Source organism: Pteropus medius, unplaced genomic scaffold, assembly GCF_902729225.1.
Source record: "Pteropus medius unplaced genomic scaffold, Ma_sr-lr_union100, whole genome shotgun sequence".
Lineage (NCBI taxonomy): Eukaryota > Metazoa > Chordata > Mammalia > Chiroptera > Pteropodidae > Pteropus > Pteropus medius.
In genome coordinates, this window is record NW_024349796.1 from 17935557 (window position 1) to 18001245 (window position 65689).

A 65689-nucleotide genomic window follows, 5' to 3' on the forward strand; every position below is an offset into this window, starting at 1 on the left:
TGTCTCCCCAGAAGCCATGAGAGACACAGAGGCCTGAGTTTGAGACCAACGCAGGGGTGACCCCGGGCCAGGTACCCTAACACTCTGAGCCTCAGTGTCCTCGTCTTACAATGTCCCCTGCCTCAGCTATGGGAGGCAGCTACAGGGGGGTCCCTAAAATACACGATAATGTTAACGATTTAGCACAGAACCCGGCATCGGACGAGCACGTGATAAGTGTGGAGCATCTTCACGAGGATCTGGCCTTGGGCCGCTGGGCCCTGTCACCCATGCCTCATTCTCTCCCCCATGAAACTGGGTGAGGTGGGGAGGAGATGGGACACTCCGACCCTGGACAGTCCCTTCCAGCTCTGGTCTGTGATGGTCTGTCATGGGGTACAGGTGGACGAGCAGGAGACAGAGGTACAGAACCCTAAAACTGTCCTCTGCTGGGGTCGCGGATGGGGCCCGCCCAGGAAGGCAAGCAGGGGTCTTCCGGGCTCCATCCGGGGAGGGGGACGGCCGTTCAGCCCCATCGCCCGCGGGCTCCCCAGCCTCTGCTTCCACATCTGGCAGCTGGGGCGAGTGGGCGGGGCTGCCGGGCCCACCGGGAGCTCCACCTGGAACGTGCTTAGGCCAGAGCAGCGCCCGGCGAGCTCGCCCGCAGGGCTGGCTGGCGACGGCGCAGGATCCGGAAGCAGCGGCGGAGGCCCCGGGCCAGGCCTGCAGGTGGTTCGGGGGTCTGTACCCCCACATCGCCCTCCAGCACGCAGCCCCCCACGGGCCTCCCCGCCTGGCCGCAGGACGGCGGCGCCTTACCAGGCCGACGTTGAGCGCGTTGCTGTCATCCTCTGGCATCGGCACGTACACGGCCAGGGCCACGCAGTTGGCAAAGATGGTCAGCAGGATGATCGTCTCAAAGGGTCTGCGGCCAGCGTTAAGGAGAGCCCCTGAGAGGCGTGGAGTCGGCAGGTGCGGGAAAGAGGCTGCTGGGGGTCGGCGTGCCCCGACTGCCTCGCCCGGCGGACGGCCCGCCGCCTGCGGGATGCGGAGACCCTCTCTGCAGGGGCGAGCGGCCCCCACGCAGGTGCTTTGACCCCAAAGCTCTGGTTCCAGGCTGAGGGTCCCCTTTTAAGGGCCAGGGAGCCCTAAGGCTCCATTCTGAGCACTTGTCCGTCCCCAACCTGCCCCCGCCTGTCCCCAGTCAAGGAGCCTTGACTTTCAGAGATTCTGGCAGGACAACCTGGGGGTCTGCTCGGAGAAATGGGGCTGCTGGGGGCTGGGTTAGGTGCCCACAGACCAGGGCTGTGAAAGGGACGTGGGGGCATGGGGACCTGGGGACGTGAAACCTGCCCCTCGGAGCCCGAGGACGGAGGGGAAGACCAGTGACTGACGCGGCGCTTCCAGACGCACCGTCCCCTCCACAGTCACCGTGCGGAGGCGCAGCGGACCAGAGAGGCTGATGTCAGAAAGCTGGAGGGCGGAGGCCGAGGCCTGGAGAGGAGGCCACAGGAGCAGGGAGGCGGGGGAGGGCACCCTGTCACCCCGACAGACCGCGGGAGACCGCGGGGGGCAGGTGGGGCGGGGGTGAAGCCGCCACGGGGGGCCCTGGGGCAGGGCCGACCCACCAAAGCCTCCGACCCTCTCACATTGTTCTCACTCATGCACCGTCTTGGGAACAGCTGACTGACGGGAGTCCCGGCTCCCAGACCCTTCGGAAGTTTCCAGCGTTCCCGAGCCCCTCGCTCAGAGCTCCCCCTCGCCCCCCATCTCCCTTCTCTCCATAACGACCCAGACGTGTCATCGCTCTTCCTTGCAGAGCTGACCCAGGGCGGGGGTCTCAGCCACAGGCCCCTGGGACCATCCGGCCCAGCTCCCTGCACCCTGGGGGGTCTTGCAGAGCTCACCCACTGCTTCGTCACCCCCCACCCGATATCAAAACGAGGCCGTCACTTCCGAAGTCTGAGGGAGCCCGCCATGGTGTGGCCTTGGGCACACCTGCCAGCAGCCCCTGGACACGCCCCGGCCCAGCCACAGGTGGGTTGTGGTCACCAGGACCTGGCCACACACTCAGGGCCCCCAGGGCCCCAGCTGCCCCTCCGTCCCCCTCGGCTGAGGCCTTCCCTCCCCGAGGCTCCTCGGGGCCGTCACCCTGTCTCCAAGACCCTGCCTCCCTGGCCCCCGAGCGCGTGGCCCGTGGCCACCCCTCCTCCCACTGCCAGGTCACTGTCCCCTGCCCGGGCCCGGATACTTCCATTCCACGATGCTGATGCAGGCCTTCCTCAGCGGGTTCTGCAGGGACAGGCACAGCAAGGCCCGGGGCGGCCTGGGCAGGACCTCAGGGACTGGCTTCTTGGGCTGCTTCCTCCGCAGGCCCTCGTCCTGGGGGGAGGGCGGCTCCATGTCCCCGACCCCGGCCCTCGCCTCCCTGCGTCCGCTGTGCCCTCGCCTTGGGCACTGGCCGCTGAGTCTTCGGGGCCAAGCCTACGCTGCCTGGCCGGCCGGGGCGGGGCAGGAGGATTACTGTCCCTGCTCTCAGGGAGTAAAATTAGCTGTGAAGCCAGCAGCTGTCACTCTGTCCCGGGACGTCCTGGGGGCGGGGGTGGCAATGCCGGAAGCAACAGCTCGCGGGCCTGGGCTGGGCAGTGGGAGACAGGACGGACGGTGTCAGGGCTGGGCGAGGGTGAGTCCAGGAGGGTGGCTTGAGGGGGACCTGTTGGTTCCCCTTCCCCAGCCCCACGACACTGTCCAGGAAAGGTGCCGGTGGCCCCACTCGGCACCATCCACCTCCCCCCCACCCGCCCCATGGGGCTGCAAGGCTCTCAGAAGAGGCTGGGCCGTGCCCCTCCGGCGTGGGCCCTGCCACACCGGGCGGTGTCTGCCCTCTGCCCCCTAACTGTTCCAGGGCCGAGTGCTTTCTCTCCAGGCCCCTGATCCCTCCTGCTCAGACGGCAGAGCAGGGCGCCCCACACCTCCAGCGAGTGCCCAGTTGGGCTCCAGGTAAGTGAGGGCAGAGCCGGATCCAGGAATCACACAACGCAACAAAATCTTTTATTCCAGCCCTTGGCACAGACCAGGCCAATGTTCCCACACGGTCCCACGGCTGGCAGCGGCGCCCAGGCTGAGGGGGGAAAACAGCCCTCACCCAGCCTGGAGGAGGGGCCCGAGGAAAAGGCCACCGTGGGAGCCAGGACGGCGGCGGCTCGCCCTCCACGACGCAGGCCCGAGGGCGCCCCCCAGTGGGCACCGGCACACAGCGCCTTCCACCTCCGTCCCTGTCTGTCCCTCCCACTTGGGCCAGAGCAAGCCGCAGACCCATCTCCCCCCTCCCCAACCCTGGGCTCCTGTCCCCGGGGTGGGGGCGAACAAGCTCCCAAAGAGGGTGCTGGTATTTGAGGCCATTTCACGGCGGGCCAGGCAGGGCGCATCCCGAACCAAAGGCGGCTCGCCTCCAGGGACTCGCAGACCCAGACCTGTGGCCACGGAGGACGTAGCAGGGCCCTGCGGCCGGCTGTGCCCCACCAGGGGCTGGCCTCGGCTGCCCCCGGCGCGGAGCTGAGGCCCAGACGAGCCGGACCCGGGGAACGGTGCCGGGAGGCCTTCCTCCCACCTGGAGGCTGCGGCGCGCCCGAGCTTCCCCGCGCCCCGCTGCGCCGCCCGGGCTGCTTGGTCTGCTTGGGCCCCTCGCACCCCTGCCCTGCACCTCTGCCCAGGGGCCGGCAGCGGGACGGGGAACGAAGACCCAGAGAGCCAAGCGCCTCCAAGCGTCCGGGCCTGCGCTGTCCCGCAGTGCCCCGCGCCCTTGGCGCTCTCGGCAGTGGGCGGCCCCGCGGCCCCCGATCACTGGCTGGACTCCTCCGACCCCAAGCCCGGCGGGGAGGAGCAGCGCGGGCCCTCGGGCGGGGGTGCGTCGCCGGGGCGCTCGGGCCGCGGGCCGTCGGGGGCGGCGCGCAGCAGCTCCTGGAGGTGCCGGATGTAGCGGATGGCGGCGCGCAGCGTCTCCACCTTGCTCAGCCGCCGCTCGGCCAGCGCGCCGGGCAGGTGGCCGCGGAGGCGCGCGTAGCCCTCGTTGACACAGCGCACGCGCTGCCGCTCGCGCTCGTTGCGCTTCTGGATGAAGGCAGGCTCGAAGGGGCAGTCGTAGCCCCCGAGGGCGCCGGGCCCAGGCGCGCAGGGGGACAGGCCGGCGTAGGCGGCGGCCGGGCCCGGGAACAGCAGGAAGGGCATGGCGCCGGGGGGCTCCGCTGGCAGAGGAGCCGGCCGGGGAGGGGGCGCGGCGCCCAGCTGCATGCCGCCGGCGGGCGCCGCGGGTCCCCGGTCCACCAGCGCCCGGCAAAAGTGACCGTTCATGCTGCCGCAGGGGGCTGCGCCCAGAGTCAGGCCCTCCCCGAAGCGCCCCAGCTCGGGGGCTGCGCGTTCCCACCACCGGGGCGAGTCACATCGCCAGCAGCAGCTCTGGGGGTCCAGGACTGGTTAGGGCTTCTCTCCGCTCTCAGGGGTGGCTCCCGCGACCTCCCCAACGCGCGCCATCGCTCCGGACCCCGGTGGCCCGAGCAGAGGCTCAGTGCGCACAGGCTCAAGTCCAGCCCGGTGTCGCAGGACTCCGGGCCATGGGCTGGCGACAGGCCTGGCACCGACTCGCCTGCAGCCCCGCGTGGGCGCCTCACGCGGGCGCTGCCTGTGGGGCCGCGTGCTGGGCCGGGCGCCTGGGCCTTGTTCCTCTCCGCCTTGGGGACCCCAGGCCGCCTGGGGAGTCGGGAACTACCAGCCGCTGTAGGACAGTGCCAGCTCCGCAGGAGGTCCGGGAACCGTTTCTAAAGGAGAGGAGAGTGGGTATTCTCGTTAGCGAAGGCCCGCTCTGATGGGCCACGGCCGCCCGCACCCCGGAACCGGAGACAGGCTTCCTGATGGACCGCAGTGTGCCCGCTGAGGATGAGACCCACGGGGCTGTGTTCGCCCTGAGTCGTGGTGTCAAACACCCGTCACAGAACATTAATGAGAGGTGAGAATCGAATGAGAAAAAATACACCCCAAACAGCTCTGCCCTGGCCTGAGAGACCACTGGCACCTCCCAGGCCCCCTTGGAGGGCCTCAGACTGATTGAGTGAGTGGGGCCCAGCGGCCATCAGTCACTGCAGGGCCCCCGCGGTCCGCGGAGGAGATGCAGCTTTGATTCTGAGCTGTGTTTACACATTGCCAGCCCGCAGCACATGTGGGTACCGGGTCCACTCAGGTGTCATTCCCGCTAGGAATTCCCTCTGAGCCCGCTCCCCTGTCTTGGGGGTGCCCACAGCGTCCCGTAGATGCCATCTTACACCTGTCACACTACCGTTACTGTCCTCATGGTGGAAAACCTCAGGTTCAAGGGCGGGGGGATGACAAGGGGGGTCCCCGTGGAGAAAGATGAACAGCTTGAGGCCTGGGACACTGGGCCAGGCCTTTCTATGGGACAGAAGGGGGCCAGCTTCCTCCCCGACCGCGGGATGTTGGTGACAGACTCCGCGGGATGTTGGTGACAGACTTCTCCGCCTTCTCGTCCTTGTCCCAGGCAGCTGTGCCCTCCACACAGAACAAAAGCCAGGAAAAATCCATGGTGACAACGCCCCGCTGCTGTCCAGGGAAGGTTCCAGAAAATCTCTCCCAACAGACCCTCAGCTCCGTCAGGCCCAGGCTCGTCCTGCCCCTGCTTGTCCTGACCTCACACTGACGGACCCAGGGCTCTCTCCACACCTCTGCTCCCCAAGTCCTGCCCTGGCCGGGCCCCCCAGCTTTGGCATGGGAGTCCGAGTTTGTGCACCCTGAGTCTTCAGCCCACTCGGAAGCCACCAGAAGGCAGGGGCTCAGCTTTTACTCGAAGGTGACAGCCCTCGGTCCCTTGTCCAGGGCTGGGCACATTATGGGTGCTCAAAATTGTTTGCTAGCAGTGCTTAATTTTTGTAAAAATATGGGATCCAGACTGTACTCCCTCACGTGACCCCTGTGTATTCGTATTTGACTTCTTTTAAAATTTAATTTGATAGAGGTCTGAAGCTTTTTTCTACCTAATGACAATTTTAATAATACAGCTTAATACTTAGTCGTGTGGATTCAATTTTCAACACTCGTTTCCTTTCCCCGCCTCCTATGCACATTCATTTTCCCTTAGAACTATTCGGAAAAGTGGCTCGTGAAGTCAAGGCAAGACATCGGGCATCTCGACTGCGTATTTCTCCAGCCAGTTGTCCCTTCACCTCGGGAAAGAGCTGATAACCTGGCGGAGAGCACAGCTGGGAGCACACCTGCGGCGGCTTCTGTTCTAATGCTCCTCCGCCACCGACCCCGCGACCCCACATGGGAGCTGAGGGACACAGCGTCCCGCGTCACCGCGAGCCAGGCCCCCGGCACGTAGTTCCTGAGGGCCTCTGTCTTCTGGGGACTGGTGCCCGCCCAGGGATCAAGCCGCGAGCACAGCATGGTAGAGAAAGGACAGGGATGGTTAAGTCGCCGCCCAGGGTCGGCGGTTAGTAATCCCAGCAGCTAGCAAATGCTGACCGCGGTCCATCTTCCCCCGCTGTCTGCTGTGGCTTCGCATTTCCGCCAAGGGCAGAGGGGCTGCCACTGACCTAGAGGAGGTGTCTTATTGCGTTCTGATCCCCGCAATAAGGAGGGGATGGCCCCCTGCGGGCTCAGATGGTTTGCTGCAGTCGAGGGTCTGCCCTGCTGACAGGTGCCAGCTGGCCTCGGTGGCCTCGGGAAGGTAACGCCCCCTGGCGGACGTTCTCGGGAGGGCGCGCCGGAGTTCGGGCGGGACCCGTGGCCAACAGCGCCACCGTGCGGCCGTGAGCGGCAACGGCAGCGGGGTGCCGCGACTCCAGGCGGCGATGTGTCGCGCGCGGGAAGTTTGTCAGTCATAACCCCCTGGGGACGGTGCGAGTCCCGGGTCCTTTGGCAAACTCGAGCGACGCCTGGTAGGAATGGAGTGGCTGGTGTCCGGCTCTGTCAGCGAGCCAGGGGCCACCTTGGGCGGACTTAGGGGTTCAGGTCCGCGGATGTGGACGTGGAAGGCCTCGGACAGCACGTGCCGCCACTGCCTCTGGACACAGAGCTGACGCCTGCCCCCCACACACACCCGTCCTGGTGGGGGGGCTGAGACAGAACTGCCACGCCCAAGGGCCTGGTTTTTGCTCGAGTCTCGGAAGGAGCGGGCTAACCGAACCCGCTCACCGGTCTAAACCGGCCGGCCGTGGGGTCCATCCCATGCCGTCCAGCCCCTCCCCAGGGCCTCCCAGGAGCCTGGCCATCGCTGGACTCAGAGGACAGCTCCACGCTGCCCAGTGTGGCCCAGGAGTGCAGGGCTGCGAGCCAGCAGTGCCGGCCCACGTGTCCCTGCCCGCCGGGATCCGCTCTCAGCGTGCCGGCCACCAGCTCTCGTCACAGTCCCAGCTGTCAGCGCCGCTGGTCCCCACCTTACAGGCGGGGAGACGGAGGCTCAGAGAGGTGAAGCGACCTGCCAAGGTAGCACAGCTAGAACACGGCGGAGTCGGGGTTCACGGCACCTGCAGGAGCAGGAGCAGCACCACCAGGGAGGGCAGCAGTGGGGGCCCCCGGCGTGGCGTGACAGCGTGTGCCGTGCTCCCTCTCGGCTCTGCGGCCGGCTGCCCGGAGCCGGGGCACGTGGACAGCTCCCTACTCAGAAGCCAGGGCGGCGGTCAGATGAGCGGGTTCGTAAAAGCACCTGGCACACCGTGAGGCGCCAGACACTAAGCAGGAAGGGGGTGTGACAGTTGGGGCCCGCGGCCCCCATTTCAGAGACACGGCCACCTGTCAGGTGTCATCCTCAAGCAAAAGGGTCGGGAAGACCTGTGTCCTTCCAAGCCTGCAGTGGGCCTCGGGCAAAACTCACTCCTGTATCTATCACTGGGGAGCTGAGCACCTGACCTTCAGAAACAGTCACCTGCTGGCTCAGGGGCACCGGGAGCCTGGAGTTCCAAGCTGGCCTGGACCAGAGGGTGACAGCTAACCTGTGCGTCGGGAGAGGTTCTGGACGCCATGCGTGCGTGTGCGCACGCGCACACACACACACACACACGCATACACACACCCCGTGTGCGGTCCTCACTACCGGCCGGTGCTATCCTGATTTTGCAGACAAAACAGAAGCACAAAGAGGCGAAGCAGCTTTCCCAAGGCCTCACGGCTGACAAGCGGTGAACTTGGCACTTGGGAGACTGGGCGTGCCATGGAGCTGGTTGGGCAGCAGTCGGCCTGGTCCAAGAGGCGTCTTTCTTATGAGAGAATGCATAAAGCAGAGCTGGAGGAGAGCGAGGCCACGCCGGCCGCCGCCCCCCTGGTCAGGAGAGGCCCTCCCTTGTCGGTGAGCCGTGGGACAAAGCCCTCGGGGACACAGGACAGGCGTGAAAGGTTCCAGGATCTGCAGGCGGGGAGGGATGCCCTGCCACAGGGCTTCAGGGAGATGGCACCTGCTTGGAGTGAACGAATGTTGCTTGGCTGTCACGATGCGTCACACGCTGGGCGTCCCTCTGAGGAAGGAGTCTTCAGCCCATTCCACGGGGGGAGCAGGGAGAGACCGCACGTGCAGCCAGTTGGGACACTGGCCCCGGCTTCCACACCGCCCCCTCCCGGTCCCTCTTCTGGTGGCTGAGACCCTCGAGGTCTCTGATGGACCCACTGTGTCTCATTCACGCAGTCACCCACATTTTAGAGGGGACAGGCGCTCTCTGCACTTTGTCAAACTTGACTTACGACCCCCAGCTCTGGGGCCGGCCAAAAGGGTGGGTGCCGGACTCTGGCTTCGCCACCGCCCAGTTCTGGGCCTCCGCGAGCCCTTTCCTCTCCTGTAGGGAGGGGACAGTGTCCACGCTCATGTCCTGGGGCCACCGCAGAGTGCAGGGTGGCGGTCTGTGGAAACGGCCCTGCCTGCCGCTGACCGGCGCTTGAGGACTGTCGCTGTTGCCGACGTGGAGGCCCCCGGGTCCCCGGCTCTGGTGCTGACCCCACAGATTCTCTGCGTGCGCACGGCCGGATTCCTGTCCTCAAACATCGCATTGGCCGCGTTCCCCCCGCAGACGGCGCACAGCTGCCAGAGGTCCCTTGCCTGGCATCGAAGGTCCTCAGCGGTCTGGGGTCCTCCGTCTGCCCGGCCCTCCTGCTACACCCCCACATCAGCCTGGAGCCTCCACGGGACCATCTCGTCTCTGTCCACGTCAGTCTCAGCCTCCTGCCGCTGGGCTTTGGCTGCTGCCCGCCTGGAGCCCCGGCCTCTCCACCCAAGTCCTCCCCCTGCGGGAGCAGCCTGGGTGTTCCCCGTCCACGCTCTGCCCCTGAGTCCCACGGCCTTCGCTGGCTGGTCCCTTGTTGGTCATGGTCTCTCAGGCTGTCCCCCTGCCCTGCTGTTTACACACACTGGCATCTGGCTCTCTCAAGGGGACCGGCAGGACCGTGCCTCATGCCTGTCAGCGTCTGGCAGGGCCGGCCCAGCTCCCGCCACATGGACGTCCCGAAGAAGTCGCCTAAGGGCAGAGGGGCGTGCGGTCATGCGCGAGCGTCGCCGACCAGCTCCACGGGCCGCCACGGCGAGCAGGGCGCTCTCGGCTGCGTCTGGTCCCGTCTGGGCGTGCGGGGCAGCCGCACGGAGGTCCCAGCCAGCCAGCCCCGCATCAGCGTCTGCACCAGCCGGCACCACATCTGGCCACACCCGGGGGCAGCGGGCTCTCCAGCAGGCAAGTCCACGTTAAAGTCCACAGCGGGCTGCACTGCCCGAGGCAGCCCAGCTTACTTGCCTTCCCCCAGCCGGCAGGAGGACAGTTGGGGTGATCAAGCCCCTCTAAACCTATTCTTGGCCTCACAACCCCAGCCACATCGCCTTCCCATACTTACCTCCTGGGTCTGGGGGCCCCCACGCCGCCCGCCTGCCCTGGCACCTCGCAGCCTCTGCCCGGCTTCCCGCCACGGCTCCAGGAGCCAGGTACACTTTACCTGACGGAGCTTCACAGGGGAACACACCCCGGAGGGGAGGGAGGGGGCGGAGGGCTTCTCTGATCTGCGTTCCCGGGGTGGGGGGAGAGGCCACCCCGGCCTCCTGTGATTGGCCACCCAGATCCCCGCAGCACACATGCTCTCGGCTGGAGCCTAGGGCGGTGGAGCTGCCGTCCACGCAGTGTGCTGCCCGGCTGGGGGCCTGGGCCTCAGAGTGCAGGGCGAGGCCAGGAAGACGCAGGTCTCTTTGGGGGCGCCTCACGGTTTCGAGAAGACATCTCTGAGGCAGGCCGGGCTGGCAGGCAGCCGTGGCGTGGGCCCCCAGCAGCAGAGCGAAGCCCCTCGCTCAGCACTGTTCACCCCCTCGGCCCACGGGAGCCTGAAATCTGCAGATGTCACGTCTGCAGGGGACCCGGGCAGCACCACTGTCACGGCTCCTTCCCGAACTCCGGCCACTCTGCACTTCCTGTTCTGCTCAAGGTGCTGTTTTACATGTAGTCACATCCCCCCCTTTACCTGTCCTTCACGTTAACAGCCAGGAACCCCTGAAGTTCACGTGCTCCACTGCGCTCCCCCTAACACTAGAATAATCGTGTAAGCACTGGAGTGAGGGGTGCTCCGGTGCCCGCCGAACCGCCCATAGGTGAGGAACGTGCTTTGGGACGGGAGCCCGACCTCGCGCTGCAGCAGCCAAGGCTGGGGACACTCTGGGGGAGACCTGCTGCTCCAGGTCCCACAGTGGCACGGTGGGGTGGGGGGAGGAGCCCTGCCTGCCTGTCGGCCCTGGCAGGGGGCCCGGCACCCTGGGGGTGAGCCCGCTTCTGGCTCAGCTCTAGCTGGGGCGCAGGGACACTGGGGCTGAGGGCGCCCCGCGTCGTCATCCCAGGAGGTTTCAAACGCAACTTCGACAGGGTTTCTGGCGTCCCCAGGCCCCCAGTGGCACGAAGGGCCAGGCAGCTGTTGGACCCACAGCAGGCTGACCGACCGGCGGGGCTCCCGCCGTGACGACAAAGCCAGGGCTGAGTGCTTCCTTCCGTGTTGGGCTCCTCAGCCCACGCAGCTGGAGTCCCCCATGGCGCAGTGAGGGAGGGGAGGCCCCCGAGGCTGTGGAAGGCCCTCAGCTGCCCAGCTGGTATGGCAGAGTCACCCAGGTGGCCAGCTCAGCTTCACCAAATGGAGGGCCGGGCTTGGGGAGGCTGGGTCCCAGCCTCCACCACGGGCCATCGACTGATGAGCAAGCCTCGGGCCATGGCGTTGCTAGGAGATGGGCTCCGGGCAGACAGGTCCACCCCGGCCTTCAGGTCGCACTGCCCACCTGCCCTGCGAGCTCCCTGGAGCCCAACGGAGATGCCCAAGTGCAGACAGCAGATGCACAGGTCCCAGCACCCGTCCGCCACCCCATCAGTCACTTCTCCAGGCTCCGCTCCCTCCCCAGCCCCCAGGGAGGGGAGGGGACTGTGGGGTCCGGTGAGCACAGCAGGGCCTCCTGGGCAGCCTGGGGTGGGGACAGTCCAGCTGAAAGCCAGATGGACAAGTTGGAGCTCAGAGTGGGGTCTGGGCTGGAGACATATTCTAGAAGCAGCCCCAGAAGACCACGATGGACACGCTCCAGGGAGTTGTGAGACCTTGAAGCTTAGAGCAGCGAAGGCTGAGAAGGGGAGGCTGGGAACGAGGGGGGCCCCAGGGGAAGGGGATGGGCGGGCTGCCTCCGAACAGGAGGAACATGCTGCCTCCAAGGCCACAGGGAAGGGCAAGGGCAGCAGGGAGCCTCAGCGACCCGGAAGCAGTGAGGCGGCCTGTGCAGGGCTCGGAGGTGAGCGCTCAGGCTGCCTGGTGGCCGCTCGGCCAATGCCCAAGGAGCTGGGGGCCCACGAGGGCGGGGCTGGCTGCCGTGAGCCCGCAGGGGCCCTGCCACCCCGGTCAGCTGGGCTGAGCCGCCCCGGGAGGAGAGGGGACGTCGGGCTGCCTCCACCGGCCTCTTACCTGTCAGGTGAGTGGGGCCCCACAGGGCACTGCCACCATCACCAGACTGTCCAGGCTCTGCCTCTCTGCCTGGACCTGCCGAGGACAATGTTCTGTGTCCCCTCTCGGACACAGCGCTTACCAGGTCACGAGTGAAACACTCTTAATCTCTAAATCTCTTGATATTCAGAAAGAGAGAAACGACGATTTAATGGTGGCTGCTGTGATTTACAGACAACGGAGGGGACACGCCTGGGTCCATGCGCGGGCACGAGACTCAGGGACGAGTGCCGATCCAGGCGCAGGAGCTGTGGCGCTCAGGCCACAGCTCGGCCTTGTGTCACGTGGCTCAGGAACGGAGGGGGAGGGGCCCGGGCACCACCATGCGTCCGTGCGAGGGAGCAGGAGACAAGCGGCCAGATGTGCCCTAAGACCACGGTGGGGCCAGGCCGAGCTCGGCTTGAAGGTGGCCACAAGGCGCACAGCAGAGGGGGCACATGCGGAAGGCTGGCCGGCTGTCCCCTCCCTGACGCCGAGTCCTGCCGGCCCAGCTCCACCTTCCAGAAGAGTCCTAAGATTTGGAGCTAGAAGGGCAGCAGGGGTGGAACCAGGACAGGCAGAGCCCCTGCCACTGGGACACCCCGGGCCCCACTCTCCCCGCCTGCCGGCCCCTGCCACCAGGACACCCCGGGCCCCACTCCCCCCGCCTGCCGGCCCCTGCCCTCAACCAGAGACCGGAGCAGGCAAACTAGGGACCAGGACCCGTCGCCTTCCGATTCCGCCAGCAGAGAACGCTTCTCCAGAAGAAAAACGCCACGGCCTTCACAGGGAAGACCCAGTCGGTGGTACCAGGGAGGGGAGGCGTGTCCCTCACGCTGTCCTACGCCGGAAACCGGTGGCCCTGGCGCCTGCGCCGGCATGGCCTAGCTGAGCATCTTGTGCCGGTCGAACACCGTCTTCCGCTGCTCCCGCACCTGCAGCTTCCACCGCTGCTGGGCGCCCTCCACGCGCCCCAGGACGGTGTTGGCCCGGGCAGCTCCACGGGGGGCCGTGGCAGCAGCCGCAGAGCGGGCGTCCTGCAGGTGGGGGGGGGGAGACGTGTGTGCCTCCACGTGCCCGCGTCTCGGAAACCAAGTGAACGCTCCGAGCAAGCTCGACCGGCACCCCGCCTCCCCAAGGAGGGGCTCCTGAGGGTCATGCAGGCCGTCCACGCTGGCCGTCCCCTGCAGGGCGCCTGGCCCCCGAGGCCCAGTGCTTGTGGATCTGTAGGGCAGACCCTGCCCGTCCTGGGGCCTGGGAGGGGGCAGATCCAGGAGTGGGACCCGGGCCCTAGGTAGCACATGGCCTGCACACCTCGCAAGGGGACACTGAGTGTTGGCCTCAGGACATTGAGGGGCCAGCGCAGAGGATGTGATGGGGTCTGTGGTGTGACGAGCTGCACCCACGTCCCCCTGGGCAGCAGGTTGGCCAGGCGGGAGGAGGGGCCGCACAGCTGGGGACCCAGAGGACCTCTTGGGGACGTGGCTGCACACAGGGCGTCTGGCAGGCACGGACTCTGCATCTCCACCCAGAGCCTGTTCTGGCCTCTCCACGCGACCGGACGGCCGCCCCCTCCCGCCCCCTCTGCTCCCAGCTTTCTGTCACCAAGGCGGCATCCGCCCTAATTACCACTCTCTGCCTGAGCCCTGGAGCCCCTGCATTTCCTGCAGGACCCGAAGCTGATCTGGGGGGAATTAGCGCCCAGGGCCAGGCCCCCGCCCGCGGGGATTTCCTCCCCAGCCCCCTGCCTCTCATCTCCTGCCACCCGTCTCTTAAAGGATTAGCTCGCCCCTCTGAGCCCGCAGCCGCCCAGAAATGCGACTCTGCTCCTGACGCCCTGGGCTGGCACGGCTTCTGTTGCCATGCAGCTGCCAGGCTGGGGGTGGCTAGGTGCGGGCGGGGGACGCAGAGAGAGCTGGCCATCGCAGGGAGGGGTGGCTCGGGGGTCTGTCACTGCAGAGCTGAGTCACTGGTCCTATCCAGGCCCGAGGAAGGCTGCCCTGCCAGGTGGAGCGAGGCAGGCAGGGCATGCGGGCTTGGGGTCAGGGCCCTGCTTGCGGCCCATGGCGGACACTGAGAAGGACTCTGGCCGTGCCACTCAGCAGCCGCGTGTCCCTGGACAAGTGATCTTATTTCTGACTCCCATTTAGCCGAGTCTGTTCTCTGCAGTCTGTTTTGACTGTGCTCACAGCGGGCATCACATTTACCCGGTGACCGCACACGCATGGACACACACACACGCGCGCGTGCACACACACACGCCCCTCGCCAAACACGGAGCGTGACGTGTTCTGATGTGCTCTGCTCTGTTCCGGTCCATGTTTCAGAAATGCTAAGTTGGTTCAGTGACCTTGGCCCGCGACTCGCAGCTTGCAAACCACGGTTTATGCTGGGAGACCAGCAGCAGTGGGGATGCAGCCCCGTGAGGGGGGCGCCCGGTGCCCAGTGCCCAGCGGGACGCGCACCGCTGCCTCTGATACCCGCCCGCACTCGGCCGTGGCCCAGCAGCACCGTTCCGGCCCGTTTCCCACCCACGGAGGGGACGGGAGCCGCTTCCTGACAAGGCCCGGCGTGCAGTGTTGGGCGGCACGTGGCGGGCAGCAAGCACGACTCTGGCCAGCCCTGGCATGGACCAGGCAGGGCAGGGGACGGGGTGGGCTGCCCACTGCCAGGGTGGCTGCCCTTGAAAGTTTCCGTGGCCTTGCAGACCTCTCACCCTGCTGCAGCCGATCCCACAGCCTCCGGGCCATGGGACACCCCGACATCCACGTCTGCGGATAGCCACCTGCCCACACGTCACATGACACCGTCGGTCCCCTGCTCAGAAGCCTTGCCTGGTGACCCTGCTGCTGACAGAGGCCCGCGCCTGAGCACGGCTCCCGCGCCTGAGCTGGGCCCGCCTGCCCACAGCCGATGTGGCCTTTCCCGGCCACGGCAACGGCCTCGCAGCCAGGCTACTGGGCCTGCTGTCCTCAACTGTCCCTCCCACAGTCACAAGGCCCTGCAGGTGTAAGACCCAAGTGAAACAGCCCCTTCTCACGGCTGAACAGGCGTCAGAGCTGGCCACTCACTGCCCCGTGGCGGGAAGACCGGCCACAGCGACTCCGGACGCAGAGGGCCGTGCGGGAGGGCGAGCACCATGGACAGCGACGGGCAGAGCGGTCTGGGGCTGGCTGGGGCCCGCGTGCCTAGACGTCACGCCAGGAGTGTTGGTGACCGCACGCCTCTCTGCTCTGTCCTCTGAGGGGACGAGGGGACGGTCCCTCTCAGCGTGTGTCTTCTCCAGGTCTCTGTCAGCTCCCGGGGCCGGGGGCCCCAGCACGGTGCTGCCCACCCACCCCTGGGCTGGGGGACACCGCTCTCGTGTCCCCGAGTCCTGTCCACCCCAGGTCCTTTGTGTCCCAGGTGCCATCAGCATCTCTCCTCGATTTCCACTCACCCCTCCCACAGGGCCCAGGAGCGCGCCCAGGGCCCGGTGGGGACAGACGTGAGGACACGCGGTGAGCAGCAGACACCCAGGCCTCACGGCAGCCCTGCCTCTCCCTTCTGAGGGGCCGACCCCGCACATCTGGGCTCCGTCTGCCGCTGCTGCCCCAGCAGGCGCGCGCTTCCGCCTTTCAAAGGGCGTCTGAGCCCCGGGATTAGGCTAATGCGCTGGAATCCTGCAGACAGCGCCCAGCCCTGGCCCCGGCACTTTCAAAGGGGCCTGCTGCTTTCATCTCCCTGCTGGGGGGGGGGGGTGGCCCTCCCCTTCCCGTCCCCCAGCCCCAGGGCGGGAGGGCTCCCGGCCCCAGGTGTTGGGTAGAGCCAAGGGCCCCCAACCCCGCACAGCGATCCGACCTCCAGATCTCGTCCGCTTGGCCCCACGGGGCTGGAGCCCAGAGCCCAGAAAGTACCCTTGTCACGGTCACTAAGCTGTTCAGGCCGAGAACTTTCAGAGAACCTGGGAGTTCCCATCTGGCTCCCCTCCTCCTAGGGCGAAAGCGAGGCCCCCGCGTCGCTGGGTGGGGTGCCCTCATGTCCTTAAGGAAGACCCTCCAGACCCCTAACAAACCCAGGGACACAAAGCCAGGCAGCCTGGGGACCCGCTGTCCACTCCAGTGCCGTGTGCTCTGAGTGTGCTCACCACCCAGGACAAAGTGGGTCCTGGGCTCCACACTCCCCTCTGTCCTCGGGGCCCTGCTGACCGTCCCCTGCCCGGCAGCCTGCCTTCCCAGACCAACTCGGACCTGAGCCCCAGCCCCGGTCTGGAAAGGGGCCTCTAGGGGCTGCGGACCTCCTTCCTGGCTGCCTGCCCCCTACGCCTGGTCCTGCCCGACCATTATGTCCCTGGGTCCCCGGCCGTGGCCGTCTAGGGGCAAACACGAGTCTGTGAACCCACACAGTGCCCCCGCGGGGCTCCCGAGGACAGGGAGGACCAGGGGCATGTGCTCGGGACAGCGTGGAGCCCCTGGACCCCAGTAGGGACAGCTGGGAGGCCCTGAGACGGGGCTACCTTACCGCAGCGTTAGGGGAGGGGGTGGAGAGACCATGCCCAGGCCGTCCACACCATGGGCCAGGCAGCAGAGACGGAACGCACTTTTAACACCTAGAACTTTGGGGAGGGGTGTCACCCACTCAACCCCCTTCCTAGGGCAGACTGCTTCTCCGGCACGAAGCGGGGGCTGCCAGCCTCAGCTCCACAGCTCCTGCAGCCCCTGCTCCCAGGCGTCCTGGACACTAGGGTGGCCGGCGTCTCCCTAGTGGACCATGCTCCTTACTCGGCCAAAGTCCGCCCCCATCAAGTTCCGCTCCAGGAAGCCGACTGACCACACGCAGCCCTCCTCCCCAGGCCTCCTCACAGAAGCAGCAGGGCTTAAGACTCAAAGTGGGGAGCCCCCAGGGGGAGGGGGGCCCAGGGCGGCAGGCACCCTAGCCCCGCCCGCATCCCGGTCACGCAGAGAGCCGTGCATTCCAGGGCCCTCTGCTCGGCTGTGGGCACCGTGCATCTCTCAATTACTCCGCAGGCAGGTCTGCAATTACCACATCACCCTGATCACCGAGTGTTCATTAGTGACGCCCACCCCCCCCATCAGAGCTGCTGCGACTCTGCATTAATAACCAGGTAGGTGCACAGGGCTCCCCCTGAGCAGACCACCCGCCGCCAGCACCGCCACCTCCCTGGCAAGGCACACTCTCTCTGCCCTACCTCTGGCCAAACTCATGCCAGCAGGAGGCTGGGGGCAGCAGTGGGGCCCGTGGGGGTGGCCGGGCTTCCCTCCTCCCTGGCCGCGGGTGGGCCCGGACCCACCGTAGCCTGCGGCTTCACGCAGATCAGAGCCCCAACCCTCTTCTCGGGGGGCCTGCTCTCCCCCGCCTCCTATCCTGTGCCTCTAGTGCTCTGAACTACGGCCCCCAGTGCCGGCTTAGCCCGGGGGACTTCTAGTGACCCCGAACTCACTGCCTTACAGGGGCCACCGCCCACCACTGACCGCGTCATCTGCAACACCCCTCACACCACTTAAGTCCCCCAGTTTCTTCACCTCACTGTCCTAGGATGAGGCTGAGACCTCAGACCCTCTGGGGGGCATGCTGGCTCCTCGGTGCCCCCCTCCTGGCACCCTGGCTTCCTCTGCGGGCATCTGTAACCCTCCGCGTGGGGCGGACAGGAAGGGGTGCAGCCCCCCGCCGTGTGAGTGCACAAGCGGGCCCACCCTCCTCAGCTCAGAGAGCAGAGACTCCTGAGCGTGACACTGGAGGCCTAGGGACCTGGCCGTGACCGACGAGCCAGCTCTAGTGGTCACTCCTCCACGTGACAGAGCTCCTCGTGCACCTGATGTCCTCCTGGCGCCACCTACCTGACCTCGTTGGCGCCACTGGGCCGTGCTCTGCACCGAGCAGGTGCTGAGCAGGTGCTGATCAGGTGCTGAGCAGGTGTCTGCAATCCCTACGATATACCAGCACCTCAAAGCCAACCTGACGCCACCGAGCAGCCAGGACACCACGCCACGTGTGTCCACGTGTGACTGGCCTGGCTGGCTCATGCCCCTCTGCCGCCAAGTGCAGTGTAACAGGGAGACACGGTGCCACAGCCGTCACCGAGGCTGCCCGATACCAGACATCTGCAGAATCCGTGGGGCCACCTCCTATGTCACCTGGAGGTGCACGGGGCAGTCCCTGCGGAGGAAATGCTGGAGTCTGGGTGACGTGTGGGACACTCAGCAGGAGAAGGGCAGGTGGAGCGCGGGGGAGGGGCCGGGTGGACAGGGGCTGGCAGGCCCGGCGGCGTCCATTACCTCGCTCTCCTCCTCATTGTGCAGCTGCTCCGTGTATGCGTCCGGCTTCCGAATCAGAGGGTCCACCAGCATCAGGAAGGCCATGTAGAGCAGCAGGGCCCCCACCGCCGACAGGTAGATGACAATGATGACCTGGGAAGAGACCCGGGCCCTGTGAGTGGCAGCCGGGCCAGGATGGCCCACCTGTCTTCTGCCCGTGCCACCTGTGTTCAGTGGCAGTGACCCCACGGTGTGGCATGGAGGGCGTGGGGCTGGAGACTGTGGCTGGGGAAACAGTGTGCCCAGGAGGGCAGCGTGGCCCTACACCACATATTCCCTGACTCTGCCCAAAGCCGAGGGTCCCCCGAGCACCATCTGGTCTCCAGCAGCCAGACAGACACAGATGAAGTAAGCGTGGATCAGGACGCCCTGAGATGACCCCGGGGTGGGAGTAGGGGAGGAGCCCACTGGCTGCGGGAGCATCCACAGCACAGGTGGAAGCCATCGGACGCCATGCAGAGCCCAGGTGGCTGGGCAGAGGCCAGGAGCACGGACCTGCATGGGCGCCTCTCCCCACCACAGAGAGCAGGATGGCTGGGCAGGCTTCGGTTCTGGGAACAGAGCCCTGGGTGGAGGGGACAGTCAGCCTTCAGGGAGGGGACAGCCAGGGCAGGATGGCAGCCTCGCGAGTCTCCTATGGACACGCAGAACCTCACAAGCTGCTGCTTCATGGAAGAGACAGCTTCGACGAGGTGGATTCAGCGTTTCTCAGTGTGGGCGCCCTGGCCCTTTGGGTGGGACTCCCCAGGACACGGAGCACATGGCCCTGCAATGGTGTCGGCCACACGCTCAGCTATTGGAACCACAGAAGCACTCATTCTACGTGACCCTGGAGGGCAGTAAGCACCTGTCTGGGGACCACGGAGCTAAGCCCTTCAGCCTTAGGTCCAGCGCTAGAAAATGGTACAGGTGTCACTTGTACCCCAGTTTGCAGACTCTGCCTCAAATGCTCTTTCGACCTCCACGATGCCCAGCCGGCCATCGCTGGCCTCTGATCCCACGGGCCTACGCAAACACGGGTCACGGAAGGACAAGCAGCAGCAGCCTGATGCCCTCCTGCCCTGTGCTGGCACCAGGCCCCCCAGCCCTGAGCCACAGCCCTCCGGGTGCTCAGAGGAGGCCAGTGTCACTTTGGAAGCTCAGTCAGACAGCCTTACACGTCTGCTGGCAGCATCCTCCTGCGTGGTGCCCAGAATGTAAGAGGCACCAAGAGGTGTTTATGGCATGAACGGAAGGAAAGAGAGAGAAAGTGAAAGAATCGAGAATGGCAGAGGAAAAGGAAGGGGCTTCCCCCAGAGGAAGGGGGCCCTGGACAGAAGTCAGGGGGCTGGCTCCAACAGGTGGGAAGAGGGTCCCTATGTCTGTGACAGCCCGGCCCACAAGCCAGTCCCACGGCCCCGTGGAATGTTCTGGAACACAGCCGGAGCCTGCAGGAGCTTGGCGGCCCGGGGCGGGGCGTCACCTTGATGGTGGCGGTGCTGCGCTCCTCGTACTCGCACTCGCACAGCAGGCAGTAGGCCTCCACGTCACGGCTGGGCACGGGCATGGGCTCCACCACGTGCAGGCAGGTGCTGGATGGAGCGGAGGGGCGGCCAGTGGGGGGAGGCAGAAGGGGAGCGATGAGGCGGGGCCAGAGAGGCCGCGTGGCTGAGGGGCAGGTGAGGTGGGGGCGGGGCCGAGGGGCGGTGGTGGGGCGGGGCCGAGGGGCGGGGCGCTAGGACCCGCGGTGACTGCGCTGGTAGGGCTGGTGCCCGCGGGCTGAGGGGCTGAGGCCTCCGCGTCCGGTGCGGGCGGACAGGGTCCATCAGCGCGCTCACCAGCGCTCTCTGGACTATGACCACGAGATGACCACGTGACACAGAGGGCCCCGGGGCTCCCCAGGATTTCATGTCTTAGGGCTTCATGAATCAAAATCTTCCGGGGATCTAACGCACAGCACGGTGACTGTGCCTAACGAAACGGTGCTATGAAGGCGAAGGCTGCTGAGAGCAGGTCTTTGCCGCTCTCACTGCTCACAGGTAACTGAGGCGATGGATAATCAACCTCACATATGTGTACGGAGTCATCACCGTACACCCGACTTACATGTTACCTGTCCATGACATCTCCGTGAAGCTGGGGAAATACAACAAACTGAGCGCCTGGGGGCAGGGGGGGCGGGGCGTCTGGATCTCCTCGAAGCCCACCCGGCCTGCACCCCTTCTCACGGAGCCCCCACCCGCGCTCGGCTCCCTGCTCCGAGGATGGGGCGTCCCAGCCCCCAGGAGCGGGGATTAGAAACGCTGCCTCAACTCCCACCAAACACTGCGCCTCGGTCCCAACTCCACACCCGCACCTCGCGAGCGGGACGGGCCCCAGGCAGAATGGTCGGAGCCTGCGCAGGCCTCACCAGTCCTTCTGTGGCACGTTCTGGTTGTAAATGTGTCCGCTGATGTTTCTGTAGGGCGGGCAGATGCACTTGCACCGGACGTCCTCAGAGCTCTGGAGGGAAAGCACGTATCAGGGATGCCCCGGGGTCGGGTTCCAGCCAGATGCTCAACGTGCAGCTCCCGTCCTGTGAGGGGACCCCGTGAGTGGTCCCGACCTCTCCCTACCCCCAAGTTCAGCAAGGAATAACTTCTGTAGGAAGGACACGCCGTCACAGGGTCCTCGAGACCGGCTGTCCAGGTGGCAAACGAGAGTCACAGAAAGCTGTCATCCCCTTGCAGGGTGCTGCGGGTGGGGGCACGTGGCAAGCACAGAGACAGTCCTCTACCCTGAGCCCACCCTTGGGTGTGCACCTCTGCCCAGCAGTCTTGGTGGCTGGCTTCTTCCCCCCATTCCCTCTCCAACTTCCTGGGTTAGGCTAGGGGAGGCGCGGGGTGGTGAATGAGAAACGGGGGGTTGTTTCTATGGGTTACTCAAGCACCCCTCTCAACGTTCTTCCTCTCTGGACCGGGTAAGGGACACCCACAAATACTCTCATCCCAACTAGGAATTCCCCAGATGGAGTGGACACAAACCCTCTGTCAAAGAAAAGCCCCAGGTCCCGAATGGCATCATCGCTCCTGCTAAAGCTCCATGATCCCTGGATTGATGACCCCATCTGACTGCAATGCCAGCCTCTCCCAGAAACATCATCTTCATCAACCAGTCTGGGCTTTTCTGGCAGAGCGCCAGGAAGATCACCTGTCACATGGGCCCTCTCCTTGCAACACTGAAAGAGCAACTACATAAAACCCTTCCCCTTCTCCCCCCCAAAGCCGAAACGTCCTTTCCCCCAAACAATCCCCACTTGTCTTTTGTCACTAGCTCCCTTGCCCCACCCTTCTTCCTATATAACCCTCCTGTTTTGTCCAGCCCCTGCGACTGCCTTCCTAGCTGCTAGGTGGCATGCTGCCCAGTTCACACAGCGCTTAATCAGGCCGATGAGATGGTCAAATTTACTCGGTTGGATTTTGTGTTTTAACACCTCAGACCTATTGGAAGCCTTGGAGGCCTTCGGGATCGCTTACTCCACTGGCCTGCCCAAACCTGGATCCGAACCATTTCCCGGGCATCGGGCTGGTCACCCTCCCTGCAGAAACCTCCATCTAAGTGTGGGACTCCACACTTAGAGCGCATTGCTGCTACTCATTGTCCTATGCGAGTCTCCCTGGGCAGCAGTTATTAATGTCACTGCCCCAAACGCAAAATCCCTGCTGGACCCCCACCCCTCCGCTCGCCCTACCCACAGGGAGGCCTGCGGTCTCGCCCCTGAGGGCACACCCCCAAGGGGAGGGCGCTCAGGGGAGGGGCGGGTTGGGGAGCCCCGTCCACAGGCGGGGAGGGGGGGAGGTGAGGCGCACAGGTGCTGCGGGCCCCGCCCACTCACCTTGTTGGCTTGGGCTGGTGGCGCCAGCAAACAGCTGACCACAGCCACCAAGCACAGGAGCTTCATGCTTGCCAGTCCGGCGGCCGGAAGACCGGACACCTGCAGAAGGGACACCGAGTCGGAAGTGGGTGGGGGCCGCGGCCGGACCTGGGAATGGAAGGGAGCGGAGGGCTGGGCTTCCGTACCCCGCCGCCAAGTGTTGTGATCCCTTCCCCCGGTCTCTGGGGATACCAAGGAGAAAGAGGAGGCATCCTGGGGCCCCGAATGCCCTCCTGGACCCGCCGAGCCCCGCCCTCCGCCATCTCCGCCCGCTCAGGCCACAGGAGAACTGGGGTGCAGAGTGTGGCTGCCCTGACCCCATGGCCAGGCAGCGCCCGCCACACCCAGGGCCTGGGGTCGGCCAGGACCCCCGGGACCCCTACTACACCGCACCCCTCCCCCACGTCCGACCGCTCGCCTGCGAGCGCCGCCGCCGCAGCCCGAGACCCGGCTGACCCCGCCTCTCCCGGCTTCCATTGGCTGCCGGAGCAGCCTCTCAGCCGCTCCCCTGCTGTCGCCCAGGCAACAAGGCCCGCCTCCTCCTGGGCGCCCAGGCTCCCGCGCAAGGGACCGGGAGGCATTTCTCAACCCCGAGCAGACAAGAAAAGGGAGCGTCGGCCCTCCAAACCTGAAACGGAAGGGGTCCAGCCCTCGTGCGCCTACTGAGCTGCCGCGCTCGGCCCCTCGGATTAAAAAACTCGGGTTTCAGAGAGGAGCAAACTCGCTCCGCCTGGCTGTTTTAAAGAGAAAGCACTTGGTAAACAATAAACTCGCAACTACAACAATAACAATAAAAGCAGATGAAAGGGCTTTGTCCTCACCACCTGGAAATGCTGTTTAGCGATATAAAGGATTTGGGCCAGTTTTTCCAGGGGAAGACAGACTCCGCGATTTGGGGACAGCAGCCAGTGTGGACGCGACGTTGGCCAGACAGATCTACCACTGTGACAGATTCCGCTGATCTCTGCAGGTCTCCCAGATTTCGGTGACATTTCCACAGTCTTAGGAGCAGAGAGCACTTGCTACCCAAAGATTCGTATCACCAAGAAGGGTCAGCGTGATGGAAATACCTCTAATATATCATATCTAAAGTCAAAAGACAGTTTACGGAGATGTTTGTAGACCGAGGGAGGGAGGGAGGGATGTGGGTGGGCACAGGAGTTTGGACTCACCGTTCTACACAAGTGACAGCTTCCTGTCAGAGGATCCTTCATTTGCTTCCAAATGAAATAGAATAGGAAAAGCAAACAAAGAAATCCTCTAAGGTCATCAGCCACGTTTTGAAGGAGGCGGACTTGCAAAATTTGGAAGTGGGTCAGTGTCATCGTCACAAGCAGCCCACACTGCCCTCTGGTGGCCGAGGTGACAGGGCTCAGGCGTGCTGGGGCTCAGGGCTCTGTAAGCAGCAGAAGCCTACACCAAAGGGAGGCATAGCCTGAGACTTGCCATCAGACAAAGTAAATTCTGTAATGGTCAAAGCTTTGGGGTGCACTCTCGCAGAAGCCATTGTCTCGGCGTTTCACGCTAGGAAAACAGGCTCATCCCAAGCCCGGTATTTGGGGGAGTGTTCATGGAGCTCCCGAGTCAGGCCCTGCGTCCCAGGACGGAAAATACAGGTGCAGTCACACCACTGGACCCATGGAGGTGGGGCTGGGAAGGGTTGGAATAACTGGTCTACATTCTCGCCTCCTGGGGCACACAGCTGGATGGCATTTCCCTGCTGCCAGAGGATCCCCGTGGAAGAGGACAGGAAGCGATGTGTGATGCGGGACCACTGGCTGCTACGATCCCCCCACCCATGTACACTTCTCTGTGTTCTGTCCCCTCGGGCTGGTGGAAGCAGAGGGGGCGACATCCCAGGGCTGGAGAAGGCACATGATGGAAGAACTCTAGGCTTGCGAATGGCCACCTGCAGGAAGTCCTCTCTCCAATCTGAACCGCCACCCAGCTCTGCGATGGGGGAACATATATAGTGACATGCTGTGGAAATTTGGGGGGCTATTCAGTTATTCAGCAAAACTTAATATGCCCACGAAAAGCTTAAACCACAGGATGAACTTAAGTAGTTATCAATCTGATCTACTTAAAATGACTAAGTGGAATTGGCTGTAACCACTGAGCTGGTCAGTGGGGCAGGTCCTCTCCTCTGGTGACTCAGCCACTGTGCCCTGAGCACTACCCGTGCCCGTGACGACAGGCCAGCAAGGCCCCTGCCCTCTGGAAGCTCACGGTCTGGAGCAGAAGGCAGACCAAACCACGACAAGGAGAGGAAGGGCCGTCCACAAGTAGAGACAGCAGGTGCCACGCAGAGGGCTGGAGCCGCTGGGTGACATTTGTATTCCCAGCAGCAGGAGCAGAGGGAGCCAGCCCTACGCACACGCGGTATATTTAGCCTGGCGGGCGGTGCCAATGTGCCGAAGCTTGGAGCAGAAGATGTCTGGTCAGACGGCTGGTTAAGAAAGGAGGTCGGCGGCGCCGGAGGGAGGGAGAGTGGGAGGAGTTGGGGGCGGGGCCTGGGCCTGGTGCTGGCGACGTCTCTACCGCTGGGTGGCGACACTGCCCCACACTAGGTGGCTTGACTAACGCACTTTCTGCAAAGGAGGAAGGCTCGAGAGGTTCGTGCCTTGCTCAGAATCAGGATGCGGAGCCAGCACGGACCCCGCTGTGTCCTCAAGTCTAGGACCTCGGCTGCACTGAGACTTCCCCAGGGACTAGCTGTGGCGAGGTCGCTTCCTCGACCACAGATCCCAGCAGAACTTGAACCTCTGTCACCAGGCATCCATGTTCTAGGGACGGCCCACCTGGCAAGGGACACTCGACAGTACCACATGCTCTCAGTGCTGCTCCCACTTCCCAGGGCTCTGGCCTCTGGAAACAACATAGTGACAATTTTTCCAGAAGGTGTAAGCACTGGCCACTTTCGAGAAGTCCTCTTGGGAAACACAAGGGGCCCTTGGTCGGGCCACTCCAGGCCAGGCCACCTCTGTGAGCTCTGTGGGCAGTCCCGTCCCCTCACGTGGGGGACGAGGGACGCGAAGGCGGGACCCTCTGGGCAGGAACGGGTTGCTGGGTGGTGCTGGAGGTCCTGTCACCATCACACCCCTGGCTGGCAGGGTGGAGGGGACTTCCTGAGGGCCCCGTATCTGTCCCGTCGGGAATCCAGAGCCCTCAGGCTGTCACATGTCCCCCCTCACGGAGGTCTGAGCGGACAGTGGTGTGGGTGCGTCTGGGATGGAGACGCAAGGCCCCTGAAGACCGCAAGGACAGGCTGAGGCTCTCCTCCTGGCTCTGGGCACCGTCTCTACAGAGCTCCACATGGCCACCAGACAGGCGCTGAGCGAGCGGGGCCCAGCTCCGGCCCCCTACGGACAGTAGGTGGCCCACAGCACTGAAAGAGTCCGGCCAGGGTTCGGGGTGAGTGCGGGTGCCGAGCCGACCCGACGGCCAGGCTCAGACAGGCCGGGGTGGGGGTCTGCGTTCCAGGAGCGACTCTGCTGCCCCCACCCCCGCTCCCTCCCAGAGTCCGGCCCCCCAAGGAATCTGGGTCTGCATGTCTTTCCCCGCCGCCCTCACTGCCCGGCCCCTTCCTGGGCCAGATGCAGTCACTGACCCCGTATTTTCGGGGCCGTCAGGAAAGAGGCTTTTATACCGTTTCCCTTTGTGCAGCCGGGAGTGTTCGCGGTGCTCTGCAGACCCTCCTGTCTTTAACGCCCCCCCGCAGGTGTCCGCGGTGGCCTGCCCGCCCTTGCACACCTCCCCAGGCTTGTGCATCGTCCGGATCGGAAGCGAAGCTTTTACCCACAAGGCCACGGGGCTCGCGGCGCATGTCTGTGCTCTGCCATCTGCACGTCCCCGCGGCCACCCCCCAGGACCCGCAGCGGCAGGACATAGCAGGAGGGGACCAGTTACCATGGCGATTCCACAGGACAGGCCACAGCCGGGCCGGACCGGAGCCGTCTGATGAGAGAGGCCCCGCTCCCTGGCTGAGGCGGGGGATGGGAACAGTCCTGGGGCGGGGGGCGACAGGTAACCCTAACAATCCATGGGACAGCCCTACATCCAAAACTGAGGGGACAGGGGGCACAGGGGCACAGGCCAAGTTCTTCCGGGGTCATGAAAGGGGGGACATGCACGTGGGCAGAATTTCAAGGTCCGACAGGGAGGTGGGAGGGGAGAGGTCGGAGCAGGCGCTGAGCTGAGCGGGGCGGGCGCAGGGCCGTGTGACTGTCACAGACGGCAGGCTCCGGGAGGGCGGACGCAACCGGAGGTGAAGCCCCTCGGATCCCACAGCTTTCCTTCCAACGAGTAATAAGAGGCCTACTGTGTGCCCCGTGAGGCCTGGGGCGCGGCGTAACTGGGATGGACGTGCAGGGTGCCTCCCTCAGGAGACACATGGGCTGGGGGCCGACCCCGACCGTCACAGTCTTCCGACCAGAGACGTGCGGGCAGCCGGCCCGGAAGGCTCTGGCCCGTGTGCTCAGGGCGGCTTCTCTGAGGACGGTTTGCCGAGGATGAGTGTGGTCAGCAGGGGGAGGAGGTCCAGGCCAGCGCCTGGCACCTGAGGAGCCCCCCGTAGGTGACCCAGCCATCGTTGGGGTCCGCGCGTCCGTAGGCACTGCTCCGTGCTCAAAGTCCAGAAGAGGGAGTGGGCCTCGGGACCCAACTAGTTCCCACAGCCGCCCTTCCGCCCTGAGGGTCAGCCCGAGGTCACCCCCACGCCGAAGCCACAGGAAGGCCCAACAGCGTCCTCTGCCACCTCTGGCAGAGCTCAAGAGAAAGAAAGATTTGCTACGTCATGAGGAATAATCCTCGATCCATCCTAATTTGTCCTTAAAAGGGGAAACGCACCCACCCGGACGCTGGCTCTTTCCCAGTGGCACATGTGACACTTGTCTTAACTGTGTGATGAAAATACCAACAGGATTGAGAACACGATTTTCTTGGAAGACGGACGAGTGGCCGGACCTGTGAATCAGCAAACGAGCACCAGGTGCCCGGGACGTGTCAAGCCCTGTGCTGAAGGCCGGGACAGCCAGCGCCAGGGCAAAAATGGAAAGACTAAATGCCTGCCCCAGGCACACGAAGGGCGACGGCAGTGCCCTGGCGCTGACCGCGTGGGGCGGCCGGGGGCGGCGGCCTCTGGGCCCTGGCGGGGTCCGCCCTGGCCCAGGGACTCCTCGCTCCGGCCGTCAGGCCCCGCGCGGCCCACCCTGGGAGGCTCTGTGCAGTCCGCGCCCCTCAGGGGACGTGGCGCCCCCGGCTGAGGACATTTCTGTCCCGGGCCAGCAGCGGTCACCTGAGAAGCATGGAGATTACCCCACCAGGCGACAGGCTTGTTGTACAGACACAGGCACAGCTCAGGTTTCCTCCCATGTAATTGACCCCCAAGGGAAACGTGGCCCACCTCCAGGGCACCCTCCTGCCAGCCGGCCGCCCACCCAGCCGCTGAGCCCGGAAGGGCCTGGGGCAGGGGTCTGGGGGGGGCTGTCCCTTCCCCTTCCCTTGAGATGGGGCCGTGAGGGCGTCCGCTCTGCAGGCCCAGCCCCCCTGCCTGGGCGCGGCTGGCAGCAAAGGGCTGCGGTAACTGAGCTGGCCCCAGTGGGGGTGTCCTGGCCACTGGGCTCCGGGCGCCGGCTGAGCCCTGAGGTCACCGCTGGTGTCCTTGCCAGCTGCCCTGGTCCTGCTGATCCCGGGAGACATAGCAGCACGGAGAGAGTAATCTGCAGTTTACACATACTTCACACTTACGCCTCAGAGAGCACTTGGAGCTGGCGGGGTTGGTGGCTTTAGAGGCTTTCCGCCCCGGCCTCTTGAGGGACCAGCAGTCCGAGCTGCCACTCACCCTGCAAGCCTCCCCCTGGACCTCAGTTTTCCCACCTGCTTGGCGGGGTACAGTAAACTCCACGTACCTCACTACCTTTTAAGGACAAAAGAGAGACCCCAGATGGTGTTTGGTGTGGAAACGGGGCAGAGGCTCCTGTCACGATCACACACCGGCCTCAGGTCTTTGCCCCCCCAGAAATGCGGGTTCGTTCTTTAAAAAGTCCGTCATTGATTAGAAGGAAACCAACCCAACCGCTTGGTCAGGGGGGTGAAAGGCAAGTTGGGGGGACGTGGGAGAGGGCTACCAATCGGGCGTCCTGCCAGGGAGGCGGGCTGGGGTGCGGCCGTCCAGACCGCTGTCCTCTGCTGCTGCTCAGCGTGGGAGGCCCGGCGTTCTGAGCCCAGCCCCTCACGGAACAGATGGGGAACCCAGGCCCAGACAGAGTGGGGACCTGCCCCAGGGCACACAGGTGGTGGCAAGGGGCAGCTCTGGGTTCCTCTGAGGCTCGTGGAGACGAGCTTCTCTGACTGTCCCCAAAGGTTAAGGCGTGAGTCCTCCTTCCTAGTGAAGCCGATGTCTCCTACTGTGTCTCTCAGGCTGGGAGAGGCGGGGCTCAGCCTGGGACAGGGACAGCCATCATCTTTGGGGGACAGGCAGGGCCACGGGAAGGGGGCTGCTTTCCGTTACCCCTGAGGCTTGAAAATCAGCCCCAGGAAGGAAGTGGCAGAATAAGTGTCTCTGAGGTGACGGCGGTGGCAGCCACCTCAGAGACACTTGCTCTTCCCAGCCATCCCCCAGGTGTCCCAAGGTGAGCAAGGTGAGTCACGATTCCTTGAACAAGGCCCCACCCCCAGCGTCAGGAGAGAGGGGGAGGTCTGGGGGCTCCGCTGGCCTTCGGGATTCAGCCCCCTGGCCATGGTGCTCCCTGCAGATTTTTTCAGCAAGGGTTGGTGGGGTGGGCTGCTGGCCAGGTCAGAGGCTCCAGACGTCAGCCCCCCGACCTCCTCCACGGCTACCCACAGCGCCCTGAGTCTCGGCGTCCGCAGGTCTCTCACCGGACACCCTGGGCCCTCTTGGGTCCACTCAGGGTCAAGACCAGGACTCCAGTGAACTGGCCGCCTGGGCCTCCGTCGGAGCCCTTTCCTTTGGGGCTGGCTGTCTACGGCCTCACCACAGCCCACGGGCAGCGCCGGGCCTGCGACTGGGCGGCTGGCGTCCGTCTGGAATTCAGGGGTTTGTGCCTTTGATGGGGTAACCTCTGAGGTGTTCTCGGGGAACTGCTGGAATGCGCCTGGCTGGCAGCTCGGTCGGGCCTTAGTTATAAGCAAGATGTGTTTACAGGATATTAAAAATAGATCGCGAGCAAATATGTCATTCATTTTCTCGTCCTGGCCCTTGGCCTCCGATCGCGTACCTCCCAGGGGACCTCGGCACCAGGGCGTGGTCTGGTCGAGTCCCTGTGACCCCGGGGTCTCCCCAGCTCGCACGGCAGATTCTTCTAGGCTCTTCTCACCTCGGCCCTTTGCCGTGCGCGCCCCTGGCAGGAAGGCCGACGAAGCCATGAACGGCCTGGGCGGCTCGTGAGACGCCAGAGCACAGAGGTTCCAAATGTCCCCCACACAGGCTGGGGCGCCCGCCTGCAGGTGGTTCGGTGGGGGAGACCCACCTCAAGTCTGACATTGGCCTTGGTGGGCGAGCAGCTTGACCCCGGAGCCTGCAGTCCTGAAGCAGGCGCCCTCTTCCCATCCTGCCCACCATGGAGTCACTCGTAAACGTGTGATGTCCTTGGTCCGCGCAGGTCTCTGCCCCAAGGATCCATCTCCTGGCACAGCGCCCAAGGATGCGTAATTCCTGGGCAGGTCCCAGGATGGGGCGCTGTGGGGACAACCAGAGGGAGCCCGTCCTCTCCTTGGGGCACTCGTGGGGACTGTGTCCAAATGTGTGTGGGCGAGAAAAAGGGCGAGACACGGGCCCAGTCTGCCGGAGCGGCAGCAGGTGGACGGGCGGGCGGGGCGGCGAGTCCAGGGGAACTGAGCAGGAAGCTTTCCGGCAGAGAAGGGCCTTCCACAAGCTTGGAACAACGGGCGCTCAGCAGAAAGAAAGGGGTCCAGATTCAGGGCAGAGTAAGCGACCTCAAAAGCAGGCTCAGAGGCAGCAAAGGACCTTCGCCTAGAAGAATGAGGATGACGTCCTCGGAGGTACGCTGGACCGGGACGAAAATGCTGTGAGGAGAATTTTCTCTTTCTCCATCAGACAAGGCAAGCGGGGAAGGACTCATGACCTTAAGACTGAGCTTCCTGGCACCAGAGGTGAGAGTGCGCGCGCATAGCACATGGCCCTGATGGTGCGCGTAGCACGTGGCCCTGATGGCGCGCGTAGCACGTGGCCCTGGCGATGGCGCTCGTAGCACGTGGCCTTGATGGTGCGCGTCGCACGTGGCCCTGGCGATGGCGCGCGTAGCATGTGGCCCTGGCGATGGCGGTCCCCTCGTCCCCTCTCTCGCTTCTCCGACCAAATCTCCCACCTCCCCTCTGCTCGAGCCTCTCCTGGCTCAGGCCCCCAGGGAGTAAAACAAGGTGCTTCAGGCGGGGTCCGACCGATTCCAGGAACACCCCCACCCTTTTTAATGAATGAGGAAACTGGTGTCCAATCAGTTTAGGAGCAGGCTGCAGCCACGGGAGGAGGAGATGTGACTACGGTTGCAAATTATAGCTGTAACTATTTGCATAGTCGCAAATCCTGGTTAGACCCTCCCGCCCCCGCCTGCCACTTCTTCTAGAAGATCGTAAATGTCCCCCGGTGTAGACCAGGGAAAAAATATCGCTGGCAGCTCAAGTCTCTTCCACCAAGCGCCCCTCGATTTTTATTTCTTCTTAGTCTGTGGTCTTGGTCCTTTTAGCCTAAGCTCATTTTCTTTCTTTAAATTCTTGTGCTACCCGCAATGTCAGGGCAATTTTTCAACCCCGTGATGTGTGTAGAGAAAGCCGAGGGTGACCCCGAGGAGGCCTGAGGCCACGTCTGCTCCCAGCCTCCCGCGGAGAGGTGGCTCAGGGCCGGTTCAGGAGGCACCAGTGACGGCCAGCCTTGTGTGGTCAGTGGCACCGTCATGGGGGCCGGAGAGAGGCCCACCAGGCAAGGTGCCCTGGAGAGGTCCAAGGGACATCTCCCACTCATGTGGCTCGGCTCCCACCACGTGACAAGAGGAAACGGCAGGAGGGTCCGAAACGGCAGCACGCACGCGAACACAGAGTCGCACACGAGGCTGGACCGAGAGCAGCCCTCGGGGCCGCGGGCTCCCTGCTCCGTGGAGCCACCGCGCTGGCACCCCGTCAGCTGGTTCCTGCTCGAGTTCCTCCAGGAGCACAAGCCAGTCACCAGGCGGCAAAGCCCTTTTCCGCCTCGGGCATTAACGGGCCCAGCCGCTCCTGTCAGTCTCCCAGGGGCCAGCATCTAACGACCTCCGCTGACAGGTGGCCCCTGGGATGAGGTCTGTGGTGGAGCCCAGACAGTGCCCGGGGCATTTCCCAGAATCAACTGCAGGGAGAGTGGAATGCAGGGGACCTTTAGGGAAAGGGAAGTAGGGACGGGGGAGGCGCACGCTCTGGGTCCTGAGGTCCCTCGTAGATGCTGGCTGGGCATCTGGAAGAGACAGCACCAAAAGGTGTCACTGAGCTCACAGTCCAGATGGGTTTATCACCTATCCTTGTGACTGCTGCCGACAGTGTCCCTGGTGGGATTTTCAGGTCCCTTTCTCCTTTTTCGGAGGGGTCTCCCTCCCCCCCCCTTTCCTTCTGTCCCCTGTTCTCCAGCAGAAAGCTCCCAGGGGAAGCGGACAGGGCTGCCGTCAAGACGACCTCAGTCTCTCGTTTTACAGGTGGGAGAAACCCAAGCGCAGGGCGTGAAGAGACTCACACCCGGCACGGCCACCGCGTCCATCAGGGCTCCCTCTGTGACCTTCGCCTCTCGCTGTCCGGGCCCCGCTCTGCGAAGTGCAGACAGGACTGTCACCTTCCGGGACGGCTGTGGGAGGAAAAGCGCCCTCTGTGTGGCCCAGTGTGGCGTCTGGCACCAGGTCAGGGCACTTCATTATTTTCCCAGTGAAGGTCATGGCCACCTGGCCGTGCCATCACTCACTGGACCCTGGCCGGCTGCGGCTCGCACCTCCTGGAATGTGGGCTTCTCTGTGGGAAAGGGCTCAGACGTGCGTTTGGAGCCATGTTTGAGAAATGAAATGGGCAGGAACCGAAGGCAGCGAGAACGTGGGAGAGAGCCAGGAAAAGGGCGTTTATCCGAAGTCACACGTCCTCACGGCGTGGCTGCCCCCGCCCCCCGTGGAGGCAAGAGCCTCGCGTACCCCCAGACGGAGCCGTCGCTCTGGCTTGTCGTGACTGCTGACCTCGACGGTTATTTCCTTTCTGCTCTGGTGTCTGCGTTTGAGAATATTTGATTACTCGATGGAGTTGTAACAGTTTGCATCTCAAATCCTGGTGGTTTTTTTCTGAACCAAAACTAAACAAGAGGAGTGGCTTGGACTGCGATGGACTGGACTCTCTGTGTGTCTTTGAGCACCAGCCACTCTCCGTCTCTGTGCCGAGTTGGGAGGGCGGTGGCTTTGGGGTCTGTGTAACAGCTTGGTGATGATGCGGTCTTGGCTGATGCAAGGAAGGGTCCCTCTGTTCACCCGACACCCCGACCCTCAACGTTCAGGCCCCAGCTTCGAGGCCGTGCTGCCGAGGGGGCTGTGTGAGTCCCGTTCTGAGCCTCCTGTGCCTTCAGTTGGCACATTCTCCAGTGTCATCCCACAGAGACGGGTGGGCACCCTCTCTGTCCCCATCACAGCTACGAAGAGGCCTCCAGATACGCCCTCTTAGAATCAGCACGAGTGGTGGGGAGACCGTGTCACCCCAGTTAGTCAGGGGGACCACCTGCAGATTCTCGGGAAGGAGGGCATTCATTCGAGGAATGAGTGACAAGCACTGTCCTCAACACGGTAAACAAAACGAATTACTCTGTCACGGGCTTTGCATTTCCAAGTGGGGCGAGAGCCGGCAAACGGGCACAGGGCAGACCCCCCTGCTATCAGTAAGTGCCAGCCACTTCGCTTTGAATGATCACGGAAGGTTCCGGTCGAGGGACGAGGGGTCGCGAGGCGGAAGGGCACCTCCCTGCAGCACAGCTAGGAAACCATAGATGCGACGATTAAACGACACGGTGGGCCCGGGGGCCCCGCAGAGCCCCCACTGCGGGTGCTTGCGCCGGTCCCCATCTCTCCCGGCACAGTGAGCTGGCTCTCCAGCCAGCCACAGCAGCAGCAGACGCCATTTGCTGGTGACCCGACAGCGGAGACGGGGACTCTCGGAGGACTGGGCTGGGCTGCTGTCACGAGGGGGTGACAGGGGCTGTTCCCCACGCCCTCTGAGAGCAAGGGTGGTCTCCCGTCCAGTCCCCAGGTCCTCAAGTGGGAGACCCAGCCGCCCTTCCTCCCCGTGGCTGGGTCTCCCAAGGACGCGAGGCGCCCAGCAAGCCCGGGCCTTGCTCCCCGCCCAGCCCGCGGCCCAGGCCCTCCCGCGGCGTCCGGCTTTGGCACGGTGACCCACGGCCAGGCCGTCGGGCACGGATGGCGTTTCAGCCTGATCTTTACCATCAGCTGCTGGGAATTTGAGAGGTCGGTGCCAGAGGGAGGACAGCTGGACATGGGGAAGGAGCCACGGCGTCCTTGGAGGGCGTCACGGCAGAGGGGTTGTGTCACGGGCGTCACCCCCAGGGTCCTGTCTCTGCCGGCCAGTGGGAGCGAGCGTTCCCAGGGACAAGTCCTGTCCGCATCCAGGCCGCGATTTCCACCTAAGGTAATGAAGGCAGGGACTGGCTCCCCTACTCCCAAAGGAACACGCAGCAGGAGCTGGCATGGGGGTATGCCACCAGCAGAGGCGGTGTGACGATGTCACCACCAACCCAAACCAGGGCGCTGGGAAGGACCCCTGGAGAACGGGCAGAACGCCCTGTCCCTGGCTCGAGTGGCAGCCTGGAAACGTCCAGAAGGGGCTGGACTGAGGCGTGGGCAATGCCTCAGTCCCTTTCCTGCCCACTGCATATCGCTAGAGCCACGCCAGCGTCCGGCCCAGGACCGCCACCTGACCGAAGGGTCCCCCTCCGTGCCAGGCACAAGGAACATCACTGTTCCAGGTGACGGAGGCTGTAGGACGGAGGACGGGGCGGGCAGAAACCGCCTGACCCACCTCGGTTCCTTGGGGCCCTGAAATCCCCACCTTTCCACGACGAGAGGCCCCCAGGGTGGCCTGCGGGCCGTCTCCAGGCCTCAGGGAAGAAGGCGGACTGCATCCCGCCGCCCTCCAGCGTAGACAAACTTCACAGCCCTGAGGTCGGAGGTCACGTTCTCTGGTGCCCTCCAAAGCCACCTCGCACTGCGCCCCCCAGCCCCACAGCTCCCGGCTCCCTGTCGCTCCCTCTGGCACGGGGGTGGGGGGTGGGGGGCAGCCTGGAGCCGGCCGGCTGACATCCATCTGCGCCGCGGGACTGCAGGCCCCTCGGGGCGGCCTGCGGCTTCCTCTCCTTCGTGTCCCGGGTCGACACGGGGGTGAGGGAGACACCCGTACGCCCACAAGCGTGCAAAGACACGCACACGCGCACACGCGCCCCCGAGCGTGCGGTCACATGGCTCCCGAGAGCACACGCGGATCTGGCTCCGTACGAATGAGGACGTGTGACTCTCCTTGACCTGCTTTCTCCTGCTTCGCGTGAGTCCTCAGTCACGTCTGGCTCATTGGTGGCAAGAAACCAGTTCTCTGTCCTCAAGGAGAGAACAGGTGTCTCTCCCCAAGCCACAGACCAGGTGGCCTCAGCACCTCGTCTCCCTCTGGGCCTCACCTGCCCTCCACTCTGCTTCAGAAGAGCTGTTATGAGCTGCCCTAGCCCCGGTTCCCATCTCCCCCCCATCCATCCAACCAACTGCCCAGCTGGTCGGGTCGCCCCTTCGACCCCCAGAAAGCTCACCTCATCCTGGGAGGTCTCCTGGCCATGACCCACGGCACAGCCTGAGACGTGTCTGTCTGGGTCTGTGACTGTCTCTCGAATGTGTGGCCCGTTTGGTGCTGCTTTGGGTTGTGATTCCCACGAGGGCAGTGGCTCTGTGTATCTGTGAGACCTGTGGTGTCCTGGGTCCCAAGGGATCAGCCTAGCTGACAGACTAAGGCTTTGGATGATGACAACACCATCTAAACGAGACTTAACTAAGCCGGTCTGGTTAAGAGCGTGAAGCTCTATGAGACAGGGCAGGGGCCTTGGAGGGCCGATGTCCCGGGACCGTCCGCCTCTGACCTCGGAGGCCCTGCCAGGCGGGGGAGGAGGGAGGCGGGGCCAGTGGGAGGGGCAGAGGGAGCGAAGAGGCTCCGCGACCTACATCTGTCCCAGCCCTGCCTATCTCAGCTCAGTCGCCACAGCCCCTGGAAACTGGGAGGGGAGCCGGCAGGAGGCTGGGGGCCGGCTGTGCGCCCAGGTGAGCGGGCCCTGCACACCTGGCTTCTCACCGGGCAGGGGGAGAGCACAGGTGGAGATGCCTGAGTGCTCTCTGACCTTTGCACCCAAGACGGGGGCGGCGGAGGGCACGATCGGCCGGACGTCCCCTGCAGGGAGGACTTCGGTGACCCTGTCTCAGTGCTCCTGTCCTGGCTCTGATTTTCTCGGCTTTGCTTGGCCTAGAGTGCGAAACCATGGCCAAGCCACAGATCTGACCCGCGGCCTGGAGCGGGGCCGGCTTGACCCCCAGCACGGCCAGCGCAGCCGAGGGGGCCCCGCCTGGCTCTCCCTGCCTGGAGACCGCCCAGCCGAGGGGCCGGAGGCAGCAGGGACCTGGGCCCAGGGGGCGAGCAGCGGTGAGGGCAGGGGTGGAGGCTCGGGTCCAGGGCGGCAGTCTCGCTGCGAAAGGCTGGGGGGCCGGGGAGGGGGGGGGTGCGGCACACAGCTGCTGTTCCGTGCTGAGAACCCCGGCTCCTCTGAAAGGGGGTCACACGGGCGAGAGGCTCCCCTGCCGCCCGTCCCCTCCTGCTAGAGCTCATCCCCCCACTTGCCGACCAAGCAGAGCTCTTGCCCGTGTGCCATTGACCTTGCACCGAATCTGGCTTCTTCCTGGAGGAAACGGAGGTCCCGAGGCGGGGATGGCGTAGCAGGGGACCCCCGAGTCCCCGTGGGGTTCTGCCCTCCTCACCCTTCACAGCCGGGACGTGCAGGCGGGAGGTGGAGGAGAGGGCTGACTTAGTGTCCCTTCTTCACGGGTGACAAACAGCCACATACTGACAGAGCCGGGAGTGACTCAGAGAGCAGTGTAGAACTTCGCCGGGTGGGGTCGGGGGCGGGTGCCAGACGCCGTCCTGGGGTGTGGGTGGGACAGAGGCCCCTCGCCGGCCAGCTTGGCGGCCGCTGTCCCTCGGCCCTCCCGCGTGACGCCCTGCCGCTGGGCCCCGTGACATTCCAGCGCCCTGGGGGGCCGCGGCCGGGCTGCGGCGGGGACGCTGTGGGCCAGAAGTGCCGGCGGTGGGCGGTGAAACGGGAGATGCCGAGTGGGAGGAATGTGCCCTGTCATGTGTCCATTCTGAGGACCGGGCTCTTTGGGAGGAAACGGAGTCTCCGAAACGAAATGCCATGGCCACAGGCCAACCACGGGGGGGCGGGGGACTGCTGAACCCCCTCCCCTCCAGTTCAGGGCTCTCGCCCCAGCCCGGGGCCAGGCTGCCCCTCTGCTGGGGGTCACGCCCCTGGGCCACAGTGGACCATGTGACGGAGGGCGTGAGGGCCGCGGTGGGCGTCGGAACAGGCTGGGGGGCTCCCGTGTACCTGCCGTATAACTCGCCAGTCCCAGAGGGGCAGGCGAATTCATGGGGACCCCACCGTCTTGGGCCGACGAAAGCTGATGAGCAGCCAGCTGGGAGTTCTCCCTGCAGACCCGGTGGTTCGGAGGGTCCAGTCTGGCTGGGAGGGAGACGCTGCTGGCCCCTCTGGAAAGCCTGTTTGTCCCCAGGAAACTGAGTCTGAAGTCGAGGGGGCCAGGCTGTTGGAGCTAGAACCCCGCACGCAGGAGCCTGATTTCCTGCGTCTCGCCCTTTGCACGATCTTTGGCCTCGGGGCCCAGCAGGAGGCCAGGCCGCCAGCAGACTGCAGGCTCAGCCCCAGCTCCCTTCACCCGGGAAAGGCAGCCTACCCCTCCACGTCTCGGGACGTGTGTTGCGCTGGGGCCAGGGAGCTGCAGGAGGCCAGTCGGTGTGGTTAGCTGGGGTTAGACAAGCTCTGGGGGCAGAGCGACTCCACCAGGCCCCACCCGGGACACTGGCCTGGGCGCTCACTGAGGCCGTGGGAGCGGACACGGGGGAGACCAGCCCACCTCCCAGAAGCAATTCCATCTTCTATTCTCAGGAGACCAGTCGCCGACCTCGGAAGCCCTAGAGAAGGCAGGCCATGGCAGGTGAGAGGCTGACCGACCACCTTCGGCCCTCGCTGGGTGGGGGCGGGGAGGGCGGGGCTCGGGGACCTGGAGCTCACCTGTCTCTGCTTCCTCCAGCTTCCGGTGGGTTTTGATTTGTTTTCCAGAATGAAGGGTGCAAAGCCCCCTAGGGAGGAAGGCTTTCCCAGTCTCCCTGCTCCTGCTCTTCCCCAGGGCCCCCCTCCAGGGTCTCCCCAGGGTGCCCCGCCCGCTCCCCAGGGCTTCATCCCCGCTGGAGGCCTTGCCCAGGCCCCACCCAGACCCCAGAAGTGCAGCTCAGAGGCAGGAGAGCGAACAGGGGCCCTTGCTCCCTGGTCAGTGGGTCAGGGCTCCACTGTCGGGGGCGCCCGTGAAGGAGGAGCCAGGGCCCACTTTCCTTCCGCCCCCACCCAGGGAAGACCCCCAAGAAGTCCTCCTCGTATGGGGTGAAGATCCAGCAGCTGGTGGAGGAGATTCCAGAAGGGTGCAGCACACCTGACTTTGAGCAGAAGCCCGTCACCTTGGCGCTGCAGGAGGGTGAGGCCCGGGGGGGGGGCTGCCGAGAGGGGCGCCCGCTCCCCGCCTGCAGCACGCAGCTGGGGGGCTGGTGTTCTTCCTGACCCACCTCCCCGTCACACCTGGGAGCAGTGACAGGGACAGAGGACGCCGGATTGGGGGCCAGGGACGCTGTGGCATTTCTGGTACCTCCCTCTCCCTGCCTCCAAGGAGCTGCTGCAGGGGGCACGGCTCAAATCGAGTGAGTTAGGTTCAAACCGGGTGAGTGGGGGCCCTCCCGGCCGTTGCGTCCAGCGGAGTTGGGGTTCTCCCAGCTGTTGCGTCCGGTGCCCGTGCACTCCCCAGCACCCACAGGCTGCGCTCAGGAAGCCCCGTCTGGAAGGCTCTGTGAGGCGGTGCCCGGGGGGGCAGTGGGAGCGCAGGCTGTGGGCGGGGGGTATAAATCTGTGCTTTCTCAGCACAGGGCCCTGCAGTAAGTTTCAGTTACGGCCTTCTGGAAGGAAACCGTGACACATTGTCTAAATCTGACTCTGGGTCCACACAACGAGGCCGTGGGAAACTGGTCAGGGGGAGGGCCCCGGGGTGCTGGTCTGCCCTCCGCTGGCCCGTGCTCAAGGGCGGCAGCTCCCATTCTTCTGTGTGAAGCCCTGGGTCTCAGGACCAGCTCCCGTGGGCTCCAAAATGGCCTTCCTCTCCCAGCCTGTCACGCCCGCCCAGAGAGTGACATGGAACCACAAAAGGCCATCATTTCCCAGTCCAGCGATGGTCTTCAGACCCCTCGTCCCACCCACTTGTACAGAAAGGCCCCCCGCCCCGAGCCCCGCTCGCCTCTCCTCTCTCCCTGGACAGTCCAGCCTCACCCCTCCCTCGAGACCAGGGGTCTCACAACACAGAACCCCGTGGGGACCGCCCCGGGCGCCTGGAGACTGCTGTCGTGGCCCTGGCGCCAGAGGAGGCCTTGAGCCTGGGGCTGGCGACCCGGCACCACTCCTGGAGTGGGCGGTCGGCTGTCCGGGGAGGGACAATCACAGAAGTTAACCGCTCAGTAAAGTCCACTGTCCCCGCCCTAAGCCCAGCCTCCTACCGCCCGCCTCTCTTCCTGCCACAGGGAAGAATGCTATCTTCAAGGCTGTGGTCTGCGGGGACCCCAGGCCCGAGGTGCGCTGGCAGTGCAGTAAAGGGGACCTCAGTGACTCCAGCAAGTACCAGATCTCGTCAGCCCCTGACAGCAAGGAGCACGTGCTGCAGGTGAGGCCTCCCGCGCTTCCCACCCGGGGTGTCCCCCCTCTGCCCGTCCATCCCCGCGCAGGCTCCTCGGGCTCCGATCACGGAGGGGTGAGAGATATTGCTAGCTGGGGATGAGGGCTCAGCTCCGTCCCATAGCTCCAGGTGGCCTGAGCCAGGCGTGCACCTGGCAGGCTCGCAGGTGCCACCGCTGACTCTGGTCAGTGTGAGTGGCGTTCGTAGCTCCGTCGTGGGCCCGGCTGCAGGCCCTGTGCCAACCAAGTGGCAGAGATGATACCATTCCACCCTGGCCATTCACTATGTTTGGAGTGGGTCACCTTCGCCGTACGAGTGAGGAAACGGAGATTCAGGCGGGTTAGGCAGACGGCCCAAGGCGCCACAGCCCGGAACGCACGGCGCAGGCGGGATTCGGGCCCGGGCGGCCCAGGCATCCCGACCCGGAAAAGCCAGCTCTTTCGGCCTCCAATGGCAGAGCTGGTTCTCCGTCCCCGCGGTGGTTCAGGTGTCGCGGGGGGATCTGTGCCCCTCGCACAGAGCCACGTCCAGTGACACAGCACGGGGAAGCGCCGACCCGTCCCCTGCCCTGGGCCTCTCTGCAGATCAACAAGCTGACGGGCGAGGACACGGACGTGTACCGCTGCACAGCCGTGAACACGTACGGAGAAGCCGTGTGCTCGGCGAGGCTCACCGTCATCGAAGGTGGGCTTGTCCCCGCCCGGCACAGGGCTCGGGCGCTGGGGCGCCTGAGAGGCGTCCGACGCCTCGCGTGGTGCGGGGAGCGGAGGGAGGACTTTGCAGGACGGGGGATGGGGGAGCACTGAGGGCCGTTAGGAACACGGGCGCTCCACGCACGGCCGCCCCGTGGCCAGCCCGTCCACGCGCGCGCCCGCGCTGCTGGGCCCCACGCCCAGAGGAGCCAGGAGGCCGGGCCGCTGCTCCGTCCTCCTTGGTGTGTCCAGTTTCCCTCCCGCCTGTCCCCCTCACTCCCTTCCCTTCTCCCGACCACAGTGGGCTTTCGGAAGAAGCGGAAGAGGCACCAGGAGCCCCAGGAGGGTATGTGGCAGGGTCGCCAGGACCTACTGGGGGCTTTTGGGAGGTGGGCAACTCTCCCTGGTGTTCCGCACTTGGCCGGGACCCCACGGACACCCCACAGGTCCTCACCAGTCCACAGAGGGCGCCCCGCCCTCCTCCGGTCCCCTCCGCACTGCGCCCGCCTCCTGCAGGAAGGCCCTGGCCCCTCGGACGCCCGGCCGGGCTGGGCCTCACTCGCACCCCTTTTCCAGACCTCAAGCAGGAGCTGATGGATCTGAGGATGATGCTGAAGAAGAGGTGCGTCCGGGCCTGTCCGTGGGGTGGGGGCTCCGCGGCACTGTCCCCTGTCGCTCTGAGCCCACCGGGCTCTGCCCGGCCTGGGTCGGGCACGGGCGGGGAAGGCAGAGCACAGGCGGCCGGCGGGAAGAGAGAAGCACGCGGACGCAGCCCGACCGCTTTGGCGCCCGTGCCCCCGCCTTAGCCATGTCTCCTCTCTGGGGCCCGACTCGCTCCTTGGCGAAAACGGGGTGCTCCATTAGAACAGTGACTTGAAACTTTTTCAAAGCCACAGAACAATTCTCCCCCAAAAACACCTAGCCCGGAGTCCGCAGCACGAGCTGTCAGGAGCAGGGGCCCCCCGGGGGCCTGAGCCGGGGCCGAGGGCCGCTGCGGCCCATCTCTGGGTCCTCCAGTCCCCACGGTAGTCAGCGCATGTTTGGGTCCCTCTCTGGGAGCACAGCGGACAGCTCCCCACACCCCGGAGGGCGCCAGCTCCGGGGCTCCCCCGGCCTCGGACCCCTGACCCGCTGGCTGCCTCTGTTCCCCAGGGCCCCGCCTTCCGGCCCCGAGAAGAAGGTGGACGTGCAGCAGGTGTGGCAGCTGCTGATGACGGCCGACCGGAAGGACTACGAGAGGCTGTGCATCAAGTACGGCATCGTGGACTTCCGGGGCATGCTGCGCAAGCTGCAGCAGATGCGCAAGGAGCGAGAGGGCCGCCTGGCCCAGGTACGCCGGCCGCAGTGGGGCCGGGAGGGGCCCAGGACTCGGACGCCAAGTCCAGGTCCCGGCTTCGAAACCCGGCTCCGATACGGAATCGGGGGCTTTGGGGAAGTGAGGGCCGCCGGGACACGGGTGTCATCGTCACACCTACCCCGAGGGCCATTGAGAGGGGCCATGAGACAGCGTCCTTGAAGCCCGTAGCCTGACGCTCAGTACGTGCTGACCGTCAGCCGTCACCGCCACCGTCACGGCCCGTCATCACCATCGTCGTCGTCCTCGGTCACCATCGCAGGCCTCGGGGGTCTGTCTTGTTTCCAGAGGCTTCCGGGGAGGGGGGAGGGGCCGTGGACGTCCTCGTCCCAGTGTCTCACAAACTGCGCCGGACACTCTTTCCTGGGTCGGACCTGGCGGCAGCGCCGGCCCACTGTTTCTTCTGCAAATGCAGAACACCCCGTTGTCACCCTGGAAATGGCACGTTAGCCAACCTCGCGTCGAGGGCCTCGCCCTGGCTCCTCAGGCTTCCTCGCCGGCTCTAGCGCAGGGCCTCGCACGCAGTAGGTGCTCGAGTCCTTATCAGGTGGGGCGGGAACGTCCCCGTGTTCTCAGCGGCCTCGGACCCCCGCGCTCTTTCTCGCTCCCCCTCCCGATCCGAGATGTCAGCTTGGGGCCCTTCCTTCTTCAGAGGCTTCGCCTCCCGCTTGTAAAGCGGGAGATGCATGGGGTACGGGGGCTGGGGTCTGAGGGGCTGGAGCGGCCCAAAGAGAGAGCTCAGAGCTCCCCCGCCCGTTTGTCTTCCCTAGTACCTCAACTCCGTATCCAACCTGAGACACATAAGGGTCACCAAGGACGGGATTGCGACGTTTGACCTGGAGCTGGATCTCAAGGATCCTGAGAGCAAGATTTACCTGTATAAGGTGAGGCTGGAGGGGCCGCTGACCGGGGGAGACTCCGGCTGGGCCACTGCAGGTCCTGGGGGCAGGAACTGTGGGTCCCCCGCATCCCCTTGCGGGAACAGCCGGAGTCCACAGGTGGTGGGCCCTGTGCCCCACAGTGCCTGACTGGGTCGGGGGACCCTGGCGTAGGCGTTCTGCAGAGACCGCTAACTTCTCTCAGAGCGACTGGGCCCTCCAGCCAGGGCACAGGGGCTCTGAGAAAGCGCACCCCCTGTGCCCTGAGCTCTCCCCAGAGACTGGAACGTCTCTGCCTGGGTACCAGGAGCAGCTGCCCGCCAACCAGCTGGGCGCAGGGGTGAGGTCTGCGGGGCGCAGCTGCAGAGCCTACCTCCAGTTCTCAGGTCAAACTCACCCTGCTCCACGGCTCACTGGCTGTGCCGAAATGGGGCGCTCTGGGGCCTGGCTCGCGGTACAGTGCGCATTAATGAGAGAACGTGATTTGCAGCCTCTTCCTCTCCCCCAGGCTCGTCCTGAGTCCTTTGCCCCAGCTGCTCCCTCTGCCTTCAGCCATGTATCGGTCCCGAGATCCACACGGCTGATTTCCGACCGCCCTTCATCACAGCACGGTGGCCGCCAGCCCTGTGCTGGAGCTCCCGAACGCATCTGTCCCTTCCTGACATGCATTATGTTATCACCCACGATGTTTTCTACTTGTCGGTCTCCCCCATAGGATTTTAGCTCCCTGGGGCAGGAACCCCTGGCTGTTTTGTCCTGAGTACTAACGCAGCGCCTGGCCCACCGTGGGCATCTAAGTATTAGCAGTTTCAAACCCTTGGCAAATAGCTAGTCTCTCCGGGCTCCAGCCGAGGCGGGCGTGTGTGTGCCTCGGCGGGTCCGTGGAGCCTCGAGGACACGTGACGGTCGTCTTTTGTTCGCACGGATGAAAGCGCTGGGCCTGGGCCCTGGGTGCTGCCTCCTGCTCCCGCCAACCTTGGGTGGCAGCTCCGCTCAATCTGAGCTGCCATCTGGGCACACTCAGGTGCCACTTACGGTGGCAGAGAACTGATGCCATGGCCAGAGACGTCTCCACAGCATTTATTCCCCTCCGGGCCTGCTCCTCCCCTCTACCTCGCCCTCTGGGTCCAGGATGGTGTCATCGGGTGCCCAACCAGTGGGAGGCAGCGGCTGCCTGCCGCCAGAGTGGGGTCGGGGCCCAAACCCCCGCTTTCTCTCCGGCCACAGGACAGTGAGAAGGTCTCCTACAACTCCGGCAGCCAGTCCAAGTACAGCAGGCAGCAGCTGGGGAACCGCCACCACTTCCTGATCCATGACCTGTGTCCCGAGGATGCTGGCATCTACCAGGTCAAGGTGGAGGACGCCGACGTCTTCTCCACAGAGCTGGAGGCCAGCGGTGAGTGGGCGTCCCCGTGGGAGCGCGGGCAGACAGAGCTGGTCAATAGGATAGGCCCGCGTCAGTGCCACGGCCGGGGAGGGGCCGACAGTGTGACAGCGACGTTGGGAGCATGCACCCCGGAGGGTTCAGTTAGGGGAACTGCTTGTCCAAAGTCTTGGCTCACGGTCTGGGCTGCTCTGAGCTTCCGTCCCAGACACAGGTGACGCAGGCTGTGCTGCTGCTGACAGACCAGCTTCAAGTCGGGCTGAAGCAAGTTCCCCACCCCCGATGCCCACCCCACACCCCGCGCTCCTCAGCAAGACTCCACTGGGCCAGGCACTCGTGTGCCCTCTGTGGACCTCCCTGCCTGGGAACTGTCCCTTGCTCCCTCATTGAACCCAGTCCCGCCCCCAGGGAGCTGTGTGCACCCCGCCCCCTGAGTGCCTGACAGCCGAGGGGCCTCTGGCAGGAGGCTTTGGGCAGAGGTACCCTACAGCACGTGCTGAGCCTGACTGAGGGAGAGGGGAGGCGTGAGACCTCCAGCAGCCATGGCAGGCCTGGACGGGGCTTGGGGAAGCCTGGCGGGGATGCGGGGAGGGAGGCACAGGGCCTGAGGCGGCAGGCGGGGCTGTGAACACTGGCCATGCCGCCTCCTGGCCGGTGAGACGCGGGGCGAGCCACCTCAGCCCCGTTTCCTCACCCATGACGGGGCCGTGGCCACGCCCGCCTCGGAGGCGGCCACGAGGACCAGCAAGATGACACGCATACAGACACGAGCACTCAGCACACTATGTCCTTCATGTACCCGCTCGGCCCCGGTCACAGCTGGATTTACAAACACAGAATTCTAGAGCTAAAAATCGACTTCCTGTTCGCATTCCTAGCTATAATCCCTGGTTTGATATGGGGGGAGACTGACAGCCGGGCTAAGAGGTGACTCATCCGCAGCGACACAGGGGTTTTGTGGCTGGCCTGTCCGAACCTGGGTCTCTGAGCCCCCGGCGGTCACGCCGCCCGCTGACGGCCCCGCACCTGCTCCCCTGCAGACATCCCGCCCAGCGTGCTGGTGCCGCTGGCTGAAGCTCGCTGTAAGGAGCACGGTGATGCTGCCTTTGAGTGCGTCCTCTCCAAGCCCTGCCCCAGCGCCACCTGGAACTTCCAGCACCAGCCCCTCCAACGTAGTGACCGATATGAAGTGTCCGTGTCCCCCGACGGGCTGACCCACCGGCTGGTGGTGAGGGGGGCCCGCTTCTCAGACACGGGCACCTACTCCCTGAGCACCGGGCTCCACAGCTCCAGCGCCTGGCTGGTGGTGGAAGGTGAGCGGGCCACACCTGCCTCTCCCTGCCGGTCACTGAGGCAGCACCGCAGGCTGAGGAAGGGGGCGCAGGGGCTTCCTTCGGCCAGTCGCTTGCTTTGGGCGGTGACTTCGCTCCCAGAGGATGCGGAAAGCCCTCTGCTCTCTGTCTTGACCCACTGCAGTGAGGGGTCTTCTCGGCCAGCTCGGTCCCCCTCAGCGGCTTCTGCTCCCCTGGGCCTCTGGGCTGCTGAGGACACAGATCCAGGGCGGCTCTGCGGTCTGGTACAGGGCTTGAGATAGTGGCCAGGTTCAGCGGGTGCTTTGGCTGAGGCAGCCCCCTGCCAGGCTTTTGGGTTGCAGGTGACCCCAGGGGACCGATAGCCGGACGTCCGTAAGGCAGGCAGCAGGGCAAGGAGTTTTAAAAGCCGCACAGTCAGGTGTGGCCGTTTGATGAGCAAGTGACTTTCGGCCGGCATACCTACTCAGGTCCTCGGAAAGCACGCGACAGGTGGGCGGGCTGGAGGTACAGGACTGGGGGTGAGGGGCCCCCCACCCCGAGCTGGCAGGCCCTGGCTTCCTTCCTCCTCGCTGGGCAGCCGAGGGTCGGGGAAGCAGCAGGCGGCGACCGCTGGCGACCGGCCTGATTCCACTGTCTTTCCTCTTGTCTCTCTGTGGGGCGCTGACCTCTCCTCGAAGCAGGGAAGGATAAAGGCCTTCTGAGCACCAGCGCCGACCAGCACGTCCAGGGGCGAGGAGCCCAGGCCTCGGGAGCAGACGCATCCAGGGGCGCCAGCAGTGGGGGAGGGAGACCTGGAGAGCAGGGCACCGACGGGGGCCCCCTTAGTGGGGTGCGGCCGGCGCTGGGGCTCCAGCTCACAGCCGGCCCAGATAGAGGAGGCCTTGGGGGGCACGGCTACTCCTCCACGGGGGACGAGAGGGCAGCTGACTCAGCCTGGGGCCCCGGGCAGGCAAGAAAGGGCTTCCTGGAAGCCGAGGGAGATAGGACCGCTCCAGCCAGGGACAAGATCCACGGAGAGGGAGCCCCAAACAGGAGCCTTCTGGGGGGCCCCCCTCCACAGGGACGGGATCTGGGATCAGGGTCAGGCCTCATGGAAGTTTATCAGCCAGATGGTGGCAGAGACAGAGAGGGAACCCCAGACAGGAGCCTTCTGGGAGCCCCCCCTCCACAAGGACGGGACCTGGGATCAGGGTCGGGCCTCACGGAAGGTTATCAGCCAGACGGTGGCAGAGACAGAGACGGAACCCCAGGCAGGAGCTGGGGGGCCCACCTCCACAGGGACGGGACCTGGGATCAGGGTCGGGCCTCACGGAAGGTCATCAGCCAGATGGTGGCAGAGACAGAGCCGGCCCAGATAGAGGAGGCCTTGGGGGGCACAGCTACTCCTCCACGGGGGACGAGAGGGCAGCTGACTCAGCCTGGGGCCCCGGGCAGGCAAGAAAGGGCTTTCTGGAAGCCGAGGGAGACAGGACTGCTCCAGCCAGGGACAAGTTCCACGGAGAGGGATCCCCAGACAGGAGCCTTCTGGGGGGCCCCCCTCCACAGGGACGGGACCTGGGATCAGGGTCGGGCCTCACGGGTCATTGGCCAGATGGTGGCAGAGACAGGGAACTCCAGGCAGGAGCCTTCTGGGGGGCCCCCCTCCACAGGGACGGGACCTGGGATCAGGGTCGGGCCTCACGGAAGGTCATCAGCCAGATGGTGGCAGAGACAGAGCCGGCCCAGATAGAGGAGGCCTTGGGGGGCACGGCTACTCCCCCACAGGGGACGAGAGGGCAGCTGACTCAGCCTGGGGCCCCGGGCAGGCAAGAAAGGGCTTTCTGGAAGCCGAGGGAGACAGGGCCGCTCCAGCCAGGGACAAGTTCCATGGAGAGGGATCCCCAGACAGGAGCCTTCTGGGGGGGCCCCATCTACAGAGACGGGACCTGGGATCAGGGTCGGGCCTCACGGGTCATCGGCCAGACGGTGGCAGAGACAGTGGTGGGGAGGGTCGAGGTGGGGCAGCAGGAGGCTGGGAGGCCGGGCCCTGGCGCCCTCAGGCTGGCGGACGGTTGAGCAGCGGGGAAGGACAGGAGCATGGAGTGGACAAGGGCGGCCAGGGACGGCTCTGGGGGGCCCCGGTTAGGCCTGGGGAGGGAAAGGCGGCCTCGCAGGGCCCGCAGTCTCGTCCTGTGGAGTCTTGGTCAGAAGGGGAGGGGATGGAGGAGATTTTGCAGGGGGAGAGCCTGGGCACTGTAAAGTAGAGCAGGGCGTAAGTGCACGGGGGAGCAGGGAGGGGAGCAGCTCAGGCAGCATGGGGCAGTGGGGCTGGCCAGGGGCAGGCTGGGGACAGCGAAGCCGCGGGAGGTCCTGGTGCCCTGAAGCCTCCTAGAGGAGGGGGGTCCAGCGCCAAGGCAGGCAGGGGCCCTGAGACCTGGGGGGCTCAGGCACGTGGCGATGGTGACCACGGGGGGTTGGGACCTGCTATGGGTCAGACACCTGCAGGTGAGGACGTCCAGGCGCACGTGGCGTCTGGGGATAGGAAGTTCCTCCCGGGGAGCAGGAGTCCGAAGGCCCAAGCTGAGGGGTCGTGGCAGGCAGCAGATGGTGGAGGCCCAGGAGGCCCCGGGGGCCGGAAAAGGGGTCTGCCGGGGCCCTGGGGACAGGAAGGCCAGCGGGCGGTGGAGGCCGCGGGCCAGGCAAGGGATGGCCACGGGAGCCTCCAGGATTCCCAGGGCTGGGCGGCCGGGGAGAGGGGGGCAGGGGAGGCCGGCAGAATGGAGGCCAAGCATGCAGGTCCTCAGGAAGACACAGGGTTTGCCCTCAGCCGAGCCGGGGCCCAGAGTGGGCGTGGGGAGCTGCCTGGGGCTCTAGGCCCAGGAGCTCAGGGGCTTGGGGGCACACTGGGCGGCACAGGTGAATCAGGAGGTCCCGGGACAGTGGGGTCTGAACCAGATTCCTGGAACGGGACATGGGGTGGCAGAGATGAAGAGGGTGAGGCTGGCTCGGGTGGGCCCCGGGGACTGGCGTCCAAGTGTGACGGGGGTTCGGGGTATTTTAGGGGACTCGGCCCCGAAAAGGGGTCTGGTTACGGTGATGGCTCAGGGGCGCCGGGAGACACGGGGTCCGCTCACGCTGCTGGCTCTGGCGTCGCCTCCGGGGCGCCCGGGAGAGTGGAGCCCGAGGGCAGGGCTGGTGACCGGCGTGGCTCGCTGGGGCCTGCGGCTCTGCGGTCTGGACACCAAGGCGGTCGTCCTGCAGGCGGGGTGTCGGAGAGAACCGGAGGTCTCGAGAATGGCTCGGGGCCTAGATGGGGGGACTGGGGATGAAACCAGGCTGGGCCTGGTGGGCTCAGGGGACACAGCCGTAGACTCCAGGCCGCCCCGGGGCCGAGGTGGCTCCAGGGTCTCTGCCATGGCGGAGGCTTCTGGAGAGGGGCGTGTGGGAGCAGGACCAGGAGCTCCGGAAGAGCGAGGACTCGGGGTTCATCCGGGGATGGCAGGGCTTGAGCCTCAGGACAGTGGGGGGCATTTGGAAAAGAAGCCACGAAGGCGGGTCGGGGCTCAGGGGCTGTGCCGCCAGGGTCTCAGAGGGCGGTGGGCGGAGCGAGTGGCAAGGCCGGGTCGGGGGGTCCTGGGGGTGCAGCTGGTCGTGCAGACGATGCCAGGCGCCCCGAGGCACAGGAGCCCCCGACTGGGGCCAGCCCTGAGAGCCGGGGGCCATGTGGCTCTGGCTCCATGCTGGGTCAGGGGGCTGGCTCCCCAGCTGCAGGGCCTCAGCAAGCGGGGGGCAGGACAGCTGACAGAGGAGGGTCGGGGGTCTCAGGCCTGGGGAGCTGGGGCCAGGGGCTGAGGCCAGCTCCAGAGGCGTTCTGGGCCATGGAGGGCTGGGTCAAGCGGGGAGGCTGGCCACGGGAATGGTTTTGGGGCTCCTGAGGGAATGGGGTTAGGGAGCAAGGCAGGGCACAGGGATGGTTTGGGGGGGCCTGGGGTAACCAGGTCAAGGACTGAGGCAGGTCCCAGGGGAGGCACAGGAGGGTCTGGAGAAATAGGGCCGGAGAGTGGGAAGGGCTCCAGAGATGGTCCAGGGCGGTTCGGTTCAGACTCGCTGGCTGGAGAGGGGCATGGGGGCCCCCGAGGCCCAGAAGCCGTGGAACAAGGGTCTGGGTCCTGGGCAGCACCAGAGGGGTCTCGTGGTGGCACAGGCTCCAGGGCCGGTCCAGACAGGGGCAGGGGGCCAGGGACGGGGCTGGCGGGTGGGCCCGGGCCCGGGCTGGGCTCTGGGGTGACTAGCGTGGTGGGCACTGCAGACGGGCAGGGCTCCAAGAATGGCTCTGAGGGCTTCGCAACCGCGGGGACCCCCCGGACATCGGGGGCTGTTGGCTCGAGGGGAGAAGCAGGAGGCAGAGAGTGGCAAGATGTCGCTGGGCCCCCCGGGTCTCCTGGGGACAGAGGACCCCCCGGCGGGGAAGGCAGGTCTGCCGACCGCGCAGGGGGTGTGCGGGCTCCTGGCTCTCTTGAGGGTCAGGGGGCAGTGAAAGATTCCCGGGCAGGGACAGCTGCTCTGGAATCCGGACATGAAGGGGACTTCCGGAAGGCAGGCCCGGGGACAGCAGACAGAGGTGGCACCGCTGGCCAGGGAGCGCAGGCGTCCGAGGGAGCAGGGGACTCGCTGCTGGGAGGCGGAGGGCTGGCAGCAGCACGGGGAAGGCCGGCAGGCACAGGCTCGGTCCTGGACAGCAGCCAGACCCCTGGGGACAGGGACAAGTCTGTGACGGAGTCTGCAGAGGGCGGGGGGGCAAGCCGGGCTCGGGCCCCAGGCCGGGAAGTTGGCCGAGGCAGCGCAGGAGCTGGGACCCGGCCCCCAGGCTCCAAGGCAGCTGGGTCTCTGCAGGAGGGAGCTGCCACTGTCGTCAGGACCCAAGAAGGGACAGAAGGCGGCAGGGCCCGGGAGGGGGCTGCAGGCCAAGGGGAGGCTGGTGGGTGGCCAGGCCCGAGGCCCCTGGACAGCAAGGGTTCAGCTGCTGGAAGGGGCAGGACTGCCGGCCCAGGGGACTCAGGTGGAGCCCAGAACGGCCTAGAAGTTCCTCTTGGCAAACAGGGCTCTAGAGACAGATCCGCAGACACTCGTGGGCAGGGCCGAGGACGGCTGGGAGGAAGAGGCTTTCTGGGGTCACAGGGCTCCCTAGAGGCTGAGGACGACAAGGCCCAAGGTCCAGAGACCCTAAAAGAAGACGAGAGACAGGTTGCAGAGAAGCCCGGTGGGTCAGACAGGAGGCGTGGCCCACCCAGGAGCTCGTCCCAGGCAGAGCCAGGGGCCGAGGCGGGAGCCGCAGAGCGGGGGACAGTGGGTGAGGCCCGAGGCAGGAGGCAGCCGCCTGGCGGAAGGGACGAAGCGAGCCCTGGGGAGATGCTGCATGACGACCAGAGCCGGAGGACCCCTGGCCATCTCGGCAGCAGGAAGGGTGGCACAGAGGGCAGGCCTGCCATCTACGACCAGGGGAGGGACGCCACCCCGAGTCCCAGATCCAGACGCAAGCCTGGCACCAGCGATGTCTCCGAGGAGGTCAGAGGTAGGTGTCCTCAGCCGCTGGCTCCCGTGGGAACCCCGCGCAGTGGGGTGCCTGGGTTGGTCCCAGATTTGCTCCCAGCCCCAGGCCTTTGTCCCTGCCAGTGCCCCATTTTCTGGGGTCCCCTCCCGGCCCCAGTAGCAGCCTCCTCGTCCTCATGGGGGTGGGACCCAAGCTATGGGGTCAGGGGTTCACCCGAGCACCTGTCTTGACACCCTATATCCCAAGCGCGGAGCTGTTGAGCTCTGCGGGGTCACCCAGACCTGTCCGTGTGACTCGGGTGCCTTTCCCCACCTTCCACCCCAGCCTCCCGCACTAGCCTGGGCCCCGCCAGTGGGGCCGGCTCTGCGGACATGCGCTGGCCTCCCAGGGTGCGGCGCAGGCCATGGCCTGGGAGGCTGGGCCCGGGGGGTTCCTGGGGGTCCCCAGCCTCTCCCTGTCCCTCCAGGCCACTTCTTCCAGGGCCTGACTGACACGGAAGCACGGCTGGGGGAGGACGCTGTGCTCTCCTGCACCCTCAGCCGGGACCTGGGACCTGGTGCTTGGTTCAAGGATGGCGTCCAGGTAGGGCTCCCCTCTCCCCCCCAGCCCCCTTGGGGCGGGGGCAGCGGGGGTGCAGATGAGAGAGAGGGCCGGCCTTTCGTTCTTCATTTTCCGAGGCCTCCGCCCCAGGAGCGTGACCGGGTGTCACCCCGCTCACACGCACCCCTGTCTTCACTGCCGCCCCAAACGCCCTCTCTACCCCGACACCTGTCGGGTCGTCCGCGACCTTAAGGCCTTGGACGAAGGCCACCTTCTCAGCCCGGGGACGGCCCTCTGTCCTCTGTTCTGGAGGGGGCGCGTCGCAGCGCTTCGGGCCTGGGCCTCAGAGAGACCGGGTCCGACCCCACTTCCCCGGCCCCTGGCTCCATCTGCGAAACGGGCTGGTAGCCGTGTAAGGCATGGTGACCACTCGCGGCGGCGTGGAGCGGAGCCCCTCAGTGCCTGTGGCCCGCGCCGGGCTGCTCTGACTCGAGTGACTGCGTCGGTGACAGACCGCAGAGGGGCCCCGGGCTGCAGTGACGGCTCCGCTGTGGCCTGCTTCCAGCTCAGCACCCAGGATGGACTCGTCATCGAGCAGGATGGTCTGGTGCGCAGGCTCCTCATCGCCCACGTGCAGGGGGCCCAGGCTGGCAGGTATACCTTTGCAGTCGGCAACCAGCAGAGCGAGGCCACCCTGACCGTCAAAGGTGAGGCCCAGCTCTGCCGCATGCGTGGCCAGCCTGTGACCGGGTCCAACCTCACCCCCAGCCCAAGGAAGAGACTAAAATTCCTTGTCAGGGAGTCGTGGGTGAGGTCCCTGGTCTCTGGTCCCCCAGTCTGCTTCGTCCCTGTGAGGCGGGGGGGTGAGTTCCCGACTCTTAGCCCCGACTTTCATCTCTGGGCCCTCCCCGCACTCGGGCGCCCGGCGCCCCGGCCTCTCTGACTCCCTGGTGCCGCCCCATCTCCAGATCCCCCCGTCATCGCTCCAGAAGTGATTGACGGCCTGAAGGAGCCGCTGGTGGTCAAGGCTGGGAAGCTGCTGGCAGTGAAGATCCCCTTCCAGAGCCGCCTCCCCGTCCAGGCCACCTGGTGGAAGGACGGGGCTCAGGTGGATGGTGGCCGTGGCGGGGGTGCGCAGGTGGCCCTCAGTGACGGCTTCACCCGGCTGTGCCTCCCCAGCGCCAGCAGGAAGGACCGTGGCCAGTACAGCGTGACGCTGAGGAGCAAGGGCGGCTCTGTGCAGGCCGAGCTCACCCTGCAAGTCATCGGTGGGGCCCCAGCCCCCGCCAGGGCCTGAGGGGCCCGGGGTGCAGCCCGGCTCGCCCCCCGCCTGCACGCGCTTGGGGCCCGAACCCACTCCCCTGCCCCGTCCTATCCTTAGACTCGGCCGGAGGCAGGGCCGGGCCGGGCGGGGGGCCGGGCGGTCTGCTGCTCCGGGCCCTGTGAAGGGTGCTGAGTGGGACGGTGGCCCCCGCCTGCAGCGGTACCAGCACAGCGAGGCCCACGCCAGCCGCGGCATTGGGGGCTGGGCTCCGGGCCCCTGCCTTCCGCGTGCCCCACCCCCCGGTGTGTGTGTGCCCGGAGTGGGGACCAGGGCCCCTCGAGGTCCTGCCGAGGCCCTGCAGCTGCCCTGACCCCCTTCTCTCTTTCTCCTCCCGCGGGGTCCCAGACAAGCCCCAGCCCCCACAGGGCCCCCTGGAGGTGCAGGAGTGCCGGGGGGCCGGCGTCTGCCTGCGCTGGCGGCCCCCTCGGGACGACGGGGGTCGACCCGTGGAGCGCTACGTGGTGGACAGGCAGCAGGCCGGCCGGAGCACGTGGCTGAAGGTGGCCGAGCCCCCCGCAGACAGCCTCACGTTCACGGACGCCCACGTGGAGAAGGGCAGGAAGTACACCTTCCGCGTGCGGGCCGTGACCTCGGAGGGCGCCGGCGAGGCCCTGGAGTCCGAGGAGGTGCTGGTGGCTCCCGAGGGTGAGTGGACGGGCTGGGGTGAGGGTGGGGGAGTCCCAGGTCCCCACTGTGCCCCGAGGCGGAGGGACGCCGGGGTCCCAGGCCCTTCTAGGACACCATGGGGACCGCTCCCCTCAGCTCCTCCTGCAACCGGGAGCGAGGTACGAGGGGTGTGTTCCCAGGGGCGGCTCTCCTGGGCATGGGCACGCAGAGTCCACTCGGGACCCTGGGGGCTGGCTTCGTCCTCCATCAGATGGAGCCTCCATCTGGGCCTCGGGGCTGAGACTCGGGGCTGGGCCTTGGGGCGGGCTGCACACCTGGGCCGCTCTGCCCCTCTGTTCCCGTCATCCCTGGAGCAGCCGGACCAGTGTCCAGGAGGGGAGGGGACGGCGTTTGGCCCAGCCGCGATGCCCCCGCCCCCAGGACCTCCATGGGCCAGCACCTCCCACCCCTGCCTCTGGCTGACCGGCCCCTCTCTGCCCAGCGCTCCCTGGGCCGCCCTCCGCCCCGGCCATCCTGTCGGCCTCCAGCCGCGGCATCACTATGGCGTGGACGGCGCCTCGGGGCCTCAGCCGCGCCCACATCCTGGGCTACCTGATCGACAAGCGCAAGAAGGGGAGCAACACGTGGACGGCGGTGACCGAGCAGCCCGTGCCCGGTGAGTGGCCCGAGCATGCGCCCCGCTTCGTCCCGGCCTCTGCTCCCCCTGGGCTCCTGGCTCGGGGGCCCGCGGCGGGCCCCCCGGTGGCTTTGCTGCAGAGGACGCTGGGCCATGCCCGATGGTTCTGGTCATCACGGCTGAAGTGGGGGAAGGTGGGGAGTGGCATCTGGTGTGAAGAGGCCAAAGACGCTGCTGAGCACCCCACGACGCCCAGGACAGCCCCCGCCTGCCCCCATCTCCCCGGGCGGGTTCAGTGGGCATCTCGGGGCGAAGCCGGAGGGGGGCCGTCGGCCCTGCCCCCACGTCCGGCCAGCCCCTCAGCTCGCTCTCCCTCCAGGTCTTAGTGCCTCATCCGAAGGTGGGGGGCCAAGGCACGCGCCACAGCTGCCCAGCAAGTTGGCAGCAGAGCCACACAGGGGTTCAGGGCCCTGACACCCTGAGCGGTGCCGTCCCCACCTTGGACAGAGCCGAGCCACACCCGCTGGCCGGCTGGCTCGGTCTGCTGCACACTCGCAGGCACCCGGCCAGGTGTCCCCATCACCTGGCCCTGCCCGGGCGGGGCTGACGCGGGCGGCCTTTCCGCAGAGCGGAAGTGGACGGTGGCGGACTTGCGGCATGACTGTCAGTATGAGTTCCGGGTCACGGTCTTGGGTCCCTCTGGCCCCGGACAGCCTGGGCCCCCGTCAGAAGCCGTCTTCGCACGGGACCCCATGAGTGAGTGGAGCACCAACCCAGGGCGTGGGCGGCGGCGGTGGGCAGGGGTGGCTCTGAGGCCGGTGGGAGGCCGATGGGACAGCTGCAGGTCAGGGCCAGTCCCGAAGGGCTGGAGGTCAAGGTCGAAGGCATACCGTAGGGTGCGGGGAGGCTTTAGTCCCCAAAGGGAGCTCAAACAGACCCGAGGGCCAGGCAACGGGGCTTAGAGGCTCCCTCCCCAGATCACCATGCTCGCTCGCTCATCAGCCCTGGGCAGGTCAGTCCCCAAGCTGCGCCCACCTCCCACCTCATCCTATGACCATCACGCACCGAGCGAGGGGGTGTCGTCCATGCAGCATGGGCTCGGGGCTCACTGCGGACTCTCACTGTCGACTGTGCCCCGTGAGTGTCCGCTCACCCCCAGCCAGGCGGTCGCGTCTGTCAGGACTAGGTGGACACAGCCCGTCTGTGTCCTGGAGGCCTAGGGCCGCGTCTTCCCGCGCCGGGTCGCAGGGCACAGGGAGGTGCCGACGGACGCCATGACAACGACAGCAAAGCGACGCGTCTGTGATCAGGGGTGTGTGGCGTGCGGCCCGCGATGCCCCCGAGTTCCGCAGGAAAGACACCTGTCCTGCTTCATTTGCCCCAAATTTCCAAATCTGAGCAGAGAATAGCGTTTCCACGAAGGCCTCTCAGACACCCTCCTCTGGGTGTGTTGCCTGGAAAACGCTGCCCCGCTCCGCGGAAGGCGGGCTGGACCGGGGCCGAGGGCGCAGAGTAAGGAGAGGGATCAGTCTTTGGGATCTGGGAGCCGAGAAGCCACCCACGAAGTCACCTGACCCCAGGGGTCCCGGGAGGGTGGCGAGGGGCAGGAGTGAGTGGGGTGTGACAGGGATCCGGCAGGCAGAGCACGCATGCTGTGGGGGTTTGGTTCTCAGTCGGCGATCGGGAGGGTCGGGCAGGACCCCAGCCTCCCACAGGAAAGCGGACTGTCCGGCGAGTGGCCTCCCCCGGGACAGGGCGATGCCATTTCTGACATCCTCACGGTGCCCGGCCAGGCCCCCCCGGCCCCGTGAGGGATCTCCAAGTGACAGACACGTCACACACCAGCATCACCCTGCGCTGGGCCCCGCCGGACACTCAGGACGGGGACGAAGCACAGGGGTACGTGGTGGAGCTCCGTGACTCAGACAGCCTCCAGTGGAGCCCATGCCACCTGGGCACCGTGCCGGCAACCACCTACACGGCCAAGGGGCTTCGGCCCCGAGGGGGCTACTTCGTGCGGGTGACCGCCGTTAACGACGGGGGCCGCAGCCAGCCCACTGCCCTGGACACACTAGTGCAGGCCGCGCCCGCTGCCGGTGAGTGCCGCCTGCCCCGTCCCCACCCTGAGTGGCCTCTGAGTGGCACCTGTGTACACGCTGAGCCAAGACACGCGGCTTAATCAAGGGCCGCTTCTCGAGCACTTGCTCCTTCCAGCTCATGAAATCCCACAAGGTTAACAGTTGCTTCCCCAGCTTCGGGACAAGGAAACCGAGGTCAAAGGGACTTTTCCCCGGGTCCCGCCGCTGGTGGCAGCAGTCAGGATTTCCACTGAGTGACTGACTGCAAAGCCCAGGCCCTCCCCAGGCCTCTGCTCCCCAATCCAGCCCAGGGAGGCAGGGGCCCGCTCGAAGGGGGTCGCCCCGCTTCCTGTGACGGACAGGCGGGCCGTCTGGCTCCCTGGGCTGGAGGCGGCTGACCCGTCGTCAACCCGAGCTGACAGCAGGCCGTCCCAACAACCCCTCATTGACACAGTGACGATAGGGGAGGCTGTACCGTGGAAAGCACACCACGCCCAGCTTCCGAATCCCTGGACTTCCTGTGGTCCCAGGCCTGTCCCGTCCTGTTTCAGATCCCTAGTCACCTCGCTTGCAAAAGGAAGTGTCAGATGGCTTCTCAGAGTCCTGTCTGTTCAGGCCCAGCCCTCTCCGTTCCTGTGCTGCCCACTGGGGCCCCCTCCCAGCTCCGGGGGGAGGCTGGCCCAGTCTTCTCCCTCCAGCCAGCTTGTGGCCTGGGTCCCCAACTGCAAAGGGGGGTGACAAGCCATGTTGTGTGTTCCAGTCAGTCCCAGGTTCCTTCTGGGCTCCAGCGCAAAGAATTCGCTGATGGTCAGAGCTGGGGACACGGTTCGCGTGCCTGTCAAGTTCGAAGTGAGTGTATCTAATGGGTATGGGGAGGGGCCCGAGCCACCGAGGGAGCCAGGTTCTCATCTGTCTCTGGCCCCTTCTGGCCCCTTCTGGCCCCTTCTGGCCCCTACTCAGGGACAGGGGCTTGTGCTGCAAGGAGGAAGGAAGGAGGAGGGTCCTCTTTGAAGGTCCAGTCCCCACCTGGCCCCCAGGTGGCCATCCTGCTCACGTCTGCAGGACCCTCTAGTGGTAGCTTCCGGTACTGCATGCCCCAAACGGGGGCTTCCACTTTCCTCTGAGTCCGGGAATTTTGGGGGGACCTGAGGCGTGGGTCGCCCCTTTGACTTCAGAATGCATTCTGTGCAAGCACACGACCCGCACTTGACCCAGGATGGCCCTGGGTCCGCACGTGCTGCAGTACGGGCGGGGGTTAGAAGCTCAGACCTGCTTCACGCTCCGGTACCTTCTCTCGCCGGCTCTGGAGAAAATACCTGACCCTCTCTGTGTCCCAGCTCCCTCGCCTGTCCACCAGGGGGCATGGGAGCAGCTGACCTCAGCAGTTCCGAGGGCTCAAGGAATCGATAGCCTGAAAACATGTCTTACCATTATTGAAATGATCACCATCGTCACCTCTGTGGGAAGGGCACAGGTGGCAGAGCGAGGGCCAAACCCAGTTATTTGCCCTAAATTACCTCTGAACTATATCAACTGCACTGAACTATATCAGACTGCACTATATCAGACTGCACTGAACTATATCAGATGCACTATATCAGACTGAACTATATCAGACTGAACTATATCAGACCGCACTATGTCAGAGCGACGGCAGTCATGGTGGCCGCCGATGCCGGGCGCCGCGTGCTCGCCACGCCTAGGGCCCTGTCTGCATTCCCAGCCTCGCTCGCTCTCGGATCCTCAGCCCATGGGTGATGCACTGTTTGCAGCCCTGTCTGACTCTGAGGCCGGAGGCTGGTGCTGAGGGCCTCGCTGGCTGGGCGGTGTGGTCATCCGCCTGGTCAGGGTCACCACTGTGGGGGGCAGCCACCGTGCCCCCCAGGTCCGGGGCAGCAGAGGGCCAGCGCTCACCTCTGCGTGTGCCCGCCCTGCGCCCAGCCGTGTGCGTCCAGGTCCGATTGCTCCCTGCTCAGAACCTTACGGAGTAAAATCCAGATGTCTGTGGTTTTCGCCTAACTCCATCCAGCCCCCTGCCGTCCCCCATCCGCGCCTGTGCCCCGGCCGTCTCTCCCTGATGGCATGCTTCTCCTCTCTGCCCCCAGCCCCTCTCTCCACCACATGCACCCTTCATGCTTCCACAGAGCCCTCCTCACATCTCCTTTGTCTCCCAGGCTGCCCCCATGCCGGAGGTGACCTGGCTGAAGGACGGCCTGCCTCTGCCTAAGAGAATTGTGACCTCCACCACGGAAGGCCTCACCCAGCTCCTGATCCCTGTGGCCAGCATCTCGGACAGCGGCCTGTACACCGTGAGGCTGAGGAGCCTGCAGAGGAAGGAGGCTACCCACAACTTCCGTCTCAAGGTGGCAGGTGAGGGGGCCCGGACTGGGGTGTCACACGCTGGCCGGGCCACACGCCGAGGCACAGGGCTTCCTGCCCGGCTGGGTCCCCGGTCTCGGCTGTTCTACCAGGCCTGGTGTGCAGGTGACCTCACCCCAACCCTCCTACGTGCTAGAGAGGAGAGCCCGGGGGTGGGGGCGTCTTGGGTTCGCCCTCCTTCTGCCGCAGGAACTCAGGGACAGTCAAGCCACAGCCCCCCACTGGACCTCAGTGAGTCTCCCTGAGCAGATGGTCACCCCCGTGACCTCACTCAGAGTCATGGGGAGAGCCATGGTCCTTGCAGGTGAAGACGCCTTCCCCAGGGGCACTGCCACCTGGGAAGGGTCTCAGGAGGCAGAACGAACTACCGACAAAGGGGTCCCTAATGTGGCCTGTGACATCCCGCGCTCTGCGACGTCTTGGGTCATTTTACTTACAGACCGAAGGGACATTCCTGCCCCCCAGAGAGACCTGTGGACCCAAGCGCCCTCTGCCTTCAGCTTTCTGCACAGCAAGACTGTCCCCCAGAAGTCGTGGGGACCCGGGGAGGGCCATGCGGAGGCCCGTGGGTGTTGTCGGGTGTCCCGCTGGGTCCCCCCCAACCCGCTCCCTCTGGCCTCTGTCCCTCAGCGTACCCGCTGGCGCCCGGGCCCATCTGCCTGCAAGAGAACGTGCCTGGGACGGTGACGGCCGAGTGGGAGCCCTCTCCGGACGAGGCCGGGGACACGCCCCTGTACTACACGGTGCTGACGCGCTCCTCCGGGCACGGCCCCTGGCGCGAGGTGGCCAGTCGCGTCCACACCAACCGCTTCACCCTGCTGGGCGTCCTCCCCGGCCACGAGTACTACTTCCGCGTGGTGGCCAAAAATGAGCTGGGCGCCAGCGAGCCCTCGGACACCAGCCAGCCCTGGTGCCTCCCGCGGCAGCAAGGCGAGCTCCGCACTGCGGCCCCGGAACCCCAGGGGGGCGGGGCACATGGGGGGCCGGGCTCCACGCTGAGGTGGCCGTGCACGTCCCTGTGAGCGGCTGGACCCAGGGTCCAGCAAGCGGCTCGGAGCTGTTGCTCCCACTCCCATGTTCAACCCACCGGCGCTGAGGTCCTCCGTGTCCCCTCGGGTGGCAGGCAGTAGGCAGAGCAAGGTCTAGAGTCACAATAAAGCGTATTTTCAGTCGAATAGAAGGGCCTTCAAAGCAGCCACTGGGCCAAGCGGGTTACGAAGCCAGGTGCACGGGTTCATTTTTCTAAAGTATTTATAGAAAAGGATGAAAAAGTGTGTCGAGCCCGGGGGCCGACTTTGCGAGAAGGCCCGGAAAACGCCTGTGTCCCCCCTGGAGCTGCCCCGCCCCTGTCACCTTCTGACGCTGCCCTCTGGCCTGTTTTTCCCACAGCGAGGGGCATGGCGAAGGCTCCCGGCCCCCGGGAGCCCAACCGGAGCCAGAAGCCCTGGTTCCTGGTGGGCCTGCGGCCCCACCTGCTGCCCCAGGGCTGCGAGTGCTGTATGAGCTGCGCTGTGCGAGGCTGGCCCCGGCCCCAGGTCACCTGGTTCAAGGACGACCAGAGCCTGGAGGGAAACCCTGCCGTGTACAGCACCAACGTGTTGGGCGTGTGCTCTCTGGTCATCCCTAGCGTCACCCCCGAGGACAGCGGCCAGTACAAGGTGGTGGCCGAGAACACACTGGGCCAGGCCGTCAGCACGACCACCCTCATCGTCACAGGTAAAGGTGCCACCCTGGCCGTGCGCCTGCCCCCAGGGACCCTGGTGTGTCTGTCTGCTCCAGGGTGACGACTGGCCAGGCCGACTCGCTTGGTGGTGATCTCATCCTCAGCAAATAATCCATATTCGTGAGAGAACGTTTCCCCCAATAATACTTAAACATCTCATATTATATAATAATAATAATAATAATAATAATAATAATAATAATAATGATAACCCCCGAACATTTTTAATTATTCAGAATTGAATTTGTACTCAAACAGCCTTCGGCCGTCAGGAGCCTCTCAGAGGCCCAGCTCAGGCGGGCGCCGCGTGTCCGGGTGGCTCGGGTGCCTGAGGGTCTGGGGAAGGACTTTGCTCGAGCTCACAGGGCACGCGGTGGCCCCGATGGCAGAGCTGCCAGACCTGAGTCCTTGCTGCACGGCCTTCGCCTGGTGTGTGTAGGGGGTGAGGGGGAACAGCGGCCCCCCGGGACCAGCCCAGTACTCTGTGTCTTGCAGAAACCAGCTCGTAGCCCGCCTCCCCTTGGGATGGCCCTGCCCAGCCACACAGCCCCGGGTGACGACAGGTGCCTACGGCCTCAGACGTGGAGGACAACGGCCGTGCACGGGACCCCAGGAGACCTCGGGGGTCCAAGCGGGAGGCCGTGCAGTCCCTGGGGAAGAAAGAGAGGAGCAGAGGCCTTCGGCCTCCCAGCTGCAGACCGTAGACAGGACAGGGGGACAGTGAGCCTCTGCCACCACGGGGCACCCTTTCCACATGAGGACATCCGGGGGCCTCGTTTCCCAGGCCAGGCCCCTCGGGGAGAAGAGCTGGGCCTGCCATCACCCGGAAGGGGCCAGTGAGGGGGGTCCGAGGCCCTGGGTGGGGACTGGGGCACGGAGGGCACGTGCGCATGTGTGTGGGGAGGTGACATCTATACTATCTTCATTAAAATGTTAGACAAATCCTTTGCGAATGACCTAGAGGCTGCCGTGGCGGAGGGAGGGCCCCCAACGCTGAGCCTTTAGCCCGAGCTCCAGCTGGGCGGGTGGTGGGTTCCGGCAGGGGAGAACCGTGTCGGAAAGGGGCTGACAGCCCTGGCCCACGTCCACTCCCAGGAGGGGGAGCTGGGGAGGCGGGGGCTCTGCGGGCCCAGCCCTGTCTCTGGGCCGCGTCTCCGCCGTCATCTGGCAAAAATCCTGTGCTTGGCAGAGCCAGCAGCTCCCTGGTGTGACATGTGTAGGGGGCAGGGCGGGGGCCAGGACCACAGAGTCTGGGTTGCCGAAGCCTACTGCAGGCTGGGGACCGAGAGACCATTAGGTGCTGGGACCTGGGCCCTCGTTCAGGGCTCCGTGGGCCCCCTCGCCATCTCCACGGCCCCCTGCCCATGTCGCAGGTGGGAGGGGACGCCTGCCTTTGCTGGGAAGACCCCTGCATGACCCCCATACCACTGGGAGGACTTGCCCCCTTGTCCTCAAACCCCTGAGCCTCCAGGCTCCAGGAAATGTTGGCAGTTTCAGGGCCAGAGACAGGCTGAGCCCCATGCTGTCCTGGCATGTGGGCTCAAGGCCTGGCATGTCCCCTAGTGAGCGGGGATAGTCTGCTCCGATCCAGGCTCCCGCTGTCCACGGTGGCCCTGCCCCCAAGACCAGGTCCCACGCGGAGAGGGAGGGCAGAGCGGGGAGGATGCGTCAAGGCGGCTCTCTGAGAAGCGGGGCCCCGTGACCCAGGGAGAGACACCTGTGCCCGAACAGACCATGCGTGTCCTGGGGCGGGGGCTGGGCCAGGCGACGTGGCTCTCTCCAGCTCCCGCCCGGGGACCAACAAGGCCCACCCTCCCGGACGCCTCTCCCATCTCCCTCCTGTTCCCGCAGAGGCCGAGCTCAGCCGAAGGACAAGAAAGAGTCCTTGGAAGCTGGGGAGGCAGGCCGCGGGGCATGGGGCTATTCCCTAAGTGCCTTCCGCACCTGCGCCCCCTGGCCCCCTCCGGCTCGCTCACTCACGCTCCCTGGCCTCCCCGAGTGCGTCTCCCTGGCTGCCTGCAGGTCGGGCTGGGGTCCACTGCAGGAGCCCCGGCAGCAGCCTCCCCCGTCCCTGTCAGTGGATGGGCAGGAGGGGCTGGGGAGGCGGGCGGGCAGGCCAGGCCTCGGCCCCCTCTTCTGAGTCCTTCGAGTGGCCTGCCATCCCAGACGTGACCGCCAGGTGGTGCCACAGGCTCTGCAGCAGCTGGGAAGGTGGCAGAAAGACGTGCCATCTGGGGACAGCCTGGGGACGGTGCAGGGAGAGAAGTGGAAGGTGGCCGGAGCCGGGCTGGCAGTGGGCCCCAGCAGGCTCTTGCCCTCTGCTCCCCCAGGTCCCTCTGGACCCAGGGGCCCTGTGGAGGCCTGGCTGAGGGACCTGGGCAGGGCCCCTCCCTCGTCATCTCGGCCTGGGGTCTCCTGGAGGCCGGGGCTCGTGCCCTGGGTGTCAAGAGAGGCTTCAGAGGGGAGGTGAGGAACAGGCCCCCGAGGTGTGGGTGTCCTGGACAGCCCCTGGGTGGGGACAGTGGGCAGGACCAGCGGGACCCAGCCGGGCACACCTTCCCTCTGAGCCTGCTTTGCTGTCGCCCTCAGCAACACTGTCCCTCCTGGACCTGAGGTGGACGCTGGCTGGACACTGGGAGGAGGCGGGCCTGGGCCCTGGGAGGAGGCAGAGGCTGGGCCCGCAGAGCAGACTCTGCTCTCTTTTATCCTGGGTCCAAAGCTGGGGTCTCTCTGGGGGTCAAGGAGAGGTGCCAGAGCACAGCCAGAGTGAGCCACCCCAGGGCCTGAGCGGCAGAGTGTCCCGTCAAGGACAGGGCGCAGTCAAGGCCACGGAGTGAATGGGGCTGCTGGTAGAGGAAGGTGAGGCCAAGCCCAGCCAGGGGCTCAGACCCGGAGCTAGCGCCGACGGCCAGGCGAGTCTTGTCTCTGGACGGTAGAGGATGGCCCTTGCCCACCGGCCAGGGAGCTGGCAGGCCGGAGGGAGGCGCCTCAGGGCGTGGCCCCGGCTGCTGACAGCTCCGATGCATCCCAGGACATAGCGTCCTGGGTGAGGTGCCTAGGACATGGGGTGCAGGCTGAGCCCGGGCTCTGGGAGGTGGGGCCCCAAGGGCAGGGGGCAGGTGCTTCTCTAGCACTCGGCCGCATCGAGGCTGCTGGGGCGGCCTGGCAGGAAGCTGCCCGCACATAGCACAGTGCTGGTGCCTGCCCGGGCTGCTGCCTGCAAAGCCCCAGACCTCGCGGCCCACCCCGACAACGCTCTGTGGGATCCTGCTCCCTGGGGGGGTCCCCACCCCCGCCTCGACCTTCCGTCCCCTTCGCCTTTTCTTACCCCACCCGCAAATAGCTGCCACACTCAGGAGTCTGTTCCCAGGCTGGGGGGCTTGAGGGCTCACGCTTGGCTCACTCCGGGAGGGCACCGTGTCCCTGCTCGGGGGCCGCCTGGGACCATGGCCGAGGACCACTTCTCAGTCTCCCAGGGCAGTGGACTGGGGCAGACTCCCACTGGCATGGGGCGCCCACTCCATTCCGCTGCCCTGTCCCCTCTCTGCTGGCACCCTCAGCCAGGACAGTGCAGCCCCGTCCAGCACTGGGGTGAACTGGCTGCTGGGCACTAGGGGGCAGCGGGCTCTGGCCCGCGGTGCGTGGGCCCCGTGTCCCGCTCTGCCCGGCAGGGGCGGGGAAGGCCAGTTCTGCTGAGCTGACTGGCTGCAGTCTCCCTCCCAGAAGTTTGTTGTTTTTTTGATGACTAGGGAGTTAGTCCCGTTGGCTCATCTGGCATCACCATCGCCAGCACCGCCAAGCTCCCCTGGGGCCCTCTCTTCCTCCTCTAGGGGGAGGATGCTAGCCACTGCCCCCTCCCCAAGCAGGGGGAGCTGGGTTTGTCACAGCCCCAGCTGGTGGCAGTGACCTGCAGTCGGGAGGGACCTAGGAAGTGGGGAGGGAGGACGATCGTCTGCTGTGGGCTTTGCTGTTTCCCGGGGGCCGCAGCTGGGGGCCCACCCCTCCCCCAGGCCTGGCCTCACCCAGGGCACTGCCAGCCGGGAGCCCCCCTGGACGGGCTGCCTTCCCCAGCAGGAGGCCAGGCCCTGGCCATGGGCTCTGGATGCCCAGGAGAAGCATGCCCAGCTCACGGGGAGCCTACCGGGGCTTCCCCACCCCCAGGCCTAGGGCGGCTCCCGGGGTGGGGGCCGGGGGGCAGCGCTGGCAGCAGCACCCGCCCAGCCCCCGCTGCGCCCGAGGAGCTGTCAGCGCTTGCATCGGCTTCCCAAGCAAGGAGACACGCCCCAGCCTGCCACCCCAGCTGCAGGCAGCTCACGCCCTGCTGTCCAGGGCAGCCCAGAGCCTGGGGGCCACTCCAGAGACCCCCCACGAGTACCCCCTGACCACCCCAATGTCCCCGCTGGGCAGGGGACCTCTGGAGGAGAGACCGGCCAGTGAAGCGCAGGGCAGTGAAGCTGTAAGTGGACAAACCCGCTGATTTTCCCAGCCTCTCAGCCAGGCCCCGAGGGTGGGGCCGAGGACCAGAAAGGGAGCCAGGGAGGGCGGCCGGGTGAGTGAGCCTGGACCGGCCGGGGCAGGGCGGGGAGCGAGGCCCGCGCAGGGCAGATCCTGGTGGCCTGTCACAGGCAGGGGGCCATGTCTGGCCTGGGCTCCCGGGTAGGGATCTTCCCGTCCCTGTCAGGCCCTCCCACAAGGGGCGTCGCCCGGCTCCAGGACACCCAGTCTTCCCTGCTCAGCTCACGACCTCCCACCTTCTGAGTCTTTCTCCCCCGTGGTATTTGCAGCCCCTGAGGCGTGTCACAGTGACAGGCAGAGGCCTCTCGTGCACCTTCTGGTGAGTTTTGGTAAATGTGCACACACCGAGGTTCAGCACCCCCCGCCACCCGTCCCTCCCTGCAGACCGTGGCTGAGGAAGCGCCCGTGGTCGTGACCACCCGCCGGCCCTGGCACCAGGGGCCAGTTTTCCGCAGAAAGCCTTTCCCGGGCTGGCTTGCCTTCCTTGCACCCTGCCTGGGAGAGGGGGCCTCTGGGGCCCAGGTGTGGGCCCCCTGGGCTTGGGACAGCCCACCGAGCTCCTAGGGCCCAGGCTTTGTCCTGTCGCCCCGTCCCCGAGCTCCGCCCACAGCTCCCAGTTCCCCTCGTCCCTGGCACCGTGTCCACCTGGCCTGCGGGGTCCAGGGCGGGGGAGCTGGGGGCCGATGCCTGTCCGTTCCAGCGTGGTGACGGCTGAGGCCCGAGTCTGGACGCTGCTCGGCAGTGGGGCTCTGACTCCCGTGTGCCGGCAGCCCCCACTCTGGGCTCGTCCTTGCCAGGCCCGTGAATCCTCACAACAGGTGTGTGGGGTAGGTGATGCTGTCCCCACATTACGTCTGCGGAAACCGAGGCCTGAGAGGTGGACTCAGTGGGGGTCTCACGGCTGGTGAGCGGCAGAGCCATGGCTTGGATGAAATCTGGCGGCTGCACGGGTCGTACCCTCCTGCGAGCCAGGAGGGGTCCCAGGGTCCCGGAGGAGGCTGGGGTGCCGGAACGCCCGCCATGGGGGGGTTAGGGACGAGCGATGGAGACAGGCTGCCCAAGGTGAGTCACGGGGCTGGACTAGGAGGCCAGGACCCCTGGGCGGTGACGGTTCTGCTCTCCGTACGCTGACCAGCTTGGCTGGCAAAGCCCAACCTGAACGAGGCTGCTGGCTCCTGTCGTGGGTCCCCAGGCCCGGGCCCTGGGGAGGGTGAGGAGACTAAAGCCACTTCATTGCCACTCGCTATGTAATTAATGACTTAATGACCGTGGGAGGCCAAAGGGCACTGTGTGGCCTCTGAGAACATGACCCCGGGAGAGTGAGTCTCAGCCGCGTGCAGCTTCAGTCTTCTGTGCCCTCCTCTCTTGGGCCTGGGGACCTCCACGGAGGACCTGCAGCCTAAAGCAGGCACTGCCCACTGCCACTGGGGCTGGTCCCTGGGCTTGAGACTGTGCAGTGGCACCGGTCATGGTCCCCTCCCCTGTCCAGCCTCCTTGCCACTGCGC

The 65689-nt window shown here is 65.7% G+C and overlaps 6 protein-coding genes across 22 annotated transcripts in view; 2 read left to right on the forward strand and 4 right to left on the reverse strand.

The window, feature by feature from the left end:
- The window catches only part of CACNA1S (calcium voltage-gated channel subunit alpha1 S), a 41592-nt gene extending 38900 nt beyond the window's left edge, over window positions 1-2692 (reverse strand). Inside the window, exons 1-2 of the mRNA XM_039883644.1 lie at window positions 2231-2692; window positions 799-904 (exon numbers count right to left, since the gene is read on the reverse strand). Of these exons, the coding sequence (XP_039739578.1) occupies window positions 799-904; window positions 2231-2382 (258 nt within the window). The 5' untranslated portion in view covers window positions 2383-2692. The remainder of the gene's footprint in view (window positions 1-798; window positions 905-2230) is intronic.
- Window positions 2693-3819: 1127 nt separating this feature from the next.
- On the reverse strand, window positions 3820-4996 carry ASCL5 (achaete-scute family bHLH transcription factor 5). The gene has a single exon (XM_039883645.1). The coding sequence runs from the start codon at window positions 4327-4329 to the stop codon at window positions 3820-3822; it is 510 nt and encodes a 169-aa protein (XP_039739579.1). The 5' UTR covers window positions 4330-4996.
- A 7604-nt stretch (window positions 4997-12600) lies between these two features.
- On the reverse strand, window positions 12601-24135 carry TMEM9 (transmembrane protein 9). Of its 6 annotated transcripts, XM_039883557.1 has the most exons (8): window positions 23334-24135; window positions 22983-23247; window positions 22790-22895; window positions 22123-22221; window positions 20659-20750; window positions 19732-19840; window positions 18231-18362; window positions 12601-12992 (listed from the first exon to the last, which is right to left on the reverse strand). In XM_039883557.1, the coding sequence occupies exons 4-8, from the start codon at window positions 22186-22188 to the stop codon at window positions 12840-12842; spliced, it is 552 nt and encodes a 183-aa protein (XP_039739491.1). In that variant the 5' UTR covers window positions 22189-22221; window positions 22790-22895; window positions 22983-23247; window positions 23334-24135; the 3' UTR covers window positions 12601-12839. The 6 variants fall into 6 exon arrangements, with proteins under 6 accessions (XP_039739491.1, XP_039739493.1, XP_039739492.1 ...); XM_039883559.1 differs by lacking the exon at window positions 23334-24135 and having other exon boundaries at window positions 22986-23189; XM_039883558.1 differs by lacking the exons at window positions 22790-22895; window positions 22983-23247; window positions 23334-24135 and adding an exon at window positions 22580-22674.
- A 6450-nt stretch (window positions 24136-30585) lies between these two features.
- Window positions 30586-36962, reverse strand: LOC120619260 (uncharacterized). Of its 11 annotated transcripts, none has more exons than XM_039883550.1 (8): window positions 36207-36618; window positions 34997-35697; window positions 34252-34788; window positions 33627-33826; window positions 33059-33161; window positions 32340-32483; window positions 31898-32005; window positions 30586-31624 (listed from the first exon to the last, which is right to left on the reverse strand). In XM_039883550.1, the coding sequence occupies exons 3-8, from the start codon at window positions 34322-34324 to the stop codon at window positions 31392-31394; spliced, it is 861 nt and encodes a 286-aa protein (XP_039739484.1). In that variant the 5' UTR covers window positions 34325-34788; window positions 34997-35697; window positions 36207-36618; the 3' UTR covers window positions 30586-31391. The 11 variants fall into 11 exon arrangements, 7 of the variants coding, with proteins under 7 accessions (XP_039739484.1, XP_039739483.1, XP_039739480.1 ...); XM_039883549.1 differs by having other exon boundaries at window positions 36105-36618; XM_039883546.1 differs by lacking the exons at window positions 34252-34788; window positions 34997-35697 and adding an exon at window positions 36837-36962 and having other exon boundaries at window positions 32382-32483; window positions 36105-36222.
- Window positions 36963-37318: 356 nt separating this feature from the next.
- Window positions 37319-60612, forward strand: IGFN1 (immunoglobulin like and fibronectin type III domain containing 1). Of its 2 annotated transcripts, XM_039883540.1 has the most exons (24): window positions 37319-37457; window positions 37869-37991; window positions 39079-39218; window positions 39815-39914; window positions 40224-40268; window positions 40499-40544; window positions 41075-41252; window positions 42047-42160; window positions 43382-43550; window positions 44579-44851; window positions 45529-45580; window positions 50287-50402; window positions 50848-50963; window positions 51487-51628; window positions 51890-52189; window positions 52591-52890; window positions 53354-53527; window positions 54116-54244; window positions 55282-55584; window positions 56327-56415; window positions 57741-57936; window positions 58576-58875; window positions 59335-59661; window positions 60164-60612. In XM_039883540.1, the coding sequence occupies exons 1-24, from the start codon at window positions 37451-37453 to the stop codon at window positions 60175-60177; spliced, it is 3753 nt and encodes a 1250-aa protein (XP_039739474.1). In that variant the 5' UTR covers window positions 37319-37450; the 3' UTR covers window positions 60178-60612. The 2 variants fall into 2 exon arrangements, with proteins under 2 accessions (XP_039739474.1, XP_039739473.1); XM_039883539.1 differs by lacking the exons at window positions 37319-37457; window positions 37869-37991; window positions 39079-39218; ... (6 more) ...; window positions 44579-44851; window positions 45529-45580 and having other exon boundaries at window positions 48747-50402.
- A 3359-nt stretch (window positions 60613-63971) lies between these two features.
- PKP1 (plakophilin 1) overlaps window positions 63972-65689 on the forward strand; it is a 47444-nt gene continuing 45726 nt past the window's right edge. The window contains exon 1 of the mRNA XM_039883566.1: window positions 63972-64124. The gene's annotated coding sequence lies outside the window, so the exon portion shown is untranslated. The remainder of the gene's footprint in view (window positions 64125-65689) is intronic.

Coding starts and splice junctions, on each gene's coding strand:
- ASCL5 (XM_039883645.1), bottom strand. CDS start 4,329: ATGAACGGTCACTTTTGCCGGGCGCTGGTGGACCGGGGACCCGCGGCG.
- TMEM9 (XM_039883554.1), bottom strand. CDS start 22,424: ATGGCGGAGGGCGGGGCTCGGCGGGTCCAGGAGGGCATTCGGGGCCCC. Junction 19,841..20,658: donor AACGTGCCACAGAAGGACTG/GTGAGGCCTGCG, acceptor CGCTCCATCCAG/CACCTGCCTGCACGTGGTGG. Junction 12,993..18,230: donor ACAATGAGGAGGAGAGCGAG/GTAATGGACGCC, acceptor CCCCACCTGCAG/GACGCCCGCTCTGCGGCTGC.
- LOC120619260 (XM_039883544.1), bottom strand. CDS start 36,875: ATGAATTCGCCTGCCCCTCTGGGACTGGCGAGTTATACG. Junction 33,162..33,626: donor CAAATTCCCAGCAGCTGATG/GTAAAGATCAGG, acceptor ATGGTTTCCTAG/CTGTGCTGCAGGGAGGTGCC. Junction 31,625..31,897: donor ACGCGGTGGCCGTGCCGGGT/GTGAGTCTCTTC, acceptor TGTCTCTTCCAG/ATGCCCAGCCAGCATCTACG.
- IGFN1 (XM_039883539.1), top strand. CDS start 48,770: ATGGGGTTAGGGAGCAAGGCAGGGCACAGGGATGGTTTGGGGGGGCCT. Junction 55,585..56,326: donor GCAGGCCGCGCCCGCTGCCG/GTGAGTGCCGCC, acceptor TGTGTGTTCCAG/TCAGTCCCAGGTTCCTTCTG. Junction 58,876..59,334: donor GTGCCTCCCGCGGCAGCAAG/GCGAGCTCCGCA, acceptor TTTTTCCCACAG/CGAGGGGCATGGCGAAGGCT.